This window comes from Anopheles coustani, chromosome X (assembly GCF_943734705.1).
Source record: "Anopheles coustani chromosome X, idAnoCousDA_361_x.2, whole genome shotgun sequence".
Classification (NCBI taxonomy): domain Eukaryota; kingdom Metazoa; phylum Arthropoda; class Insecta; order Diptera; family Culicidae; genus Anopheles; species Anopheles coustani.
Window position 1 is genome coordinate 3,251,198 of NC_071290.1, and position 68,823 is coordinate 3,320,020.

The window sequence follows — 68,823 nt, forward strand, 5'->3', positions numbered from 1 at the left end:
AATGACACCCGGTCGGAATCGTCCCGTTTGCTTCGACTACAAGGCAAAGGTAAGAGCTTTCGCGAAAGCAGCCCCCGTGGCCAGAACGTAACACTCCAGCGTACACGAAAGACGCAATGACGAGGCGCACTTTACATCATCTATGTCCAGCGTGACGTTAAGCTACATGTATATCAATACCCTAGCAACTACTGAAACACATTTACAAGAGTTAGCCCGTCGTGCGAAGCACGGAAAACCTGTGCTTGGTAGAACACTTTCACGGGAAGCAACCGAAATGAGCAGACTCCATCTTATATAATTAAACACACACACTCACACACATTTCGAGAGAAGTCCTGCTGGAATGCTCGTCATAGAGATTTTGACCACGTGTGCAGTTGCGGGTCTCCCCACCCCTTCTATTCACACCGACCCAGCTCTACCTTGGAGCCAGCTCGAGATAATCGATTTTCCCTGTTTCGAGATTCTCCATCGCAATCCGTACCCTGTTTTCCCTCGCCCCTTTTCCCAATGGGCCTTTTCATTTCCCCAAACAAAGCTTTTCACGCGGCACTCGATGCTCGAAACATATCGATTGCGTACGATGTTCGCAACAAGTTGGTCTCGGTTAGTTGCCAACTGTCGCCTGGACTAGAACTTTCTCTTCTGGTGCGGGCCTCGACATGGGCTTTGTAGTAAATTTGTTTATGGTACGCATATGATAGGGAAGTGGCTTCCCCTCCCCGTTGCTGACGGATAGAATTTTATGACCTTGGCAAGGAACGCCCAGCCCCACCAGAGGTATGGCCATCTTGTTCTGGTGCGCAGCAGCGCTGGTCACCGTACACAACTACGGATCTGCTGGAGTAGCTGGAGAACGTTCTGGCTGGCCTGCTGGAATGGTTGTGGAAGGAGAATGAGTGATGGTTGACGAGCTCACGTGAGGGATATAACTTGGCAGGATAGATAGCTGAGGCAGTTGAAACATAAAGCTCCTGGTGGGACAAAGAAGGAAGCCAGAAGTTACGTACTGCTAGTTTTCATGCTCAGGAGTTAGCGTCAAATAAGTTGCCCAGTGGTTCGCGTTATGCAAGACGAAGGTGGAGTTGTTCAGAATTGTGTCATATTGCTCAAGAATAGTGATTCCCACGACAGGTGCATCTTATTTCACACGCTTTTCCAACCCCTTAGTATATAGACCAGTGTAGTGTTCCTGAGTTCATTCCGGAGTTTCCTAATTGTCTAGAGGGGGGGTTCCTCTTGTATATCCACTTGGCAGAGGCTCGGTTCATCTCGCGACGGGCTAGATGGTTAGGGTGTACGTCGACGTCCGCGTTCAGCAAGCAGTAGTGACCTTGGCCCAGCCAGTTGAGTGTAAGTAGCGCGCAAACATGGCCGAACAGCAGCAGCGGGACTCGCTGTGTCCGCGTCTGATCGACTACCTGGCGATCGTCGGAGCCCGCACCACACACATGTCCCGCTCGGGGACGGGAAGCGCGGGCGGGGCGGCCGTAGTTGGTGGCAGCTCCGGTAACCAGTCGTCCGTACAGGTGGGTCGTCGCGCCGCACGTCGTCGAACCGGGGGCTTTGGGACACAATGATGGGTGTGCTTTCCCTTTCCAGCTGCCGGAACTGCTGCGCCGCTATCCACCGATGGACCACGACGACTTCCCGTTGCCGCTCGACATGGTGTACTTCTGCCAGCCGGAGGGATGCGTCAGCGTTGGGTCGCGGCGTACCGGCGCCGCCATCCGCGACACCACCTCGTTCGTGTTCACGCTCACCGACAAGGACTCGGGTAAGACGCGGTACGGTATCTGCGTCAACTTTTACCGCCCGATCGAGAAGTCGCAGGGACCGAGGGGCGGTGCCGGCGCCGGTGGGGGCCGCGGGCTGGCCGGAGCGGGAAGCGGAGGCGGTAAGCAGCAGGCCAACTCGTCACTGCGGCGCGAGTCGTGGCGCAAGAGCATGGAGAAGAGCTCGGACTCGGCGTTCTCGAGCGACTACCGGAGCAGCAACATCGCGCCGAGCGACTCCTCCGACCGGGACTGTCCGAGCCGGCGCGACTCCGATCCGCCGAACCACCAGCACCAGCCGTCGCTGCTGGGCGTGGGCGGGCCGTCGGCGGCCGACTCGGAGTCGGGCGGCAGCCACTCGCCGTCACCCCGCGCCTCCCGCAAGCGCTCGAAGGTGCGCAACCACTCGCTGACCTCGCTCTGCATCCTGTCGCACCATCCGTTCCTGTCGATCTTCCGCGAGTGCCTGTTTATCCTGAAGCGGCTCATCGATGCCTGCAACGACTCGTGCAGCCCGAAGCGCACCGGCTCGGGGACGGGGATGGGGGCGGCGGCGGCGACCACCGCTGCCCGCCAGGCGGTGCGGGACAGCGTGTGGAACGTGCTGACCAACCAGGCGTCCGAGGCGACGAGCGCCGTCGTGCTGCACGACGTGCAGGAGATCGAGACCTGGATCTTGCGGCTGTTGTCCGCGCCGGTGCCGGTGCCCGGGTCGACGCGCGTCGAGGTGGACGTGCTGTCCGGGGCACTCTACCAGCCGCTCGTCTTCGCGCTGCCCGACCACACGCGCTTCACGCTGGTCGACTTCCCGCTGCACCTGCCGCTCGAGCTGCTCGGCGTGGAGACGTGCCTGAAGGTGCTGACGCTCATCCTGCTCGAGCACAAGCTCATCATACAGTCGCGCGACTACAACGCGCTCTCGATGTCGGTGATGGCGTTCGTGCACCTGATCTATCCGCTCGAGTACATGTTCCCCGTCATACCGCTGCTGCCGACCTGCATGGGCAGCGCCGAGCAGCTGCTGCTCGCACCGACGCCTTACATCATCGGGCTTCCCGCGACCTTCCTGATGTACAAGAAAAACTTCCGGTAAGTCCCAGCGGTGGTGTCTGTGTACCAGACCCGGCTCTAACTTGCGCTTCCTCCTCCCGCCAGGTTGCCGGATGACATTTGGCTGGTGGATCTCGACTCGAACAAGCTAACGCCGGCGTCCGGCGACATGGAACCGGTACCGATGCTGCCCGAACCGGAGGGCGGTATCCTCAAGAATCACCTCAAACAGGTAACGCATCCATATCGCGCACATTCCCTTCCATTTGTACAACTAGTTGAGACTTGATGTCTGTATGGATACAAACACTATCCACTGTTGGTAAAGATCGGGCGTATTTGGTAACAAATACGTTGTTGCTTCAGATGTTGAGGACTTGTTCATTGTTGAAGCTTCCGTTCCATGTGTGCTATGTTACAGTATCTAGCAAACGCACCATGAGAGTTCCTTATTGACGAAGTACACTACAACTCAGACCTACGGAGTTGTCGGGAAGGGGTGCCAAATTCCATCACATGCAGATTGGGATCCATTCTGGCTTGTAGAAGTTCCTTTCCTGAGCCGCTCTTCCGTCCGTGACGTCTATTACCCAAAGTTTCAAAACTCAAACTGAAACTCCAGAAAGTTACTAACTAGCGTCGTAGTGTTGAAGTGCAGAATAACTACTATCGTCCAAAGAATCAAAAGTTTTCAAACAATACATTAACGTTCAAACGTCAAACGACTAGGAATCTTTTCCCCAAACAAGCTGATGTCCTGACGCTCGGAGGGACTATTTGCTTCCACGTTGTTGCGTCATGCTGTATTCTCGAAGCAGTTCATCGCCCCCCCAGAATGGTGTTATTCAGGAACGAATGTCAATGACAGGGTTGGAATTCGGTGTGGGTTGGCATTGTTTTTTTTTTTTGTGGTAGATTAAATATCATCGTCCAATTAACACCTCTCCGTCTTGGGGACGTAATTATGTCTGCTAATGTTTGTTATCATAACCCATGACTGTTTGTTTCTCGCTTTTGCTCGCAGGCGCTGAGCTCGATGACGTCGGGAACGCTGTCGTCGTCGTCGGCGGCCATATCCACGCCATCCGTACCGAAGGCGGGCAATGGTAGAGAGAGCTTTGCTGCCAACACGGCCAACGCCACCACGGGCCTGGCGCTGCAGGCTCCAGCGCCGTCGGGCGCCGGATCGAATCACCACCATTCCGCACCCGGAGCGCCCGGAGCGGGATCGTCGCAGCAGCTGAGTCCGGTGGGTGGAGCACCACCGGCGCCGTCGGCCAGCCCGAACCCGCTGATCTTCGGCGCCGACGTGGACTCGGTGGACGTGGCGACGCGGGTCGCCATGGTGCGCTTCTTCAACTCGCAGAACACGCTCGCCAACTTCACCGAGCACACGCGCATCCTGCGCCTCTACCCGCGCCCCGTCGTCGCCTTTCAGATCAACAGCTTCCTGCGGTCGCGGCCCCGCACCTCCGCCTTCCTCAACCGGTTCGCGCGCACGCAGGCCGTCGAGTGGCTGGCCGAGTGGTCGCTCACGCCCTCGAACGTGGCGTTCCTGCGCGTGCAGACGGGCGTCCTCGACCCGGCGCAGGTCGGCGACAAGCCGAAGTGGTACTCGCACACGCTCAACCCGATCCGGTTCCCGGTGTGGGACGACGGCAGCTCGCTGAACGTGGCGCTGAAGCGGATGCTGCGCCTCGAGAGCCAGCCGACGGACGAGAGCGGCTCGGACTCGGAGGGCGCCGACAGCACCAGCTCCAGCTACTCGTCGCTCAGCGACTTCGTGTCGGAGATCGTGTCGTCGGACCTGTCGCCCAGCCTGCACGAGGTGTACGCCAACCAGCACCACCACCAGCACCATCACCACGTCGCACCGAAGAACCTGTCCTCCAACCTGGACCCGCGGCTAGTCTACCGGCCGCCCAGCTCGTTGCGCTTCCCGGAGGGCATGCGACCGCCGAACGCGAAGGAGCTGGTCGACACGGACGCCCACGACTCCGGCGGTTCCACCTCGTCGAGCCAATCGGATCTCAGCTCGCCCAGCTTCAACCGCGACTCGGAGTTCGAGTTCAACCCGAAGACGCGCAACGAGGTGCACCTGGTGGTGAAGCCGGAGCGCGAGCACGGCAGCTTCGAGAACGAGTCCGACTCCAACTCCACCACCACGCCCAAGACGATCGTGTCGAAGGACAGCGGCGGGTCGCTCGAGGCAGCGACCAAGCCGGGCCGGGTGGCCGGCAAGCTGAGCAAGATCCCGCCACCGATCTCGCCCAACTACGGGCGCCAGCAGAGCGGAGCGAACCTGCTCGCACGCACCTCCAGCTCCGGCTCGACTGGCTCCGGCAGCCATCCGCCATCGCTCGGCTCGGCCGGTTCGCAGCGCCAGAGCTCGCAGGGCTCGCTGTTCGAGGTGCTGACGACGCAGGCAAAGGAACTGGTAAGGGAAACGACTCGCCAGAGCAGCCAGGACGGGCTGCTGGCGCAGATGGACAAGGTAAGCACGCACCGCTCGCGGCCACTTTCCGCCATTCCTCCTCCCACTCCCGTCGTGTGTCCGTGTGTTTGTTTACACTTCTCTTCCAGGATATGATTTACCCTTGACCTTCTCTCTACCATCAGCTCTCTAACTCTAACGACATGTTTTTTTCCACCTTCTTTCACCCTCTTTCTGTTGCACGCTCCTCGCCTTCCCCCCTCGTCCCCGTTGTCTGTTTACTTCAACACCAACCAAACACAATACTATCCCCAACATCCGTTTGTGGAATGTTCAGTTGAAAGTGCAGGCCAAGGAGATAGAAGAAGATCTCAAGATTCTAGCTCCCCTCGAGCAGGTGTGTTTCGTTCACGTTCGGTTTTGTTATACTTTCTTAGCATGGGTTTTTTTTTGTTACGCTTGCTTTGGTACCGGGTTTCGTTTTCGTTTCTCGCGCACTAATCTTGCCTACTTCGGTGCACTAATCTTGCCTACTGTCTCTAATCCATTGCGTGCGTGTGTGTGTTTGTGGGTTGCGCGGTGCTTTGCTCTTCTACCTTTGCACTCTGCAGCTGACCCTTCAGGCGAAGAAGGCGGCCGAGGAGGCGTCCAAGCAGGCACTGGAGGCGTCCAAGCAGGCGGCAGGTGTCAGCAAGAATACCATCGAGGACCTGACGTATGTCGGCAAGTCCACCATCGGCGATCTGACCAAGTCGGCCAAGGAGGTCGCGGCCAAGAAGGGGCTGCTGCAGCAGGGTAGCGCAGGTGGTGGTGGTGGTGGTGGTGGGGGTGGGGGCGCTGGTGGTAGCCACCAGCAGTCGCTCAGCTCGCCGACGGCGAACACGGTCGCTACCACCAACCAGTCGCTGTTCTCGTCCATCACCAGCGACTTCAATGGGATCGCACAATCCACGTCGTCCATGTTCTCCGATTTATTCGGGAGCAAGCAGAAGACCCAGCAGCAGCAGCAGCATAATCACCATCCACACCATCAGCAGCAGCAGCAGCATCAGCAGCATCAGCAACATCACCAGCAGGCCCAGCAACAGGCCCATCAGCAGCAGGGTGGTATATTGCAGCAGCAGCAGCAGAAGATGAAGGAGAAGCTGTCGTTCGATCCGTTCCCGGGGCGGAAGGGTCTGGTCGAGCGCAATCCACTGATCAAACACTCGGGACCCAAGCAGACGAAGGAGGAGATGCAGCGGATACAGAACGCGGAGCGTTCGTCCAGCAACTCGGAGAACCAGGGCTTCCTGAAGGATCTCGTCAACCAGGTGCTAGCGGGCGAGGGCGTCGGCTGGCTCAAGCTGAATCGGCTGAAGAAGCTGATGGAGGACGAATCGTACCGCATGCTGGTGCTGGGCAAGCTGAACCGCACTCTAGAGCGCAAGATAGGCCCGGACGACCACATAGACGATGTGGTATGTACTAACGCAGGTCTGTCTGTCGCACCTGCAGACTCCTGAAATGGTTTTTTCCCTCCTCCCACAGTGCATATCGAAGGCGGTCTACAAGGGAACCCTCAAGTGTCTGATTGCCATCACCCACGGGCTGGAGCACACGGTCAGCAACTTCGGGCTGGGTGGAATGGCGTCCGTGTTCCAGATGATGGAGATCGCCCATACGCACTACTGGAGCAAGGAGCTAGTCGAGGGTGCCGGCTCCGATATGTCCGCCAGTCTCCTCTCGAGCCAGGTACAGTACCTACCAGCTGCTACGTCGACGTATTGATTGAGCCTTAACGTTCGCTTGTCCCCGCAGAGTGTCAGTCCGCTCGGGAGTCGGGAAAACCTTCGGTCGCCCCAGAGCCCCTCGGAGCTGTCGGAGTGGATGCTCGGAGGGTCGCGCAAGAGCTCGAGCGCTACCACCGACCACCTGTCGCGCCACCCGTCGGAGAACGAGCACGAGAACCAGACGACGTCGGAGATGTTCAAGGATATGCTGTCACTCAAGCGGAATGTGCTGTTCAACAAGCTGACATCGTTCGAGTCAGAGGTAGGTATCGAGCCAACAGGGGCTCGCCTGGTCCACTATCGCTGTCGAACTGCATCTAATTAGTTAGTGTGTTCTTTGCCTGTCCCCGGCTCTACCAGCCGGGTTTGTTCTGTTTTGTTTCTTCACTGAGAAGTGGGATGTCCTTGTTGTGGAACCCCGGGAGTAGGCCGGAACTAGAACCTAGCGAGTTGAACTCCCGGTGTATGTGTACTTGTTTCTGCTCTATCCCTTTGCGATGCCACCTTGCCGTGGGATGCGATCATTCTGTCAACAAGTCTCGGGCAATTATGGTACCCTGCGAAATCACACTGTCGCAACCTAACCTCACTCTTACGGTGGCAGAGCACCGCCATTCACCTCATTTCTATGTACCATAATACCCTAGAATTGCGTTTGTCTGTGTGTATGTGTGTGTATGCTTGTGTGAGTATGTGTGAAAGTGCGTGTTCGTGTTAGTTGGTTGAACTACTTCTTCGCTTCATGTTAAACTTAAACCTCCCTTCCCCGTATCACCAACTCCTGCGACGTCAAGTAGTACTACTCTGCAGATTCTGCTCTCAAATTGTTTCTATTACATATGTTTGTGTGTATACGCTTGAAATCTGTGTTTCCCATGCTTCTACACCACACAGGGTAGCATTGCGATGCAAGATTCATCTGGTACACTATCAGTCGCTAGTGACGTTTTGCCGCAACAGCAACCCTGTGACTTTTTGGCCGCCTCTATCTCGTGCCGCTCGACGGTGTCGGACACCGAGTACGAAAAGGTAAGTATCTCAACCCGCGCGACCGGTTGAGACATCCACATCCTCCTCACTTTCCTCACCGTTCACCCCACCCCCCGTTTCCGTTTCCGTACGTGTTTCGAAGTGGTGTGTCTTGTCGTCGGTTTTTGCATGTGTTACTCTCTCTCTCTCTCTCTATATCTCTCTAACATCGGGTTTTGATTTCCTGTTCCTCACTTCATATTCATACACACGTACTCAGCCGATCCGAATGGGACCGATGTATGTTTGAATCGCTGTACGCCTCTTTCCTCTTGCAGTTTCCTAAGAGTTCGACGCTGAAGGACGCGAAGAAAATGGCGGGCGGGATCTTTTCCGGCAAGTCGTCGCTGAGTGCCGGCTTCCGGTACACCGGTGGCAGCCTCATCCCGTCGTCCGGCTCGCCGTCGCCGGACGCACCGCGCGTGTACCTGTTCGAGGGGCTGCTCGGCAAGGAGCGGTCGGGCATCTGGGACCAGATGCAGTTCTGGGAGGATGCGTTCCTGGACGCGGTCAGCCAGGAGCGGGACATGATCGGCATGGATCAGGGTCCGGGCGAGATGATGGAGCGCTACAAGGCGCTGTCGGACTCGGAGCGCAAGCGGCTCGAGCACGACGAGGACCGGCTGCTGTCGACGATGCTCTACAACCTGACCGCCATCCTGGTGATGCTGAACGTGCACAAGCTGGAGATCAAGAAGAAGGTTCGCCGGCTGCTCGGCAAGAGCCACATCGGCTTCATCTACTCGCAGGAGGTGAACCTGCTGCTCGACCAGATCAACAATCTGGTAAGATGATCTTATATCCGCGTACGGTACCTCTGTTCCTAAATGCTTTGGACTAACCTAAAACTGTCGCGCTCTATTTCTGCAGCACGGTAACGACATCGATCTGAAGCCGCTCGGATCGCGGTTGCTGCATCGGCAGAGCTTCACGGTGCACCAGGGCGTGGATGCCAGCGGTTCGCTGCGCTTCATCGAGGTGCGGGACGACGGGCTGGTGCTGCGATCCGTCAACGGCAGCATCACCGAGCGCTGGTGGTTCGAGCGGCTCGTCAACATGACCTACTCACCCAAGACGAAGGTCCTCTGCCTCTGGCAGCGCAACGGTGGCCAGACGCAGCTGCACAAGTACTACACGCGCAAGGTAAGGGCGGCGAGACTGCCTGGGGGACTTCCGCGTTCTGCCATGACCAACGGCCACGGTTTGCTTTTGCGTTTGTTCTAGTGCAAGGAGCTGTACAACTGCATCAAGGAGTCGATGGAGCGGAGCGGTTGCGCCGGCCAGGCACCCGAGCTCGGCGGTGAGTTCCCGGTGCAGGACATGACCACCGGCGAGGGCGGCCTGCTGCAGGTGTGCCTCGAGGGTGTGGGCCTGTTGTTCGCCAACAGCAAGGTAAGCCCGGCGTGTTGCTCGCTCGCCTCCCCCCTTCCCCCCTCTCCTGTCATCTCGGTGTGTAACACATATATCCAGCGTATCTCTTGGTTAGCTTATCTACCTTTTCGTTTGACATCCATTCTGTGTCCCGTTCATGCGTCTCCAACTCAGTACTCTAACCACTAGCTGACCGACTGTTGCATCTCTACCGGTCGCACTCCGGGTTTCGGACCTCGCGTCTCGTTCTTCGTATCGTTTCTTACACGGATGTTCATAGTTTGAAGAGAAAAGAAAAATACCATTAGTGTACCATACCAATTCAATTCACCTGAAGCGACTCTGCACTCTAGCAGACCGAACCTCGTAGCCAAACTCCGTAGTAGTAGACCGAGGTTCGCTGCGACTAACTGGGCTGTTTTGTATCGGCTGGAGAATCGGTCTTCAACCCTATCCCAAACTACTGCTCCGGTCCATCGTTCCGTACATCCTTAGAGACTGTGTGAAGACCACAACCGGACTCTTGCCAAACTTTAGGACGAAGCAACTCTATCACAATTCATTCACATTCTTCCAAAACAAACCTGTTCCACGCAGTTTAAATTGGAACTGTTCGGTGGGCGACTCAAAAGTGTCCGTTCGCCGCCCTGTTTTGCGTTCCATGTTTTCCTCGCACACTACTCTTGTTGTGCTGTTTTTCCGACAGTTTGTTCCGGTGTTGGATTTTCATCTCACGAGGCCAACTGCTTGTAGCTGGCAGAAAGCACCACGTTTACTTCTTACGTTTTCGTTTACTTTTCACCTTGGTTTTGTATACTTTCATTTCTATTGTTTATGTTTAGACCAAGGACCCTCTCTCTCCCCTCACACTGTTTCTTTCTCTATCTTTCTCTCTCTCTGTTCGTCTGTCAACCTCTCGTTATTGTTGACAGTGGCTGGAAAGTGGGCAGTGATCAATAGGTCAGTAGGAAGAGAGTTAGAATAATGACCGACTTGTTGACTTGTTTACTTCGATAGTTTCCCTCTTTGTAGCAATCAGAAGGACTCTTTGCGTGACTATAAATTATTCGATTTAACGTCTTATTTTGCTTTAACAGACTTACTTTAGTATTTTTTCGTTATTTTGGTTTCTATTCGGTTTCTTCTTTTCAATTACTTTAAGGTACTCGGTTAACGCATGCCTTACTATGGTGTCTTATTATCTTTCACCTGAACAAAGTAGCGCAGCTGTGCGGGCATCTCGAAATCCTTCGGTAGTGGTTCAAGCCGAAACTATCGTTTATGCCAAGCCAGTTTATGTGCCATCCCCATTTCCCTTCAGCGTAGACGGATATTTACGTGAAGTATCGAGCATAGATCCGTTCAACTGTCAAGCTAATGATGCTGTATGACGAGAGGCGATAGCCAACACCGTGTGGCTTGTTCGTTTTACCGGTTTATCTCGAACGGCAACAAGCATCAAACCCAGTGCCGCCATAACGGCGGTGGCTAATGTATTCGTTCGTTTTCCATTTCCTTCCCTAGGACGTTTTAGATTTTCGATATGTTTTCCTTTTGGTTTTTGTTTTGCTCATTTATGTGCCTTCTTTTTCATTGGGTTTGCGTTCGTATATTTCTTCCCTCGTTTTTCTTTTTTATCTCTCTCTCTCTCTCTCTTTCCGTCTTTTTCTCTTTCTATCTCTTTCTCTCGCGCTCTTCGCATTGAGGGAAAATTGGTTTCGTTGTTTTCTATGAATTTGCAGTTATTTCTAAAAATACACATCTTTTCCAACGACTTGTTTTTCTGCTCACTCCTAGACATTGCCAAATCTTGTAGAAGCGATGGATGAATATATACATAGCTCTGAGTGTAATCTTTCCCAAGAACACTGCCTAGTCTAGCCAGTCTTTACCTTCCATGTTTACCTACTTGTGCATAGTAACTTTCCTTTTCCCTTTTTTTCTATACCAAACAGATCTGAGTAACAGGCAAGAGGAAGAAGAAAAACGAACTAGCAAAACAAAAGAGAAACAAACAAACAAAAGAAAAATCATGACGAAATTACAAATCGAAAGGCTTTTGAGATGGTCCTTGGGTGTGCGGGTAGTTTACGGTTTGAGTTTGAAAACGGCTTAGCTTTAGTTTGGGTGTTTTTTCCGTTTTCCATTTCCGTTTTTTGCTTGTTTCTTTCTCCCAGTTTCCGATTCGTTCGATGGTTTCGCTCTTCCGTTTGCTCTTCGGTTGTTTACATCTGTTTTCCTTCCGCCTACCCTTAACCTCCCCCCCCCACCAGCATCTTCGGTTGGCGACCATTTTATAAATTTTAAATTTTCCCCTAGCCAGTGCAGCCAGTGGTTGCTTGGTATGACAACGAGCAACCAATCGCTAGGAAAAGTATAGAGCATCACGTGCAGAAGCCCCGTTTCGTTTTTGTTTTTGTGCCAGGAGTAAATTTTTCGGAACCCGAAAAACGATTTAAAAAAAAACAAACCCCCTTAAAACCGTCCGTTCGGTAGTTCAGTTTTCCCGTATGCTTTCACGTCTCATCACATATGATTGTCCATATTTCGAAACCAGAGAAAATTTTACAAACAAAGCTCACTAATCATAATTTTCTTTCCTTTCTCTTTATTCCTCCTTTTTATCTGTCGAATCATCTGTTCTAATTTTGAATGACGAACAAAACAAAAAAAAAATAATAATAATAACAACTATCGATATTGAACCGATCGTCGTAAATTAATCAATCGTAAAAACAAACCCATTCGAACATAAAACACGTTGAAAACAAAAAAATCTGGATCATTTAACATTTACAATACTCATTTGCGGAAAGGACTTTGAGGTACAGTTACTTTTCTACTTTTTCTATTATGTATTAAAAACCGAGACATTTGTTACATCCAACTTGTCCACACTATTCACCCACAATGTACACGAAAGAAGATGTTTGAAGCAAAACAAACCAAAATAATACTAGAAACCAACCTAACCCCGAAAGTAGCCGTAAAAAAAACCGACATCCAACAGTAGTAGCCCATTTTCTGATTGTTGCTATATCTCTCTGTATATGTACGAAGTATCTTTTGCTTCCATTCACCCGATCAGTTGCTATTGTTCCGTTTCCATTCCCTCGGCCCCCGCCCGCTTCCCCGTCCATCCATCTCCGCTGCCCAATCCTTAATCACAAGCGCGGATCCACACTACACACACACGCACACACGCTCACCCTCATGATCGTTTGAGTGTTTTTCCGGGTTTTCCGTGGGTTCCCTACTTCCTACCGGATGTACTTTGTACTTCGTACCTCCTTTCGCTACACACTTCCCAGCTCCTCCTATGCGTGTGTGTGTGTGTGTGTGTGTGTGAGTGTGCGTGTGCTTGTATTCATCTGTTCGGTGCCGGGTGTATGGCGAAAGAACCGAATTTCCCCCTTGCCCCTCCCCGCTCCACTTAGCAGTAGAAACCCGCTGGAATAGCCAGTTAGGGGAAAGTAGGGCAATGTGAACCTGTGGGAGGATTTTGCAGAATCAACCACGACAGCTTGCCTTTTGCTCGTCGCTTGACGCGCTAGTTCCAAGTGCTGAGAGGTCAAAAAGGATTGATAAAACCATCTGTTTGGCAGCTTTGTTCTTGTTCCTCGCTAGCCGTCAGAGCCGTCGTATTGGAAGAGCTGCACAATCGGTCGGTAAACCAAGCGACAACGGAATGTCAGTTCTGTCCTTGCTTTTGTTAGCCTGTTTTAAATGAGATGAAAACGTGGAATTCTGTAAGCACGAAACCGATGCTGGTTTTCGTGCAATCTCTCCTTTATCCCCATGCAATGTGACAGATAAGCGTGCAACTGTAATTTTAAGATACGATAGAGTTATCAATTGAAGGGAGGCTTATTGTGCATTTCGCACGTACACAAGTTTAGTTTCAACAAACATCAATTTGTTACGAAACAAAGATTGTCGAAACAAAACAAAGCGTCTGTCAAAAGCTGCCCGGCGTCGGGGACCAGTTTAGACTCTACAGTTTTCACTTCTTATGTTCTTGTTTTGTTTTACTAAAGGTGTCACAATATCCAACCGTGAAAGGGGCGGGGTATTGTTCTTGAGCGGGTAACACAAAATGGTTTTTTCCATTCGCTTTGAGAGGGTACATATTGCCCCACCTTCTCCTACATGCTTCCACATGCTTCCACGGTCCTGCAAAGGCGTCACACTAACCACCACCACCACCACCATCACCAAGTGTGCCTTAGTTTTAGCATTTTCCTTCCCGATACCACCACCACCGCCCCTCCCCCTACACCCAACCTTAGATCATCCTCCAACGCGTTGTTGACGTTGAGCCACGTGATTTGATGCTGTATTCGTTTAGAAAGTAATATGCTATATTGGAAAAAAAAGACACACCTATGTTTTTCGTATCATATTTGAAGTAACATTGTATCGGGCTAGTGTTTATTGTTTCGAATCTTGTTTACTTCCCCATTTCCTTACTACACTTCTAGTGTTGCGTACAGTCGAGCTTCTATTAGCCTTTTTAGCCTAGTTATAAACCGGTCAACATGTTAGAGCTTTTCTTTTTTTCCCAAATTTTTATGTTCCCAACCTTAGGCCTTTTCGTTTACCGCATGCGTTCACCATTTTCGATTTTTTTTTCACTTCACCAGCGTCTTTGCAAACTAGGACTATTTTGGGTTTTGTTTTTGGTTTCGTTACCTCCCACCCTCCCCTACGCTTTTGTTTTTGTTTTCTACTTAGAAAACTCCACCTGTTGTAAATGGTTCAGTGATAATCACCCTTCGCTGCCACGGATGCCATTAGAAAGCCTGAATACTGTTTTATCCTTTTTGTAGCGTCATCATTTAAGTTTTCACTAATCTCTATCCTACGTAAAGTATGATTAGCCACAGTAAATACCTCCTTTTCAGTTGGTACCGACACGCGACGAACGAAAACCAAAACAATGAAGCTAGTAATTCATGCCCTCCAAAGCAGTACATTTTGTATTCTTTAGTTTGTCGTCGATTTTTATTGATCTTCCTTAAAAGAGAATGTGTTTCCGTTCCGTTTCCGTTCTCTCGCCTCTCTCTCTCTCTCTCACTCTCTATCTCTCTCTCTCTCACACACACTCTTGCTCCCGGTCGAGTAAATCGAAATGTCAATTAGTGCTTTACTGTGTTCTATTGTTTCCTTTTCGTTTCGTTTCGGTTTTAAACTTTTCCTTTAATGTATTACGAGAAGTCCTACCGTTACGGAGACCATCTCACAAGTTTATTTGTTTGTATGATACTCTTTTCGGAATGTTTTGAGCTTAAAAACTAAACGGACATATCATTTTCGTCACACAATTTTATCGATCGCTTGTGTTCAACTGAAAATGTTTTTTTTTAACTTTTTTTAATGGCCTTTTTATATACAACAGCACACAAGATACATTCATTCATACATACATACACACTAATATATAAAATCGTGATCGGCACGACTGTTACATGTAGTTGAAATCAAACAAAACAACAAACAAAAAGTTAATACCATATTACTAAGATACCAAAATTGGAAATTGCTGTTCTTATTTCTTTCACTCCCTTTCCCCTCCACAGACTCGTTTGGTTTTCTTCCCCTGAACAGTTTTCCCACCCTACAACCCCTTCCTTCCATGTGTAGGAAGCTTTCTTCTTTTAGTACTTGGTTCTGGGTTTTCCCCATATAGTTTTGTCATGTTTTCCTTCCTTCCTGTTTTACACCCACCTCACACAACACCTCCCCTCACTCTCCCTGTTCTTTTCCTCCCCGTTCCAAGTGTTTTGCGTTTTGGTTTTCGATTTACCATCCGTTCGGTTTTTTTGTTTTCTTCCATTTGCGTTCGTTTAGTGTCCGTGTTCGTCGTGACTAGTTTGCTTTTACCAATTAGACATAGCATTTAATAATAATCAAAAAAACAAAGCTACTGGTAACTAAGTTTTTGGTTTTTAGTAGTAGTGTTTGCTTATTTTTAGAGTAAAACGAAAAAAAAACCAGAAAAAAGCTCCCGCCGCTCGTCCGCCATTTTGTCCGTAGAACCCCGAGGCACCCGGGCGGAGTGGTTTGCGATGTAGGCGAGAAGGGAGTGTGTGGGAATAGCGTGGGTGACGGGAGGGAGGGCGGGGTGGGGGGTGGAGGGAGAGAGGCGGAAGGGTTTGGAGGGGCGTGGAATCCGAGCGCCCCCCTGTCCAGCAAAAAAGGGGTAAACAAGCAAGCAGTGGGCGGAAATAAAAAAAAACATGGCGACGAGTATGAGCAGCTGAAGTGGGCGAAGTATGGAGAGGAGAAATGCTTGCACCGAGTGTCCAGCCAATGCTTGCTTGTCTGCCCCATTTTCCCGCCCAGTTGACAAGGAGTAACAGTACTTAATCCAAAACCCCAAAACACGAACTGTCAGTTTTTGTGTGTATGTTTTCCGTAGCGCTTTTAGAGACGCACACCGCGTCACACACGAGAGATTTAGTGCAGCCTCCAAGCCACACACACACACACACACAACACACACATGCATACATACACACAAGCACACACACACCCAAACACAAAAGCATTCACGAACTCGCAGCAGAAGCCGAAGGGTTGGTAGTGCAACGTGGGTCTAATATAGCCTTTTCGTTCTTCTTGTTCCGGTGACCGCTTTTCCGGCTCGACGAAAATCCGTCCTTTCCCTGCAGTTCTTCATCCGGTTGAATCACATCCGGAAGTGCTTCACGCAGAAGGGTGGCGTTTTCATCCTGGAGGAGTACAGTAAGTAATCAAGCTGCGTATGAATCGGCTCCTCAGGAGCCTAACTCTCTCTCTCGCTCATCGATTTGTTTGTTTGTGTTTTCCTTTTCGCCCATAGATCCTAAAACGAGGCTCATCATTCAACGAAAGTATAAATCGGCAATGGTAAGGGCATAGGGTTAGGTCATATATTGGGAACAGCTGCACTGGGGAGGGTTTATCCATCACATTTGAGAACCTTCAGAACTGTCAGCACCCTATCATGATAACCTTTGGCCTAAGATAGATAGAACCGCAAGAAGGGTGGCCATCTTCGGGTTTTCCCTCGTTTAGCTCCAGTACGAGCTTATTCACCGTTTGCTCAACTCTTTGGGTTGCGCTTCAACACCATTGGCGCACGGTAGGCTCTGAATTGACTTATACAAGCTTCAGAGTCTCGAGCTTAACGCTGGTTACGCACTCGTAAGCCAGCTGTAAAGTCAATAAAGAGATGGAACGTGATTTGTTTGGAACTCTGCCATCTTTTCGAAGGCTGTACGATCTATTAGAGAATACTATTTGACTAGTCAGAGTGTCATACTAAGAAACAAACGTAGAATAGGTACCGGTTTAACTCCTAGCGTCCTACCGGATGATGACTAAGAACTTTATTTTATTTATTGAGGTATGACGGACGTTGCCGTATTGTATGACTAAGAACTTCATACGGCAATAATATATCTTACAACTTCACCTATCCACACAATTACTATCAGCCGAACGAGTTCCGTAGGTAGACGATCCCTTACGCCAAATAAAAATATGACTATCTGTCGTTTCGACTTGGACAGGTGTCAGAAGGCGGGCACAATTCGCTACCCAATAGTTTTCCTTGTGTTTAAGTCCGGTTCAGATGGCTTTAAATGAGTCGTCTTGACGCTGGTTTTGCTTCACCTGTAGCCCAAACTCGACAAGAAAGAGTTAAGGATAAGTTGTCAGAATCAAACCTGAGTGGAAAGCTCGGAAAGTGTTATGACCATGAATTACCAAAAAGCGAAGGCGTGCTGTCGCGTATTAGAATCGCTAGGTTCCAGCAGGTCAACACCCATCGTCAGTCCTATTCTGGGTCGAATCCCAAACAATAAACCCAGATTGGGCCCAATAGACGTTGGGTATAACTCAATGACTCAAGGCTGGAGAACGGAGGTTTACCTCCGAAGAAAGAAAGCTAGCCGGTGCTTGGTGTAGCCGCGGTGCATACTGGATAGAAGAGTGATGGGTGTTTGCGTAAGCACCGCATGCAGTAATGTTCATGTTGATTTAGCTTAACGACCGCCGTGCAAATACGCCACGCAATAGGTCACAGGCTACTACTCAGCCCCGCACAGTCGATGCGGGTGCGGTCAAACCAGTACTTGCAGTGTCTCGACTGCACTCGACACCGTTTCCGTTCCGTTCCTCTCGCCCCGATAAAATGGCAGAGGATGAGGATCGGTCGTCGTTGTTGATGTTTTTTTTTTTGTTGTTGCTTCGTTCGGTTTTGCGGCATCGCGTTTAACCTATGGCCGGTTCGCCAATCCGGTTTCGGCGCTCAATTAGCTCGTAAAACAATAGGCCTTAATAGGGAAGGTGCCCGGTGGCGGCACCGCTGTTGCGACACGTCCAAACGCTGCTGATGGGGCTGATTGCGCTCGTAACGTGACATAAGGCGATGGTGATTTATTGCATTTCCGCAACCGCCCGCCGAAAGATAAACCTGTCTTCGGTCTCCGGGCTTCCTGCTTGCTAGGCTGTTGTATACATTTGTCTCTCTCCCTCCCGCCCCCACGTCTCTCCGGTGCGTCCGTTCCAGGCCGATCAGATCTGCTACGCCGTGCTGTGCGTGTTCTCGTACATTGCCGCCGGGCAGGAGCAGCAAACGAAGCACCAGCACCATCACCACCAGCATGCCGGAACCGGAAAAGGTGCTCAGCAACAGCAGCAGCAGCAGCAGCAGCAGCAACAACAACATCCGCCTCAGAAGGTTCAGCAGACGCATCTGCCGCAGCAGAGCTCACCCAAGCTGAAGACGGTCGTGGGGAAGCCGCTCAGTCCGAAGCAACCGACGCAGCCCAATCCGAATCAACAACAGCAACATCCAACACAACAACAACAACAACAGCAACAACAACAACAACAGCAACCACCACAACAGTCTCCTCAATTGCAACAACAATTAAACCGGAAGAACTCGAGCACATCTCAGCAACAAACAACCGCTTCCTCCACCCCCTCCACCACCGATCCGGCCTCGGGCAAGGGGAAGGCGCCACCGACGATCCCGGCCCGGCCGCGTACCGCCGCCCCGCCCGCCCCCGGCAGCAGTCCGCCGGCGAGCAAGGCGCCGGTTCTGGCAGCCAGCGGCCGCGGACCCCCGCCGGCCATCCCGCCCCGCTCCAGCCTCTCGCAGCGCGCCGACTCGGTCAGCGTGCCGCCCGCCAACCAACAGCCCCTGCTGCGCCAGTACTCCGCCATCGAGCCGTCAACCCGCAACCCGCAGCCACCCACCAAGCCGTTCCCCTTCCGCTCGCTCCAATCGAAGCAGTCGACCGACGGGGCGGACCACAAATAGATACCAGCTTCCAGGATCCAGTAACACACACACACACTTACGTACATCGAAGGATGAAAGAATGAACCGAACGCAAGCGGATTATAGTGCGCTTCTCCGTCTTCAACTCCTCGAAGGTTGCGAACCTCTGACTTTTCTGTTTTTGGATTTCCATAGAGTCGAAACTTCAGTAACTCGTGTACTTTGATTTTTGCTAAGTAAAACAAACGATATTGGTGGGGAGCGAACTAATCTCGCGAGGGAAAACAATGTTGGGTGGACACTTTTGGATAAATTAATACAGTGTGCCCGAACAGATAAATAGATCTCGTCGGGTGCATTTCTTCTCTTCTTTTTAAGTCTCACATGAAGCTTTGGCCCTTTTGTTCCGCTTCCTGACAGTGTTGGAACACCGAAGCATATTTCTTTATTTCTAATGCTTTCTGGAAGTCAATTGTTCGTTCAAGAATTATTCAAATACGGTGGTTTTATAAATTTGCAATCCATAAGCAAAGTGTATCGCTTAGTTTGCAACTTGGAACATGAAGCACAGGGGATGCTGTCTCACTGTATGGTGTAAGCCAATACTTATAGCATTATCTGTAAACTCCCTCATATTTTGTCATGTAAACATTCTGTTTTTATGTTGGTTTTAAAATATTTTCCCGATTTGTTTGCTACTTCTACTGTTTGCCTGATGCGAGGAACACAATGATTTGACAATCAATCAGTTGCTAAATGGATTCACTTGCACCCCTTTTGGCCAGTCTTCTTTACGCCCCAAAGACACTTACTTTCCAACCCCAACAACATTCAAGTGATCTGTAAATTAATCGTACTTCAAACACTTCGGTGAAGGACGAACTGTTCGAAAAACAACCAAATGTATCTTAACTGTTACGGCGAAGTAGATAAAAGGTTTGAAGTAGGACTTCGTTGCATTTAAGTAGGAAAATAGGTAAACACAATTGATTGCTTTGATACTGGTGTCGAAATAACAACATCAAATAATCATTACGATAGAAAAAAAAAGTACAATTGATAGCAGCTCCAAATGAATAAAATAATCGACAAGAAGCTCCTCTGTTGACACCGACATTAAAGCTATGGGTAGATAATACAAAAAAAGGACCAAGAGACAGTCATCTTGTTTGGATTGGATTATTTCTACCAAACTAATAGTGAGATTCTGCTCGTTTGCTCTCTTCAAAATCAAATGTGTTTTTCTCTTAGCATCTTCGGTTTGTTTGTTTTGTTAGTTTTTCGAATTCTATTTGATTTCTTTTTTGCAAACACTTTGTTTAGCATCCGGTTAGCGAACTTAATTAGCGGGAGACGAATCAGACATATTATAATGTTGCATTTAGCGTACAAGCAAACAGTCCGAATGTGTGAAGCGAAAGCAAGCATAGAATTGATTGCAAAGCACCAGACTTTGCTTTAGGGGCCGTCGGGAAGCTTGTCTTTGCGCAACACGAACGGTGAGGAGGCGCACTATGATCCGTGTAAAACAATCCGATAAGAAAACAAATGGTGATCGCGATAGCAGGAGAATTTTTTATTTAACTTTCCGTGACATAATGTCGTTGTTGTTGTCGCCGTCGGACACCTTTCCCCCGCGCCAGGTTTGCCAGGTTTTCTTACTTTTCCCCTTCCCCAGAAAAGAACCTGACCAGACCTCCTCGTTTCGGTGTGTAATTATGTGTACATTTACTATTAGTACGTTGGTTGATGTTTAGCGAAGCTGCTAGGTGCGCGCACAGCTTATAATTTCCCCATTTCTTCTTCTTTTAGTTTCGTTGGCCCGTTTTGGATGGCTTTAGGCTTAGTAGACGGATTCGCTGTATAGAGTTTAAAGTTACGGTTTAGCGCAAACAAAAAAAAAAACAAAAAAACACCCAACAGTATGGGCAAATCCGGTGAAAACGAAACGGAAAAATCGAACAAAAATGGTGGACGCGTTCATTGTAAATAGAAGCCTGCTGGTTCCTCTCTTTCTCTCCTTCTCTTTCACCCTCCCTCCCTCAAACGCTTGACATCCTGTTTTTGTTTAGTTGCACCGCAAAGAAGCATATTCCGATTCCTTCCAGGAGAAAGTAAGCAAGCAAGAAAGCCCCCCCAAAATTCTTCTCTATCATAAATCCTTTATCACCCCTCCCTCCAACCAGCCACCGCCATCTCGCAACACACTTAGCCGAGTAGAAGAAGAACACAAGAGCAATATAATACCTTTGTTGAGCTAGCGTCGAAGTCGCGCGGAGTGACGTTCCAAATAATAAAGTCTTCAAACAAACAAACAAACAAAAAAAAAAAACAAAAAACGCATGCTAACCACGTACGTCGTGCTGCAAAGTGTACCGTTTTTTTTTTTCCTCTTCTCTTCTTGGTTTTCCTTTTCCCTGTTTTCGTAGAATGTTTGGGGGTTGGTTTTTCCCGTGGGATTTATTTTTAAATAAACGACCATTTTCGTGGAGCGTGGCCGACGATTTTCACGACGATTTTCATGAAGGAGTTCCGCCCACGGGAGGGGAAAGGGAGAGAGCAGTAGCGGGTGGCGCGAGGTAATTGATTGATTGTAAATTTATTGCAAACCCGGGCCAAAAAACCGGCGCTGCGAGTGCGCCTTGTGAACTGATGTAATATCGTTCGCGCCGGGCGTCGATTATTACCCAACGGTTTATGGCCGCACACACACACACACACACATTGGCATTTTACTTTCGTTTCGGCCTGCAGTGACCGACATTTCCACCGACCACCCTTTGCCATCGAGAACGCAGATCTTCTGCCGGGATCTGCGGTTTTCGGGGCGAATTAAGCTTAAAGCAGCGCATTGAAGTCTTTCCTTTGCGGGCAAGCGACGAACCCTCCCGCCGGGCAAATCGAAATCGTATGCGTTTGGAAGCAACGAAAGGGGGAAGGGACAGGGATGAGCAAGCGAAGCAAGCGAACCTAACCTAACCGAAACGTACTAGTTTATGGATCGCCAAGTTCCGTTTTCACGGCCAGTCTACGATTGCCACGCCGCGGTTAAGCACACCAACGCACACACACACACACCTAGTGAGATTCCTGCGCTGGTGGAATACGTGCCTGGTGTCGTCAAGTGTATCCGATAGCCGTGTTTGTCATGCCACACCATAAACCAATGTGGCAAAAGTTCGAAAAATAAAATTAAAAAATAACTTCAACCCGAAAGAAACCGATCCGCGGGGGTGGAGTGGGAAGGGCGGGGGGGGGGGGGGGGGGGTTCGTATCACAGTAGCCAATCATCACTAACCGCCTTTGGGGGGAGGGGGTGGGAGATACCCAGAGCAACTGACGACATTCCCGGATGGATGGAAGAACGCATCCGCGGTTTCGATGTAAGGATTGACTGTTTTCTTTTTTGTTTTCTACTCCTTCGTTCGTCGGATTTGCAAACGGATCCGTTGCGCTGCGAAACGTCACTCTATCAATCCCTTTTTATTTTATTTTTCACAAGCAACAAGGGTTTATTTTCTCTGCACAGGTTTTATTTTCAAAATATTATTTTAGTTGTATCTCCAATAGCTTTTTCCTGCTTTTCCCGTTAAGTTTTCTTTTGTTACTGATTCTACAAACATGTTTCTCCTTCTGTTGGTCGAAATGACTAGATTTTGGAGCCATGCATGCATATTTGTTCCCTTCTTAAAGCCAGAACGGTCGTAGTTTTGTCTTCCACGAATTTGATGTAAATTAAATATTGATTTGTTCGGTTAGATTAAGTGCGGAGAACTAAATAACCAATTATAAGTGCAAAAGTAACTACCGATTTTATGTATTCTCTCAGTGGTATACATACTTTGATCAAAGTTATGACAGATGTCCTTTGATATTACTAAACCATTGTTAGCTTTCACCTAAATCCTTGACAGAATATGTTTTTATCAATCTTCTTTTCATCTTGTATTTCCGTTTGACTTAATTTACGGGTCAACAGTAAAAGTCTGCATTGTTACCCTTTTTTAAATTGTGTAATAATATTAACTTTAAAATATGTAACGAAGTTATGGACAGTAACGGAAAGACGTGTAGAATTTATTTCTATTGAATGACATGGATACTATATACTAAAAAACATATATAAAAAGGATTGCAAGCTGTTTAAAAACATAAGTCCAATATTGGCCATAGATATAGAAACATTTAGAGCAATGGAAATGTGTGGAGGGCCTCAATTATCTAACTCGCACAGAGAGAAAGAGGCAAAACACGCTTTTATCGGAGGATTTTTGTTTTTTGTACGTTTCCCCGCAGATGTCGGGATGTTTGAGTTACCTAGATTAAAAAGCCGTGGAAAATGTCAGCGGAATGATGCAATGCGCTTGAAGTGGATGTAATCGGTTTTGATCGTCTTGGCACACACATCATTTGCCGACTGCTTGTCTTGAGGGTTGAACTTCACGCCTTCACGTCCATCTTGAGATTTATTTTATTTGTGCATCCGTTTCGTCGCTGTACAAGCCGCGCGTTAGCGGTGTTGGCGCCTTAGAGCAAGTTCCTAGCTCACGTAAGGCAGTGTCAGTTCGCTACTGGAGCGTACCGATTGCATAGCGGAAGTTAACGTATTTTTAGAATTAATTGAAGGGTTTCGCGGTTCATCACCAAATATGAAGACCAACTCGCTTTGCATGTAATCGCACTGCGTAGTTGCGGCATTCCGGTTCAATCCAGCCGATAGAACAAAGGCTAGGAGACACCCATTGCGCTTCCCACGCTAAGTCATCTTCTAACGAAAAACTGCAAAAATTAATTTTATTCTCCATGGACGATAATATTTTTCTCCAGAGATCTGTTTTATAAATCTACCGGAAATTTTGAATTATTCTTAACAACTTCGCGCCAAAAGCATCCTGTGCTGTCTTTGAACGCATCAGTTTGTATTTTGGTGATTTCACAAGGAATAACATCGTTGATCCCTGCGGTATTTGAAATTTTCTTCTAAGATTCGCTTTGATTTAAAAAGGAGACAATTCCGTTAAATTTTAAATTGGAACTTTGAAATTGAAACAAAAATAACTACGTCTATTTGCTTAGAACTTAGAGACGGTTGCGTTGTGCGGCCATCGGAGTTGCTCCCAGACTCCACGTTGATACAAAAAGACCTCCCCTCCTCCCTCCTCCCCCACCGTCACCCGGAAGCTGTCCCATGGCTTTAGAATGTCCGGAACGGATGAGTTTTGGGGCGAGAAATGAAATGTTCAAATGTTTGCCAACAACTAGTACCCTGCAAAATGTGTTTATGTGTGTACATTGTGTCTTGGTGTACCGAGTGCCCCCCCTCTGTACCTTCCCCCTGCAAACCAGCAATATCCGACGTTCTTCGGTGGTCGCGGTTTCCTTGATAAACCTCCCTCCTTCCCCCTCTTCAACTGTCTTGCGGTTCTGATGGGGTATTTTAATAACTTTTTAAAAACACACACCTGCCGTCCCCCCTCCCCACCATCAAGCTGAAGGTAGTATCTAAGGCCCAAGTAATGAACGGGTCCGTTGGTGGTGGACAGTGAGCCCCAGATGAACCTTGGCCGAGGTTGGTGGAGGATTTGCGGAGGAGGAGCTGATGGTGGGAGGGGTAGGGATAGGTGGATCATGCAGTTCAGGTGCGCAAAAAAAAAAAAAAAACAGCAAAAGCGAAACAAACTAAAAGCACAGCAGCTCGCGTCGCCGCGGGGGGGGGGGGGGGGGTGAGTGAGGGTGGTATGGTATGTGTATGTGGGAGAGAGAGAGGAAAAGCGAGCAGGCGGGCGGCGGGTACGTATGTAGTCACATGGCGCACGGGCGCGAAGCGTCAGTCGCAAGCTAACCTTCACGACGCAACGTACTGCAAAACCGGCGCGTCGCTCGCGTCTCCGTGTGTGCGTTTTCCCGCGGATTTTTCGTTCGGTGTGCGGATTCGGGAATTTTACGGGGGGTGCGGGAAGGTGTGTGATGAGTGTGTGAGACGGCGGGGTGCGAATTGATCCAGCGGTGAATTGGGATAATTGAGAACCTTTGTTTTGTGCTTGTTGCGTTACGAAGGGAAGCGGGGAAGATGTCGCTACCGGCGGCATTCGTCGTCGTCGTCGCCCTGGGGATGGCGGTGGTAGTGAGGAGTGGCGGAGTGGCCACCGTTAGCCGCGTCCCGACACTGGCCGCCGTGCTGGACTCGATCTATCCGACCGTGGCCGACGCTGGCGGTTGCGCTCCGCTCCACTCGCTGCGGAGGGCGGGTGGCGAGGGGCTGGCACCGAGGCAGGGGAAGGGTGCGGACATCGGGGAGCGATCGTGGACGGGCCTGCTGGCCAACGGCAGTGCCCTACCGGTGGCGAACCTCACCGACATCGGAGCCTATCTACTCGAGCTGGCGGACGAGGGGCGCTCCGGAGCGTTCGCGACGCCTGAGGAGGACGGCACCCTGCTGGACGCGGCCGAAGCAGGTGAGATCCGCGACCAAACCCCTACGCCATCCATCCATCAGCTTCACCTCGATCAATCGTCTTCATCCGAGAAAGAAAAACCCGCAACCGAACCGAAAGAAACTCGCATTCCGAGTGCATGCAGCTCCCGCTCCGACGAGTCCGGATCGTTACAATACTCCAGAACGAGTGTACATTGGCTCCTGCACCGACCACAGATGGTATTATTCATCCTACCTAGTGTCGACGAGCGATCAGAGCACAAAAGTGCCAGAGATCGGATCAAAATAGCTCTTTTTCCCGAGAACTGGAACCGGGCAGGAACTGAGTGCGAACTGAACTCACTGTTTGGCCATTTAGAACTCTTTTGCTTGTGAACTTTCAACCGCTTTTCGAGCACGGTGTTTGTTGTGCAAAAGTGTGCCCGGAGCGCCGGAGTGAGTTAGAGCGGTGAGTCATACGTCTTCCCGCGACTCCCCTGAAAGCGGTGCACTTTCAGTCGCCATGCGTTTGTGGAGCTCTTTGCGAAATGGGAAACAAACCCCGTTGGGGGGGAGGGGAAAAGAAAACACACACACACTCGAAATGTCAACAACAATGTACCGAAGGGCGGCGAGTAAATCCTTGTCCTAAGGAAAGCCACCCGAACCGTGACCGTATATGCAAAACGGAGATAGAGAGACTTAGTCGAAGTCAAAGCTTGCAACATTTGCTTTCTCCTTTTACGGTACCACACAAGCGGGGGAGAGGGTGAGGGGTAGTAGAGTAGTGGTGCACTTCTTAAGGTAAGCGAAAAACCGTGCTCCATCCACTGTTATTATGATACTTGGCGACCTGAACCTCAGGAAGCGGACGTGTCTTTGCCGATGCGACCCAACAGCTTTTGTTTGAAGTGAAAGAAAAACAAGGAGAGGGAAATGTGTGTGTGTGTGTGTGTGTGTGTGTGTGTGTGTGTGTGGAACGTGATATCAACCCTGCCGAGGCACCCTTTTTGGTGGCAGGTCTCACCCCACGACACTATTTGTTGCCGTTGGTCAGCGTTTCGTACCTCGGTTTGAAACGGTTGCAGTTGCAGGGTCCAGGGTTATGCAGCACCAACCACATTGTTACGCTGCTGAATGCCCTTCTGATTGCTCCTTCTGAGCCCCGGCCGGCCCCCAAGGTGGACTATTCTGATTCTGAACAGCCTCCGTTAGACGAAGAAGCTATTCGAAACGCGCTTCCGACACGTAACTACTCAACAGGGATCAACAAAGAACTTCTCCACCTGATGCTCCAATTCATTAACTGATACTCATGAACCTCGAGCGTCAGGTCCGAGATTCGATTAGCATCAAGCGCAACATTCCAAAGATACCTGTTGGTAGTACCAGTGTTAAGTGAACCTTGTGTGTCTACTCCAGTTCGTTGGACTACGTTCTGGTTCCAGCTTTGACCTGCTATTACAATACTTTCCATACAATACGCTACAGGAGTCGATCGTCGTTTGACAGATGTTTTCTCCGATGAGCGGAATTCGTTTATTAACGAAACTATTCCAAAATGGAAGAATGTCTATGGTGTCGACACCTGGTTAATTGGTTCTTTTCGAAATGTGTTTCCTACTTTAGACACTGACGTTCCATGATTTGTTTACAGTCTCTAATATTCGTGAATTAATCCTTACAAAACATACAACTATCTAAAAACTCCCACAAAATGATTATTAACAAATCGATTTATATCCGCAAGTCGTTGAAGCGTTAAGCAGTGCTTCTAGCTTTAGGTGTGGTGCCTTTCATGACAGGTTTTGGAAGCAATGTTTCTTGTTTTGCGATCGAAAAGAGCCTTTTCTGTTTTTTGTTTATATCTAAAGCTATTACTATGTATTTTTCTCCAACAATCTTCCCCCGGAGGTACTTGTCTACCGTATTCGACGTACGGTGTGCTGTTAAAGTAGGTCAACCGTATTTGTGGGAGCGCTTAGGTACCTTAAACCTAGCTTTTTTGTGCTGGTTTTACCTTGGAATGGTTAACTTACATGACTTTTGGGGTCTTTTATGTTTCACTCCAGATGTTTTAAGAACTTAACCCTGATTGGGGACTTCATTGGCAGGGTTTCATATAGGCTACAAGTTTGCAGAACCTGTACAGGTTTATCGTACGCCCAACGCCCGGCGTGCTATCGAGTACTTAGTCGAGGAACTGTTCTGCAGCTCCAGCCAGCATAGACTCGGCGGATTCTCCCCATCTCGGCTTCATGGCCGAGCATGGCCTTAGCCGTACCGAAGGTGGCCCGGCGAGCTTACAGACTTCCCACGCGATGTGTGAGGCGGCCTTCTGGCGGCGCAAAGATGTAGTTAACATACCGAGCATTTCAAGTGCACGCCGGCTAAAAGATCAAGTACGCGCACTAAATTTCCCGCAGCACCCTCTCTCTCTCTCTCTGTATTAGCGAAAGGCCGTGACACTCTAACGCGCGTACCTCGTGTGTGTGTGTATGTGCACTAGCTGCTTGAACTAAAAGCGGGGCAAATCTAACGCGATAAAGCAGCGGTATAGAGGCAAAAAAAAAAAAACAAAATGCAGCTACAACAACCGACCCCACCGGCTCATGGCTGCAATCACCGTTTCATGCGATCTTCGGTGAAGGCAAGTGATCTCACGTATGGATCTGTTGCCGTTGGTTTTTTGCCGCTACACAACGGCTTCACCAGCAGCTTGCGGTGATCATAAGGTGGATAAAAAAAAGCGACCGATCCTCGTCCGGACACGCTATTCTAGGTGGAACACAATAATTGGAATAGGCGAACCAAAAAACAACAGGCAACTCTTTAGTAACCTGCGGTTCTACCCTTAACCTAACCTAGGCGTTGCTTCAAGACCAATAAAACTAAGAGAAAGGCCTACAAGGATAATGGCAGGATCAAAATGGTGCCCCAAAATCGGGCCACCCCGAAGGACTCTGGGAGTTGAGGTTAGGGTTCGCGTTGGCCGAAAGCAAAAAGGTGTCACCTTAGTGCCTGTCGCGAAATAGTAGTGTGCACTGCACGTGCACGTGCCGCAACGCACTGCCGGGGCTTATGTAAGCGATGGGTTTTTTTTATGTAACCTGCCAGTGTGCCTACCTTTTTTTTCTTTCCCCCCATTTTCACCCCCTCTTCAATCACAGGGTTGGAGAGTGTTGTAAAACCAGAAAGAGCGATAAAAAGCGAGAGGGGGGGGGGGGGGACGTGGAGTGGACATTCTGATTATCGGCGATAGCGCGCGATCGAGGACAATAAAGATATTAAAATTCCGTCCACGTGTTCGTTACGGTTTTCCAGTCCGCCATCGGCATCGGCGTTGCGACGATCGGATTTATATATATATATCCAGTGGGGTTGTCACTGTGGATGCCCAAATATTGACGTACTAGTCACACACACACACACACACACACACACATACTCCGAATTATCTTTGTCAATCATCTTGCATTGGCACACTTGGATTGCGCCATCTTGTTATTGGTTCTGCATGGGGAAAATGGCCGCCATAATGGCGCAAAACCCGGGAGTTTGCAGTACTAAACTGTGACATTGTTTAGCCCGGGTGAATGCCTTTGTGCTTCATAGAACGATCATCCGGTTGTCCGCTTTAGAACCCTGCCCGCCTGCGTACCTCGGAGTACTGCTGTCTCAGCCAGTGTTCCAGGGTGCAAAGTCCAGTAGCAGGTGCTTCCAGGCTGACCAAGGACACCGGCGGCCTAGCAGCTACAGTCGGTAGCTATGTGGCGATTCGGGACAAAACCCCGACCGCAATTGATAGGCCGGACACGACTGCGCTACGTGCGCTGGCAGGCAGGTCTGCGCCAAAAAGTGACGTGTGACGCGAATGGCGTTTGGAGCGGTGCGCATCGCTCCAGCGCAGCAGAATGTAAACGCGAGCGGACCGCTAATTACCTGGACTTTGTCGCCTGTGTGCCGATCGGGTTTTTGGGGATGGTTAATGTCTCAGAACATGCTGCATCGAGTGCTGATAGCGTTAGACGATAATCCCATCTGAACGCTTGTCTTCGTCCTCGACAGGTTACATAAAGTCCCTCAACAGCAAAGTGTTCAGCATCAACGTACCCTTCGACCCGGCGTACAGCAAGCGCGTGTCGGCGCAATGCAGACTGCAGTCGGCGCAGTTCTTCCGCGCGTATGCAGCCTCCAGCCTGTGGGCGCTTCGAAGTAAGTAGCTGCGTACTCCTGAGTACCCCTTTCACTGAGCGCTGCTCCATGCATCCTTCCAGTGCACGATGCCAGTGCCAAGGTGGGTCAGGGCATCCTGAACGGTAACATCAACCAGTACGGTGACTACGACCAGTGCCTCAACATCCAGCAGACGCTACCGGGCGCGGATGGGGGGACGCTCCAGGGGCGCTACTGCATGGCGGAGGTGCAGCCGACGATCAAACCGAACACGCAGGTGCTGAAGCACATCTTCGATCTCGTCCAGGCCCACGGCATGCTCAAGAGTAACCTCAACGACGTAAGTACTCTCAAGTATCTCGACGCAAGCGAATGACCCGACTCCGGTTATATCCCCGCAGCCTGGCCACCGGGTGCCCCGCTTTTCCACCGTACACTGGGCCCTGTGCGTCCCGGCCGGGTGCACCGCCGAAGACGTCCAGCAGTCGCTGAGCGAGTTCCTGCAGCACTACATCACCGACACCGGCATCCAGACGGAGGTGAAGGTCCATCCGGCCCTCTGCCAGACGAAGCACGCCATCTGGCGGGAGTACTTCACCGACCGGACCTGGCTCGTCTGGTACGGGTTCGCGCTGTACGCGGCCCTCGTGCTCGCCTCCACCCTGTACGATCTCAAATCGCACGACAAAGGTAAGGACCCCGCGCCCCCCGCGCCGCATGTCAGGAACCCGACCCGAGCTCACAATCCAGCTCTCTTCCCTGCAGTGGAATGGTTCACGGTGTTTTCGCTGATCAAAAACACCCGATCGATACTGAGCTTCAGGGAGGAGCGAAACGACATCGCGTGCGTGCACGGGATCCGCTTCCTCAATGCGCTTCTGCTGCTGATTGCGCACAAGTCCATGGCGCTCTTCTTCAATCCCTACGTCAACCGGACGGAAATGAGTGAGGTAAGTACTCCTCGGTGTGTCTGTGTGTACCGTGGAGTAACTAATGTGACGGTGGGGATTACACTACTCCGCAGATACTCGGCCAACCATGGACGGTGATTGGACGGGCGGCGGCCATCTTTACCGATCCGTTCATCATGTTCAGCGGCTTCCTCACCACGTTCTCGTTCGTCGAGCGGCTGGCGAAGGGGCAGCGGGTCCGGCTACACCAGGAGTACGTCGGCCGGCTGCTGCGCATCGTGCCACCGCTCGGGGCGCTCATCCTCTTCTGCACGTTCGTGCTACCGTTCCTCGGCAGCGGCCCGCTCTGGAACCTGGTGGTGACGAACCACGGCGACATCTGCAAGCGCTACTGGTGGCGCAACATGCTGTTCATCCACAACTACTTCGGCTTCAAGAACATGTGCCTGACGCACACGCACCACGTCGGCATCGACACGGAGCTGTTCTGCGTGGCGCCGCTCTTCATCTACCTGGTGTGGCGATGGCCCCGGCGCGGCCTACTAGCGCTACTGGCGCTCGCCGCCATCACCACCGTGCAGCGGTTCTACGTCACGTACAACCTGCGCCTGGCGAACTACGTCTACTTCGGCACGTCGTAGGTGTTCCCCTTGCCCCGAACGAACCCCCCCCCCCCCCCCACCCGGACATTGACATTTGACCATCTGTCTTCCCGTTCTTCCGTTCGCAGCGTGAAGCAACTGTTCGAGACGGCCGACTTCATGTACACCCTGCCCTACTACCGCGTCACGGTGTACATCATGGGCGTCATACTGGGGTACGCCTGCTCCCAGTACAAAACAATGAAGCTGACCGAGGTTAGTACACCCTTACCGTCACTCCCCAAAGCGAAGGTACCATACGCAATACCCACGTTTGACTCTTACATATCTTACATATCTCTACTTAGCCTTAACGCATAAGCCGGGGATTTGGATCCTTGAGTATTGGCTTTCGTTTTGAATAGCAACATGTTTTTCGTGAACGTTTTATTATGCTCTTACTGTTATTCGCCTCGAGGGCTTTATAAAGTCTAAACTTAAAATTAATTACAAAAAATTGGCAAAGGGTAGAGGACGCAGGGTCACCGAACGGAAGGACTAAGCAGGAGAGGAGAGGAGACGAGAACGGAATTGGGGAATAGAGAGGTTGAAGTCAAATTTTGCAAGAGAACTGAACGAACGTCAATTTAAACAATTTCTATAAGAAATCGTTACCCCCTTGATTTCGCCATTATAAATTTCGTTTGCATTGAGGCGATGTTAGCGATTGTAATTTACACCAGATTTAGCTGATGCAAGTTTCAACTAATTTTGCCATTTCCATTGCGACATTTTCATACTTCTTTTCGTTGAATTTTAATGTTTCCACATATGCAGTTTTGGTTTGTTTTACTGTTCATTATTGTTTTCAATTGTACTTGAAATTAATCTTCTACGCAGGGTTTGGTGGCAGTAACTAAAATAACTCCTTTTCGAGAAGTTTCCAATATTTCGAGCTTTATTTTAGTGCGTAATAGGTATGGAAACCTATTAACGAGCTATTGCCGCTGCCGATTTTGGGTGAGAGTCACGGGATTAGGAAATTGGAGAACGATCAATAATGGCGATAGATAGCTTAAGTCGAACAAAAAGTCTACAACGAAGTCACCTGATATTGAACATTTTTAACCTTCATTTTTTGGGGTGAACACAACCCTGACATCGGGAACAAATCCGATAAAAATTGAGATGGGTTTTTTTGTACGAAGTAACATTAGTTGGCGGGCCGAGCTTTGCCGACCCCTGGTCGAGGGGATCAAATCAGATGGTACACAAAGCGTCCCGACTATGGTGATTTTTTTTAAATTTGTTCTCGGTTGATTAGTTTTAAATTGACATTTTATGGCTATGGTGCGAATATATGATGGATATGCAAGATATCTGAAGTTGAACGTGGGTCACCGAACTTCGGTGCGTAACTGTACGTCTAACGAAGTCTCACTGTCCCCCCCCTCGCCGGTCCCCCTTTCAGAAACAAATGAAAATCGGCTGGTACGTGAGTACGCTCTCCATCGCGGTTGCCTTCTTCGGGCCGGCCCCGATGGGCTCGATCCACTACGTCTACGATCCGCTGCACGCGGCCAGCTACGCCGCGTTCTCCCCGATCGCCTGGTGCCTGTTCTTCGCCTGGACCGTCTTCACCGCCCACCTGGGCTACAGAAGTATTTGTCAGCGAGTCCGCGCCATCGCGGCCATTGGCGAATTTTTGTTTTTCTACATTACATCTCGCTCCGTTCTCTCCGTTTGCGACACAGATAAGCTGATCGATTTCTTCTCGTGGCGAGGCTTCCGCATCACCACCCGCATCTCGTACGCCGTCTACCTGACGCAGTTTCCCATCTTCTTCTACAACGTCGGCCGGACGCGGGCCCCGCAGTACTTCGAGTTCTGGCCAGCCGTGATCGTAAGTTCTCCTGTGTCACGCGCACACACACCCAAACAGTCAACAAACTAACAAACCCTTGCCACAGTTCAACACGAACGAGTACGCGGTGGTGTTTCTGGCGTCGTTTCTGCTGACGGTGCTGTTCGAGACGCCCTTCATCAACATCAAGAAAATGCTGTTCCGCAAGGGCAAGAGCCAACAACCGGTGGCCGTGGCGACCGGTGAGGACGGCGCCCGCGACGACACGGGGAAGGTGCTGAAGGTGGCGACGAGCGTGGACGAGAACGAAAACAGCAGGCCAACTAGTGGCGTCCACTAGCCGGAAGCCACACCGGGGGAGCGACGCAGAGAGCGGAGGGAGAAACGCAGCGAGAAACAGCGAGAGGGAGAGAAGAGACAGGGAGTGAAAAATGTACAATATTGATATAAGTAAAATGGATTTTTATTATAAATAATATATATATATACAAAATCGATTTCATCAACCGGGATCATCACAAGCATGTTTTCCGCGCTCGCATTTCGCGCTGGAATCGTGGCTTTGTACACCTCCGGAATCCGAGAGTTTTGGGGACAAGGCCTACTTGGGCCTCCCGATGCGTAAACCTAGGCGATTGTTGATGTTCCGTTCCAGTGTTGTTCCGGGTCAGTGGAAAGGGGGGCGGAGGCTGTTTTCCAAACAAACCTCCGGAAGGGCGCGTGTAAACACGCTTACAAAACGATGGCTTCGGTGCTGAGGTTTAGTAAATGCGGTCGGCGGTGCTGGTCCGGATCATGGTTGGTGCTGGTCGCGATGTGGTCACCCATCGCCTCCTTCCACGCGTGCACGTGCGGATACTGGCCCCGATCGATCTCGATGCCGCCCAGCGCCGTCCACACATCGAAGTCCTGCTTGGTCGGGGCAGCCGTGCCGGAGATGAACGTATGCGTCGTGGTATCGCCACCGCCGTCGCCGTCGTCGTCGTCGTCGACGAGTGTGGGAGCCAGAGCCGGCGCCATGGGTTGGGCGGCAGCGGTGTTGTTATTCGTGTCCCAGGTGGAGGCTTTCGATCGGCGTGTCGGGCTCGACGGGGGCGTAAAGAACACGTCCTCGTCGTCGTTGCTGTGGACCGTTCCGTTCTGCAGTCCCACATTCTCCTCCCGCTCATCCTCCTCCTCCTCCTCCTCCTCCGTGTCGCTGCAGCTCAAATAGATATCGTCGTCCTCGCTCGAATCGCCCCGATTTATTGCAGCGAGCGCCGGTGGCGTGCTGGTCGGGGACGGTATGGCTTGGATGGAGCGATAGGTGCTAAAGTCGACGACCAGGTTGCTCCCGGGGGCGGCGGACGCGTTCGACGCCGGCCCGATGTCCATCATCAAGCGCTTCACCCGTTCCTCGCGGCGCTTCAGTCGGTCCTTCGTGCGCCTGCTGCTCCCGTTCAATGGTGGCACGTAGTTGCAGTCGCACGGCGTGATGAGACTCTCCTCCAGCCAGAGCCGCCGGCAGTCGGCCTCCGAGTCGACGGCCAGCTTCGTCGGCACGCGCCCGCGGTCGCGCAGCGTCGAGAGGAGCAGCGTCCGGATGCACTCGAAGCTGCTGTTGTTGTTGTTGGCCTGCGCTTGGCTGACGTGCGGCGAGCTGAGCAGCCCCAGCCAGGGCACATCCCGCGTGCTGCTGTGATCCGCCGCGAGGCTCAGCACGAGGCACACGAACAGCGTGTGCGCCTTGTGAAAGTCGATATCACGAAACACGCTGTCGCTGCGAAAGTTGTCCACCATCGCGTCCAGCTTCTGCACGATGTGCAGCAGGGAGGAGACGCCGGTGTTAGCGTCATTCGTTGCTCCCTTCGGTTGCGGCGCCTTGTTTTCCATGTTCATCACGAAGCGCGTGGCGAACACTTTCAGCGACGAGGTGACACACAGATAGGGGTTGGAGACTTGCTGCTGCTGCGGGATCACCTCAAGCGGCTGGCAGTCACCGATCAACTGCGAAGAGGCCTCCCGGATGGTGAACTTTTGCATGCCATCGCACAGCACGCTGATGCTGGTGTTGGCGTTGACCGGACCGCCGACTTCCGGTAGCTGCTGCTGCTGCTGCTGCAATGCCGAACCGGCTGGACTGCCGGGTTTCTCCTCCTTGTCGGGTGTGATCTGGGGTTCGCTGGCATTGGCCAGGTACTCCTCGAACAGCTGCAAGCCCTCCGCGCTGGTCAGATCGCAAAACTTGCCGAGAAAGTTCCAGTACTCCTTCCAGCCGACGCTCTCGTTGCTCGCCAGCGTGCGGCCCAACGTTTCCAGGCCCTTGTCGATATTGGATAGCCGCAGCGACCGTTCCCGGTGCGTGGGCGTCTCGCACAGCCGCGACCGGTCGTAGAGGGTGCGCGTTTTGTCGCACAGGTAGCTAAAGCTGGCCTCGCCGATCGAGCCCGCGTCCGAGTCGAGGCTGCTGTCCATGTCGTCCCTCGCCAGGTTGCGATACTGGTGGAACAGACGGAACGGTGTGCTCGCCACCGCCGGCGCCGTTACACGCACATGGTTTCCATTGGTGTCCTCTTCCACTGGCGCCTCCTCCTCTGGGATGCCGCTCGACAACAGCGAGCTGTTCGAAAGGGAACCCTCGAGCAGCGAGTCATCGTCGGCGTTGTTGTTTTCCTGGTGTGCACCGCCGAGCAGCGCGTTGTCGAGCGAGCGATTGGCAAACAGCTGGCGGGGTTGTGTGCGCAGTTTGATCGGCGTGGAGCACGAACGAAGGCCCAGCTGCTCGCTGTGCACCCCATCCATCCGTTCCGCGCCGAGCACGACCAACCGGGGTGGTGTTTTCCAGCGCCGGTAGAACGAGTCCGCCTTGCTGCGATCCATCGGTCCGGCGTACGCCTTCACCTCGCCCTTCGGGCTGATCGTGGGCGAGCGCGAATCCTCCACGATCGGCACGGTGGCGGTGCGCGTCGGCGTGAACGGCTTGCCGACGACCGGCGGTATCAGATTGTCCTCGTAGCGCACCAGCGGCACGAAGAACCGCTCCTCCAGCAGGCTGCGAATCGCTTCGCGCACCTCCGGCGTGGCGCAGTGCGGCTTCGCCCGGCTGCAGATGATCTCCCGCGGGTACAGCCCGTCCGAGTTGGGCGTCACGTGGCACTGTGGGTACGCGATCAGCTCCCGCACCACGTCGACCGAACCATGCTTGGCGGCGAAGTGCAGCGGCGTCTCGCTGCGGCACTTGTCCGGCGTGTTGAGGTACAGATCCAGCAGGATGGTGCTCACTTCGTCGGTCGAATTCGTCCGCTGGCCGTGCAGCTTCTCGATGTAGGAACTGTTCTCGATCGTTTGCAGTATCAGCCGGCAGATTTCGCCGCGCCCCTCGATGGCCGTGATGTGCAGCGCGTTGTAGCGCGGACCCTCCTTGAGGATCGTCGGCGTATCGCCCGAGCTGACCAGGAAGCGCGGGTTCCGAATCGTCGCCGTCACCTCGGCAATGTTGTTCGCCTCGATCATCTTGCGGAAGGCCACCAACTTCTGGCTGGTCGGCGCTACAAACAGCGACTTGATCGGTTTGCTCATCGGCGAAGGAGTCGTCACAGTAACAGCTGCAATGGTATCAGGAAAGAAAGCACTTAGATTAGGACACCCACATTCCAAACGGACGCGTACTTTTGTTGAACGTCTCCGACGGTCCATTGAGGTAAAAATATACCGCCTCCTCGGACGACGGGAACGCTTTCATGCGAGCCTCCTTGTGTTGCTTCAGCACGGACAGCGCCTCTGCCTTATCGACGTAAAAGCCCTTGATGGCTGAAATGGAATAAAAACCGAACCGCATATTAGTCAATCGCCACTACTGTGGTCCGCTCAACAACAAACAACGCATTTAAAGGGCATTTAAACATACAGAAGTCGGGCTTTTTGTCCGGGATAAAAATGGCGTAGTACTCCATTGTTTCCGAGTGAGTTGGTAGGAGCAACGCGTCGTTTCAGGAGTTCGGATACCCTTTCGCTCTGGCTGCTGGTCAACTACGTTGCACGAGCCCGGAAAGACAGAAATATGTTGTTAAAAATTTAAATTATAATTTAAAAAACAAATTTAAAATACTGGTTGCTACAGCTTCACAGCTCTGGGAGACGGTATCACACTCAAACGCTGACCTAGCCGACTGCGATGCTTCGCCACTGACCGTTCCAATTGACAGCTGCGAAGCAACCGAACGCCCGTTTGACGTTGCTCCCGCATTCCCCTTTCGTAGCAAAATGTGTTTTTGTTTACCTGCATGGCGTACGGTGCGGGGTTGATTCTACCCTTTTTCTCCGCGCAAACTGGCGCAATTGTTATGCATTTTGTAGCAATTTCGTTAGCCACTTAACAAAATTAATCTAAGACGATGAGAAGTCAACGAATTGTGCCACCATTTGCCCATTGTTGCGGGCTGATACAATGTATTTATTGCATCGTTTCCAAACAACATTGCAGCCTGCACATGACAGCTCCTGGTTGTACCTTTTGTCCACATTCCGAAGGTTTAGTAAAAAGAAACCCCAATTTAATGATCGTAAATGGCTCCCCTTTACAAGCATGAAAAAGGTATGTGTTTAATTATTACACTGAAGAAAACTTACTGGCCCCTTTTTTTCCAATCACCCGTAGATTTCGATGCAGACACACCCAGTGAGAACATAGGGAATTTATACCAGTAGGGTAAACGGGTTTTCAATCGGGGTCAATGTCAATTGGACAAACCGTTCAAATATGCTGGCTGCCCTCGAGCAAATCGACTGTTACCTATGCTACGAGCTGAAACATATTTAATGCTAACGGGCTAGCGTTCAAATTGGAACGTAAAATCTACCCCGGTCATTTGTTTTGTGCCATTGAATAGCAAATTCTTTTATTTTAATTAAATTCGAGCTTAAAAATTGTCATCAAAAATAGAACGTTCCTTCAGTGCAAGTTCCAAATGAAGAGTTTGGGCATGCAGCAGTACCTGGTCGATTATAATCGGGGACATATTTTTACTATGTTTGAGATCGAGGAATAATCAAACAGGTATGTCTCGTGTGTTTGTAATATGTTTTTATATTTTTATATAAATCTGTGATGTGTAATCGAAATGAACGTTTATTCTCTCACGAATATGTTTACAACGTGTGTGGGTGTTTTGTCTTCTTGTAATAATCATCGCCGGATGTCGGTTGCTCCTTTTTTAAATCCATTGGATGTTTGATCATCTTCCATTATATAATCTCACCGAAAGGGAGAAAGAGTGTTTGGTTGACTGCAACGGACATTTTGAAAACTCTTACTATCTCCTTAGCTAGTTAAGTGGTTCTCTCTCCCCCTTTACTTTCCTGGCGGATGATCACCCACGATTGTAATCGTGCGATTGTTGGACATGTTTCTAATGGTTCACGTTCAACCTGTTCCGGTTGCCGGTATCTTCCGGTATGCTTTATTTGAACCAAGCTACTTCCACCGTTTATTGTTCGCTAGTTTCGGGTCCTTCTCGCAATAGAAACAAAAACGAATATACTAAAATAAAACCACAACCCTTGCCGGCACCACGTGCCTTGCACGTGCGAGGTTGGAAAACCTAGCAAAGTTTTTCACGCACACCACTCCCGGGCGGGCCATCGTCTAGTAAAATAAAAATGCCATGAGTCAAACGGAGTCGTTCCTGTTAAATAATTGAGAACGGACGAGAGATGAGCCAAAAACTGTCTGGATGATGTACGTCTGAGGGGAACCCTGAGTGGATGGAAAAGCAAGAGCAAGTGCTTTACCGGCTCGCCTCAGCCTACGACACTTTCTAAGAAAACTCTCCTACTCTCCTGTCGGTCAGCTATAGGAACGACCGAATAGAATTCCATATTTTGCTTGGTGTATTTTGGTTTAGTTTTTGTAATCTCTCTTTCCGATAGCGCACTACCGTTTGTCTTGTCTTCCAACTGTTCTGTTTCACCGGGTACGACTTCCGGTCGTACCCACAACATACCGAGGCGTTCCGAGAGAAACCTCCCGCCATACTAGATTGATCGATAGAACGCCTACCGATAGTAGCCTCGCAACTCCAGTATGCGCCCTCCCACGGCCGGTTTCTGGGTGAAGCCTACAATGCTCTGTGTGTGTGCTTCGACGATTATGCTTAACAATTTTACTGCTACTTTGCTCATCTACTAATAATCAGGCGCAATCAGCTCTGGGTCTCGGTGGCTACACCCCTGCCCTGCCTCTATATAAGGTTCTCTGCTGTCGAAGGTTCGGTTCTGCCTTGCTCCAACATATTCTATCTTTCACACCTTGACTGTGTCTATCGTTCACGCTATCGGTTCTGTTTACTTCCGTTAGCTTCGTATTAGAACCGGTATGCTAAGCTTCTAGTATCATCTGTTTAATCCTTTTTATCTTCGTCCTTTTAGCGGGTTTGATTTGCCGCTTTGATCCATCCCCTCAATCTCATACGCATAACGTATCGTTTTTCCTATTTTGTATCGTGTGTTTTGCTATTTTAATCTCAAGCGAAACAGTGCTGCAAGTGTGTCTTGTTTCGTTTCGTTACTTTGAAGCCGTCCGTCACGTGTTACGGCAGCGTAGAAGGAACTGAAGGGTACTGCGCTCTCGGTACAAAGGTCAAGACTGCGGCTCGTTCGAGGAAAACCGGGTGGATGGGTTGGTGTTGACCACGACCATCTCCGACTCACGACACATCATCATCAAACGCCGAAGTACAGTTCATTGCCTGCCCGCAAGTTTCCAACGAATCTGAAGTCCAGTTGTCCGCTTCCCAGTTTTATACATTATGACGGATTCATTGACGGCGAGAATGCCACACATCGGTTCGGGTCAGTTTTCCGTGGTTGATACTATCCGAGTACCGAAACTGAACCGAGGGTTTTGATCGAATTTCGTTTCTAATGAGCTTAAAAAGGAAGGTAAGAATAGTTAAATAATACGTGGGTATCGTGCATTGAGGGTTTTAACGCAAGGGCGCATGCGCATCACGTTGCGCACTAGTTGTTTCGTTTTGTCCTAGTAGCAGGAGTTTAGCAAACATTGTCGGTGACCGCGACAACGGAAAATTGTTATACATTTTGTAACGCACCGCAATCGCACCGACGCGAATGTCCTTCCGTGAATCGTTTGAACCAGAATATAGTGAAATAAAGCCGTTTTGCATGTAATATATACACAGAAGGTTGCGTTCGCTGCTTGGGTACGGGTTTTTCGGCTCAACGCGCATCGGAGGCAGTCGTAGCAATTATTTGCTAGCAAAGGATCCATGAATTCCAACCGACGCTTATTCCCGTTCCCGTGGAGGAATCATGGATATCATGTTAAAGATTTTTCGGGTTAAAATAAATATCGAGGAAGAGGAAGTTGGCTTTTGTTTTTAAAATGAGAATATCTGTAACGTAATCTCAAGACGGCGCTCTCAAAAGACTAAGCAACGACAACCCAATAAACGGAGCTGGCCATATGCACACAGTTCTAACATACTGCCTGATTGCTGGAATAGTTCGTCGAGCTGTTTTTAAACTCTAAATAAACTTCAGGAAAATCACAATGTATGCAATTCAGTACAGGACAGGACGACCTTTTGAAATAATTGACGTACCTATGTAAAACAATGAATAAACAACAATGCCCTCCGTTTTCCAAATACCAACCAATTGTCAAAAACAAGTTCAACTCACGTGTAGCTTGTGCTGGGTTTTGTGTTGCGTGATTTAATTTAATCCTTGTTCGTTTTATTATTTATAGAAGAAACTGATTCCAGACAGTAACATAAACGCATAATAGGGAGGATGAATTTAGTTGAGTTCTGTTGCGTTATGTTCTGTTTTTTCTAATCTCTCACTCCCGTGTTGCATAGTACAACGCCTGCCAACCCATCTACCTGTCTTGTAATAATATAGGAAAAAAAATAACTCCGAAAGAGAAGGAGCCCGGACATTGCCAACCGACCTTCTTCTCCTTCTTCTTGGCGTAACGACCACTTGATCATGCCTGCCCGTTAAGGGCTTACGAGACTTGTTTCCCTGTTGTACGTGGATAGTCAGTCCTCTCGTACAGGGGAGGGTCCGGTCTCGGTTGGGATTCGAACCCACGCCGTCGAGGTGGTGAGAACCCGGCGCTCATGGGCCGATTTTCTAACCGGCGCTACCGCTCGGATGTCGCGGACCCTCAACCGACCTATACCCAGTCGAAAAAAAAAAAAGTAAGGGTGGAAATCTACATCTTTCGCCACATGACTCGCCTTGGACTAGCCAGACCAATTCAGAGGGCAAGATTTAAGTAAAACCACATTTTCCAAGTAATTGGGTAATGGTGCCGAACAGAATAAAAAATAAAACAAATACAAAAGTTCCTTCCTGATCAAAAACGGATGAATAAAGAACGTATCTGGATGTACAAATAAAGGTTATAAGAAAATGAAAGATACAATAGAAAATCCCTAAACAGTTACGCCACGGAACAAAACTGACCGTAAGATTGCGGACAATGTGACAAAACCGGACTTGTTTTTCCTAATATTATGTTTGTTTCCGCACTTCTCCTCTCCTGTCTGTCTGCTGTCTGACTGCTTTGTTCTCCTTTCGCACACTCGGTTTGCGCACTCTCCCTTCCTATCTGTAGTCGTACGTGTAGTCAGTACAATTTGTGTATCACCCCTAATTTGTTTAACGGATGTTTAGTAGCTTAGGGTAGGTGTTTTAACTTCTACTTACATCTCTAGAGCATGCGGTATCTTACCTTAACTGTGTATCTTTTTTTTTTTTAATCTTCGTATAGCCTAATCCGCGCACCTACCCCTTCCCTTCCTATATCTTCTCTCTTTTCTTCTTCCTCGGCGGCCATCCGTCTGGTTAGCGCGCGCGTCGTACATACCCCGCTCAGCAATTCGATAAACGATCTTGATCATCCTCCTCCTCCTCATCCATCTCATCCTCTTCCACATCGATTCTACTCGTCCGTGTCACTCGACAGCTTGTCTTTGTCGCGCCGTTCCTCGCGTTTGTTTTCGCCGGAGGTAACCGCCGGCGGGTTACTGCTGCCCTGCTGCATCGCTCGCTGCTTCATCAAGGTCCAGTCGAAGGTGTAGTCGTACTGATGATTCAGCGTGCGGAACAGAATCCTGGAAGGAGAGACAATAATGAGCGATGAAGGAATGCTGTTGGCAGGAAATGGCACGAGCTTGTTGTGGCTTACCGGAACAGCTGTCGCAGATACATGTAGTCGGGCCCTTCCTCGAAGCGCAAACTGCGGCAGTAGTTGAGGTACATGGCGAACTCGGCCGGGAAGCCTTTGCAGAGCACCTCGATCGGGGTGGACATCTTCTTCTCGGAGATCTTCTCGTACTTCTGCTTCTTGTTGGTCGCCTTCAGGCCCTGCCATGGCAGCGAGCCGCGGTTGAAGTACATCATCACGTAGCCGAGCGACTCCATATCGTCACGGCGGCTCTGCTCGATGCCGAGATGGGCGTTGATCGATGCGTACCGAGCCGTGCCGGTCAGGTTCTTGTCCTCCCGGTAGCTGATGTGGACGCGCGAGCGGAAGTCGCGGTACTTCTTCGCAAGCCCGAAGTCGATCAGGAACAGCTTGTTGCAGTGGCGGCCGATGCCCATCAGGAAGTTGTCCGGCTTGATGTCACGGTGGATGAAGTTCTTCATATGCAGATATTCGAGTCGGCCGATCATTTGGTCCACGAGCATGAGTACGGTCTTGATCGTAAAGTGACGGCTACAGAAATTAAACAGATCCTCGAGCGACGGGCCGAGCAGATCCATTACCAACACATGGTAACTGCGCTCCTGGCCGAAGTAGCGGATGTGCGGGATGCCGATGCCACCGGTCAGCACCTTGTACAGCTTGTACTCGTACGTGAGCTGCGGGTGGCGCGCGAGAATGCTCTCCACTTTCAGCGCCACCTCTTCCCCATTTGTGATGTTAATGCCCAGATAGATGTCACCGAACGAGCCCGATCCGATCTTCCGGATTATGCGGTACTTCCCGGCTACGATGAAGTCGTTCATTTTGATCTCGTAACCTGCTTCTTGCTAAGGCTAAGGCGCCGGCGGAACAATTGTGGAGGAGTTGGCGGCGGCTACACGTGCTTCTTCCAAAGGACTTTTGTTGCTGTTTTTCGCTTAACTATCAGTACAGTACTTAACAAAAAGGTTGACACTTTTTCACGTGCTTTTTTTGATGGCGCGCAAGTGGCTTTGCTTGCTTGCTTGCGGTTTGATTGATGGAACACACAGTTTTGCTCTTGAATGATGTCACGCCGTTGGCAAAGCGCCGCAATCGACTCGTCGTTCGCTTAGTTGCGGTTAAATGAACGCCCGGCTTTATTACCGATGTCGATAGAAATACCTGTAACGATATTTCATTCAAGAGCAAGCACTACATGTGTAAAGGTAGTAAAGTAGGTCCTAAAAATAGACAAATACAAGAAATAGAAAGAGGATAGAATTTATTAGTCGTTGCAAGCATGATGCAAAACACACGGAGCTACATCCGAACGCTAATACGATTGCCCCGATTGTTTGTTTTGTTCCTTTTGAAGCATCTTCTATTGGACATTGCGGTACTAGAACTCCCCCCTTTTCGCGTAGGGCGCATTTGCATCGAATGACTAACGTGTTTGGCATTCTTTAGCTGCAAGAGTTATGATTTAGCTTTATGACTTTATTATTATTTATGACTATGATCACTGTCTACTCCAAGAACGTACAGACTAGCATTGAGCAGAAAATAAGTACACAACCTAGTAGAACACAAGGGCTAAAATCAAGCTCGGTTTGGTAGGTACTCCGGTGCAGACCAATCACGCAGCACTTCCAAAACGTCAACTGCACGTAGATCTAGACCTCAAACAAGGATAGGTAAAGCACAATGGGGTTTTTTTTAGAATTCGGTAGAGTTGGTCTGCACATCCGAATCTCGTCTTCTGTTTCGACCTATTGTTTCCATTTTCCAACGCCATTTTACAATTGTTACGTTTGTCACACGCATACCGAGACCGAGATGCTACCTCACGGACCGTTTTGCCCGATGCGGAGCCCCGATGTGTGTGTCGCTGGCCTCGCACCATATTCTTGCTCGGATGCACCCAATTGAGAGTTCGTCAACATGGAACCAACCCGTTGTCCGCTGACCACAGGGCACGGGTAAACCTACCGTTCTCCAGCTGTTTTCGTCGTAGTTTTTTACTCGGGAGCCAGCTCGGGAAAACTAAAAGAAAAACACACGCAGTTCGGGACGGAAATGAACCTAAAACATCGTCCACCAATTGGACTGACTCTGAGTGTCTCCAAATCCAGCTTTTAGGTCTCTAATGTGCGGAACATATTCACTAACACATAGGCACGCGACGTTTGCTTTGATTTCCCCTTCTACTAGCCCATCTGACGTCCATTGCTTTTTTTTTCTTTTTTTACCTGCCAAAGGGAAAAAGGCCACGGTCGGAGCGGAATCAATTTTTCGCGATTGATTTTTCCAAGCCCTAATCGGGGTCCCGAATGCGGCTGCACACACATCAATTTGAGGGCAACAAAATGCTGGGCCGAACCACACAATGAATACGACGAATATGACTTACCTTCCGCGGGCCGCAGCTTTCCATGCGATCTGGTTTTTGTTTCACACTTTTCTCCTCACCACAAATGCTGCGCTAACACTCGGTGGTGCGTGCGAACACGACGTTTCGTTGAAAACTGAAGAACTGTACAAATTTCCGCTTCCTTTCGCTTGACCTGCTGGCGGGCGAGTTTACATCTAAATACGCTGAAACGAGTCGATGAGAAGATACTTGAGTCAGCGATCGCGCAAATATCCCCCGAAAAAACGGAAGACTAACCACACAGAAACTCAAACGATATCTAAATCAACCAAACGTCAATATGGCGGATCATCGGCAAAGCATAAAGCTAAAGCCGTCCGTCCACTGGTGGAGTTTCGAATCGAGGGCTATTGTGAATTCGAAACAGTTTGACGTTTGAGAACCGAAATTTAATCTAACCGTTGCCAACTCCTTGCAAATTGTTGGATTTTTATCGTATGCAACAATATTAATATCGTTTGATGGATTTTGTATTTGTTGGGAGCTGAATTTCAATAGCAATCTCACCATTTCGAAAATTATATGCAGTTAAAATTCGTTTTGCTCAATTCCCCCGCAGAATTTTACTGCCAACTGCGTTTGACAGATACATTCCTTCCTTAAAATCTGAACCGAGCACGACCGGTTCTGATTTGCTTTTGACTGGAATTTTGATGTCAAAGTTCAAGTTGCTGCATACAACTAGACAGATATTTTACTTTAGCTGCCATTCTTTTTAATTTACGATTATAAAAACAGTTTTAGCGAGAAAATAAATGAAAGTAAGAATTTATTGCGCTGGTACTACCTCACATTCGACAGAAGAAGCTTCAAATGTCAAACTTACATTCGTAGATAAGTTTCGAACTGGTCCTTCCATTCGTGAACATTTTTTCGATCTTGAGTCATCCGAATCACACTACACGTCGGATTCGGATGTGGAACTGGGGCTTAAGGTGCCTTTCCAAGCGAATGTGAATCATATGTGCGGATGTAGGAATGCAGCGAGTGAATGTTTGTAGCTTTGTCACACCCTCGTGCAATGTTGACAGCTCCCCTATAAACGTGAGTTGCTATAATGGCGAGTGCGATTCTTCAAAATTGACACATCTTTCGTTCCACGCGTTCGTTACGCTGCACTGTTGGGAATATATTTTCTAACTTTGTAAAGACACGGAAACGTTTAAAAAATGTTCCGTGCTTTCATCTATTTCATTTGCCTGTAATGTTTTCTTCAAAAACTTGTTCCATAAAAACCTGACTCATGAAGGAACCTTGTGTTTTCGAAAGATGACAGATGGAAAGGTGACATAGAAGGAGTGTTTTTTTCTTCGATCCTTCCTTTCGTTTCTTTGTGCAGTTGTAGTTTTACGAATGGTTCATGTTTGCGCACCAGAGTAGTGCTGTTATGCCTTTTTTCCTTTCGCATAAAGGCTTTTTTCGGCTGATATAGTGCTAACAGGTACGGTTTGCTCAAATGCATTAACACCTGCGCGAGCAAGAAACGGGGATTATTTGGTACATCGCGGAATAGTAAGATATACCCAGTGAAGTCCAGAGTTTACTGTGTCTATAGCAGACGTGCCCATTTGTACTGCATTCTGCTACGCAGATTCAGAATCATCGTCGTTGTGTGTTTACGGATTAATGCTCTTATCGTCCGGTTGTCGAATCTTGCGTGTTTCTAACGCACGGTGTGTGTAATGCAGCAAAGAAAATCAAAATCAACAACAACCAACCATCATTCAACCAATCGCATTGCCATAGCGATAGATTCAGCGTAATAGGTTTGTTTCAGTAATGCAGATTTTTTCCTTCGCTCCTTTCGACCGTAGGATGTCGTTCGTATTTCCATGCGTTGGTGACAGAAAATGACATTCCTCTGAAGGTAAACACATCACGTCCATGCTGTGCAATCTCTCGTTCCACCGTTTGGCGCACTCTGTTGACCTACGAACTGGTGCTGACTGTGAAGCCGAGTTCACCAGAGAGATGGTTCAATCGCTAAAGATTTTATTTGTTTGGTATGTTTGTGCGCAGCATCTGGCTACCGGATGGTATTTCTTTACGCTCCATTTCGTTCCCCTTTTCGACAGATCGAACAAAACGGAAGCATCGCAGCGAAAGCAACTCCCACCAAAGTAGAATATGGCGAAAGAGTATGACTATCTGCTCAAGGTTCTCCTCGTTGGCGACAGCGACGTTGGGAAGCAGGAAATTTTATCCGGGCTGGACGATGGCTCGACGGAAAGTCCGTTTTGCAGTGGCAGTGGAAGTGAGTACCTCGTTGTTTGATACTTTCGAACGTACGAATTGTGAAATTGTATACCTTCCTCCCCTCCTAGCGGCACATAAAACAACCACAATTCTGCTGGATGGCAAGCGAGTGAAGCTGCAAATCTGGGATACTTCCGGGCAGGGGCGGTTCTGCACGATCATCCGCTCATACTCCCGCGGGGCCCAGGGCATCATTCTCGTCTACGACATCACGAACAAGTGGAGCTTCGACGGTCTGAACCGGTGGCTCAAGGAGGTAGAGGAGCACGCGCCGGGCGTGCCGAAGGTGCTGGTCGGCAATCGGCTCCATCTGGCGTTCAAGCGGCAGGTGGCGGCCAAGCAGGCGGAACTGTACGCGTCCCGCAACAAGATGGCCTGCTTCGAGATTTCCCCGCTGTGCGACTTCAACATCCGCGAGTCGTTCTGTGAGCTCGCCCGGATGGCGCTGCACCGGAACGGCATGGAGCGTATCTGGCGCTCGAACAAGGTGCTGTCGCTGCAGGAGCTGTGCTGCCGGAGTATCTGCCGGCGAACGAATGTATATACGATAGATAGCCTTCCGCTGCCACCGTCGGTCAAGTCCTACCTACGATCGTACGCGCTCACCTCGTCCCAGTGCTTAAACACCGTGCTGAACAATTCCGCCTCGACGGCGAAGAATCTCAAATGCAAAACCAATTCCGCGCACCACCTGAAACACAACGTTCGGAATGGATGTGTCATTTCCTGATTGTTGTCATGGCAGCAAGGTTAGCTTTTTTTTTGTTAGTTGACGCTCTGCGTTAGCCCCATGTGTACAGGCCATTGCGGAAGAAGTTCTTTCTGTTTCTTATTATTTTTTTTAACACCGTTACAATTGTCGCATTCTGCAGATTTTCCTGCAAACGAACTAAGTGTGTATATACCTTCTCCCCCTTTGCCCCTAACTTTTAATCAATTTTCGTTTTACCATGGCAAACCCATCCATGCTACATCGTCCGTGTTTCTTCGGCATTTGTTTCGGTTTCTGGCAACACCATGCAACAAAGCGCTGGCGCGGGTGATGTCGGTACGGCAAGTGTTTTGGCTGGCAGCCTCTTTACACGCTGCACCATTTTCGCATCGTATTAATCCCCAACCACCTAACCGGAAGGTCAGTTTCCTTGCGTGGAAGCGCAAGGAAACATGAGTTGCTCAACGAGTGCGGGCCGCTTTGCTGGCCGAAAGCTGGGCAGAGGAAATTTGATACTGAACGAACCAAATACTAATTTTATTAACTTACGAACGTAGATAAGCATCATTAACGATTACACTGTAAGCAAAAAATGTGGTATATGTAGTTTACGAGAAAGAGAGAGTTAGAGATGGGGAGAAAGAAAGCGTAGTCATCGCTGCGGGCATCTAGGAGGAAGAAACGAAGAAGGACAGAGGAGAGTATTGCGTTTGGAATGACATATATATATATTTTGTAAGCCCTTTAAAATAGCGAGCATTCGGAGGTTCGACTTTAAAAGTATTTCTAACCTCAGCACACACACACACACACACACATACATTCACAAACACACATACACACAGCATACATACACTTTTCTACTGTGACAGGCTTTGCATTACTCATTTACTCCCAACGATATGTCGTGTGATTAGAATTTTTCTTTTTTGTGGCGTAGGTCCCAGTCTCACAGTCATTTGTAAGCATAGCGTACAACTAAACACTAACGGAAGTTGCGTCCGGAGGGTCCGCAAAAGGTGGTTAAATTGTCCGCCCGACCGTTACGTATGTGCCGACGATTGAACTACCTTCGTCCAGCTTGGAGCACACTAAAATCACTAGGGTTTTTGCTCCCTTTTGAACAAAACTGCGGCGCCATATTGGCCCCATTCCGGGTGAAAGCTGCGCGAGTTGTTAAAGTCCCTCAGGTCAGCACCGACGACAAATTTCGATGATGAATTGTAACGCTGTCGGATTCGAAATTCGAGCGGTTGGACGGAGCACAGCGTTATGATCCACATTGATACAATAGAAAGCGATATCTTAAAGCCAATCAGTACAATCAGCAACATTTTCTTGACGTTGTGAAGAGTGAGATAAACTGAAACGCACAAAACCCAGAACCCCCAACTGGCTGCAACGTGCACGTGTAATGTGTAGGAGTCAGGTCCCAAGAACTTTGGCCCCCCAGTAAGTCGATTTGTTTGCCCCTCCCCCCTCCTCCATTAGACTCAACAGGTCTTAGCGAGGAGTAGTTGACGGAAATAAAACGAAAGCAAACGCAAACACTTTTTAAGGCTATGCTTTGATTTCAATATACATATATAAATATATATTTATGATGTGGTTTTTTTATTTGTTTAGGTAACATATGTATGATGTTTAAGAAAATAAAGATTATTTGAAGGAATCGCCTCTAGGTTGCGATGCGATGTGAAGTTTTGCGGATATATCAATGCAAAGCCGATGTATGTTTGAGAGTTAGAGAAACGAGACCGCTAGCAGCACCTCTGAGGGCATTTCACGGTAAGTAGCCATCGTAGATGTAGCCCCCCTCGCTTTGGGTGGGTTTCTTCAGCATGTACTTACTGTTGCTATCGTTGTTCCCGTGGCCCAGCTGAAAGAGGTTCCTTTTCGTGGGATTCTGAGCGCGCAGCTGGTTCAAGCGATTGCGGTTCAGCCCCGGGTATGCTGGGTCCACGTTCAGGTAGTTGCCCGCCTTGTAGTCGTTCGTGATGAGCTTGACGAACACCTCCTGCTTGTCGGTTGACGCCGGTTCGTTGCTGCTATACTGCACCTGCTGCTGCTGCTGTTGCTGGGTGCTGGGGGTTCCGAGCGGCTTCAGGCCAAGCTCGTGGCGGCTCATCGACTTGATCTGCTGCTCCTTCTCGGCCGCTTCCAGCTCGTCGCGGTTTTTGTACAGCATGCAGAAGGCGCGCATGGTGAAGAAGTACACCAGCTCGACGCCCGACAGCAGGCTGAAGCCGAGGAACAGGCCGGCGATGCCACCGAACGACACCAGCAGGTCGACCCAGCCGAACAGCACCTCGCGCTTGTAGCGGATGATGGGCCAGGTCAGATACTCTATCGTCACCTGCGCGTCCTGCTGATCCTCTTCGGTTTTCATGCTGGAAGAGAAACACTCAGGTCAGACGCAGGTTAGTATGTGACCACTGGCTCGCGTGTGCTGTGCATACACCTACATTTTCGAGTACTTCTCTATGTCGTACACCGTGTTGAGGCAGCCGAGCTCGCAGCCCTGGCAGCTGTAGATGCTGGTGATGTTGTCCGCGTACTCGCTGAGGCACTGAAAGTTGTCGGACGTGCAGGCCGGCTGGGGGCGCACCGGGGCGTAGAACGGCGGGATGCAGCTGCAGAACTTCAGGCTCTTCGAGATGCGGCACTCCTTCATGCAGCCGGAGAAGGTGTACGCGTCCTGGTAGTACTGCAGCTTCTCCTCCTCCGGGAAGATGCACTTCCGCTGCCCGATCGACAGCTGCTGGGCGTCCTCGGTCGTGTAGGTCTGCTTCATCGAGATCAGGAACTCCACCTTCGAGTCGAGGTCCCACATCACCTGCGGCTGGAAGTCCCAGCCGGAGATTTCGTTGTACGAGTGTATGAAGATGTTGCTCTCGCGCAGCGGCTCGAATGTCAGCGCCCACTTCTTGTCCGTCTCGAACAGCACGAAAAACTCCGTGTTGAACAGTCTGTAAGAGAAGAGATGAAAGGGTACAAGTGTCCAGCGTGAGTTAGAACGGAATGGGATTAGCGAAAATGATTTGAATTTTCTCGGCTACGATTCCAAAACCTGTCTATCGTTTGTGGGGTGGAATGTGTAAATTAACGTTACGCCATTACTTTCGGGAACAACTGTTCGCTGGGAGGACTTACTCGACCTGCTTGTTGTTGGTGTAGCGCGCGTTGAAGGCAAAGCAGAAACCGTGCTCGGTGTACATCGGTTTGAACATCTCGCAGCAGTCGATGTCCTCGTCCTTGTAGCGGCACATGGCGAACGTGTCGTTGCAGCGGACCGCCACCCGGAACACCAGGTCCCGCAGGTTGAACGTCCGCAGCGTCTTCCGGGCGGGCAAATCGCTCAGCATGGCGGCCACCTCGCGCAGGTTGGCGTACGACAGCTGCGTCAGCAGCTTCAGGAACGGCTCGTACACCTCGCTGCCGGGCTCGTACCCGCCCAGGGTCTCGTACGCCACCCGCCGGACCGCCTCCTCGTCGTACGGTGCGGTCGGGCAGACGAGCACGGTCGGGAAGATCACCTGCTGGTTGTGGAAGTCCGTGTCCAGCCCGGTGATGGTCGGGTTGGTCTGGAACTTCTCCCACAGGCTGAAGATGATCACCACCGCCGCGATGAAGCCGAACGCGACGAAGCAGAACCACATGAAGCGCTCGAAGAACGGCCGGCCCTCCTCGGCGATGTAGCGCACGCCGTGCAGCGTTGAGTTGTCGAAAAACTCCTTCGTCTGCACGATGAAGCTGCGCCGGAACAGGCGCAGCGTGTTGAACGTTGGCCGCGCTTTCGCCGCCTTCGAGCGGCCCTTCTTCCGCTGGCCCGGCCCGTTCGGGCCCTTGGCTCGCACGCGTCTCGCGCCGGGCTGCTTCGCTGGAGGATCCATCGGCGGCACCCGGACACAAACTAACCGTCGCGCTCGTGCGCTGGCAGGATTCTCGTTCGCTTCTCCTCCGGCTCGCGTGACTGCGCCTAATTAGTGTGCCCGAGGGTAATGAACGCTATCAGTCGCTTATCGCACCACCAACATCACCGAGCAGGTGTAAAACTATTGTCACAAAATCGAGCCCGAGCACGGACTAAGTCGACGCTTGCCGACGAGTCGAACTAACCCTAATGTCTACGACCAAAACAACGCTGCTTCCATCTACGAGTAATATATCGTTCACTTTGCATCGAAATCGATCGAGTTTGTATATTTGACACATTCATTAACATCTATATTAATCCCTTTTTATTCGATTTAAATAGATCGTGAGTGTTAGAGGTAGAAAAACATACAAGTTTAGAAGTCTCAATTATTTTAACCTAGTCAACATTTTGGATGTAAAAGATGGTTGTATTCAGACGGAAATTCGGTGTGTTTGGTGGTGTTTTCAACGAATTTGAACATTCTTAAACACCTAGAGCAGATGTTAGAGGAATATAACGTTTCACACTAAAAGTTGTAATAGTATCAAGAGTAAACTGAATGAGATAAATCCCGGGTAGGCTGGACGTAGAGGTGAGTGGTAGTGGGATGTGTTTTGCTCACGTGCAATAGTCAAAGTTATGTTTTCCAATATCTTATTATCATGTAGAACATCCAACGAACGCGAGGGTTAACGGTTGGGCTGTAATTGATTTGTTTTTCAAATTTGTGTGCGTTTCGGTTTGCCTACCGTAAGGCGCGGAAGACTGGCGTTTCGTGTCCGACACCGAATTGCCTACATTTGGGCGGGTTTATCGAACGGTTGGTGCATCCTGCGACGCTGCCGGGGGTCAGCAAGGACTGGCGGGGTCCATAATGGTTTTAACGCACGGTATCCACGCTAACGATCGATGTTTCGGCAAACGCTCCAAGGCCCTAATGGACGTCCATTAGCAACGTGTTGCTACGCGTTCGGTTGGGTCGAGGTGGAAAGGGATGGGATGGTGGCAGACCAGAGGGTGCAACGGCTTCCGAAGCCGGAAGCCAAGGTCCAACGGGCGGTTTGTTTGGTTTAAAAAAAAAGCTTCCATGCTCTCCACGCTTCCGAGGGCGACACGATTTCTGCTGAGTAAGTGTTTGGATTTCCCGTTTGTTGCCGCTTTGCCGCTGCACGTTTTCCCGTGCGGGTGAGTCATCGTCCCTGCCGTCCGTCGCAAACGCCCTCCTTTGGAAGGGAATGCATTTATGAATGAATAAAATCACCCAATTAAAGACCGGAACGGATGCAAATGGCGGGCGCAGCATTCCCGGGAGTGGAGACCAGGAATGCAGCCGATCGCGCACACAGTTTCCTCTCGGGCAATATCTCGGGCACGTTATCTGTGTGTGTGTGTGTGTGTGTCGTTCGGATAAATTTGGACCGCCCAACAACGGGAGTCCCTGCGAGTCGGCAGGGCTAATTGAGGCCGAACGGTGGAATCTCGGGTTTTGGCAGGGTCCACCGAGAGGATCCAATTTACGGAGGATGAAAATAAAAAACCCCAAAACAGGGAATGCAATGCCTGAAGTCCAACCAAAAGCTGACCGAAGGGAAGCCAGGGGGACCGCAAAACCAAAGGTCCTCGCAGTTATATGCATCGATTCTTGTCGAGGAGTCGCCGCCAACCAAGGGAAAAGGAGCACAAAACTAAACGCTCCCGATAATCATCAGTACCGAAAGGGGGGAAGGGAGGACGGAGTGAAGTGAGAACTCATGCAAATGTAGCCTCACGGTAGGAGATTAAAAAAAGGACTCCCAACTTCCCAGCCCAAGCGGATGATGGGGGGGGGGGGGAACCTTGGAAGAATGAAACCATTCATTAGAAAATCCCGAAAGTCATCCCTCCGCGTTCGCGGGTGCGGGCGGGAACGGGGAAGGAACGGGACGCTCCGGGAACGGGGGTTGGGTTTTGGGTGATTTTCCTTCGGTTTGGGGGCTTTCGTGTTCGCTGCTTTACGTCCCGATTCCGCATGATTCATCGCATTAAAGGGCCAGTTGGCGCTAGTGGTAGTGGAGGCGGGGAAGGGCGGAAGTGGCGAACGGAATGGAATCGTGACGAAAATAGTCCCTAACTAGCCGCGCCGCGCCAATGTCAGAGCAGCAGCAGAAAATGAGCAGCAAAAAAGCGTAAGTTTCGTTCGGGGTTTCGATTTCGCACCGACTTGGAAACACTAGAAGAGGATAAGAAAGGGTTGGGGATAGGGGAGGGGGAAGGGGGGAAGGTCTGTGTTGGCGAAAAAAACACTGAATGCGAACATTTATGCTTTGACAGCACGAAACCGGATGACGACCTTGACCGGAACTGTTTGCATCTATCGGTATGGATTTTTCAATTGCCACACACACTCACACACACTCACACAAACTCACACACATACAGGCGCACAACATAAAAAAAAACAATAACCAGCCAGGCGATGCACAAAAGCTGTTTTTCATTAGTTTTATCGCACTGACTTATCATAAGCTTCCATTTCCGTACACTGAATAGGCGAGTGTGGGGCTAAACAGAGAAACTACAGAATCGGGTAAAATGTATCCAGATGATTTAACAACCTTCACCTGTTCAACCGAAGTGTTTAACCTACGATAAAGTTACCTACATTTTGTATGGCAGATTCCGTGATGAAATCGGGTTAATCAATTAGTAGAATAAATAAACGCTTTAAATAACTATAACCCCTTTGTTGATTTATTATTAACCATAATCCGACAATATATGGGAAGTAGGTAAGTAAAACGACTTTAAATTATCCAAAAATATATTTTTTTAAATGATATTTTAGAATTTTTTTATACAAAAATATCACCATCGTTTTCAGGTGTTTTTTGCGGAAAAATCCTGAAAAAATTAGATTTTTCGGGCGGAAATTGAATTTTTCAGCTCGAAAACTTAGCATGCAAGTTTTTAAAAAATTGGAAAAAACGCGAGCAACTAGCATAAAATTTTATCGAAAAAACCGAAAATTTTTATTCGTGTTTTTCAACGTGTAAATTTCGCGAAAATTGCATGCAACTTGCATGCAAGTTTTGCCCACTTTCTTAAGACTTGCATGCAAGTTTTCCCGGAAGTGTCCCAGAGAAAACATCCGGAAAAACTTGCATGCAAGTTGAACACATCCGGAAAAACTTGCATGCAACTTGCATGCAAGTTTTCCCGGAAGTGCTCCAGAGAAACGTGATTTGACAGCTGTCAAAATTGACATTTGACAGCTGTCAAAATTGACATTTGACAGCTGTCAAAAATGACATTTGACATTTGACACCTGTCAAATTTGACAGCTGTCAAAATTGACATTTGACAGCTGTCAAAATTGACATTTGACAGCTGTCAAAATTGACATTTGACAGCTGTCAAAATTGACATTTGACAGCTGTCAAAATTGACATTTGACACCTGTCAAATTTGACAGCTGTCAAAAATGACATTTGACACCTGTCAAATTTGACAGCTGTCAAAATTGACATTTGACAGGTGTCAAATTTGACAGGTGTCAAATGTCAAATGTCATTTTTGACAGCTGTCAAATTTGACAGCTGTCAAATGTCAATTTTGACAGCTGTCAAATGTCAATTTTGACAGCTGTCAAATGTCAATTTTGACAGCTGTCAAATTTGACAGGTGTCAAATGTCAAATGTCATTTTTGACAGCTGTCAAATGTCATTTTTGACAGCTGTCAAATGTCATTTTTGACAGCTGTCATTTTTTACAGCTGTCAAATTTGACAGGTGTCAAATGTCAAATGTCATTTTTGACAGCTGTCAAATTTGACAGGTGTCAAATGTCAATTTTGACAGCTGTCAAATGTCAATTTTGACAGCTGTCAAATCACGTTTCTCTGGAGCACTTCCGGGAAAACTTGCATGCAAGTTGCATGCAAGTTTTTCCGGATGTGTTCAACTTGCATGCAAGTTTTTCCGGATGTTTTCTCTGGGGCACTTCCGGGAAAACTTGCATGCAAGTCTTAAGAAAGTGGGCAAAACTTGCATGCAAGTTGCATGCAATTTTCGCGAAATTTACACGTTGAAAAACACGAACAAAAATTTTCGGTTTTTTCGATAAAATTTTATGCTAGTTGCTCGCGTTTTTTCTGATTTTTTAAAATATTGCATGCTAGGTTTTTCTAAAATTTTAAACAAAAATCTGCGGTTTTCTATACAAACTTGCATGGAAAGGACACGCAATTTTTCCGATTTTAAAAAAAACTTCCATGCACGATTAATACAAGTACTTGCATGGAAGACTTGTGTTTGAAACTTTCCATACAAGTTTCCAAGAGTTGTGTCCGAGACTTTTCATACAAGTGTCCAAGACTAGTTCCATACAAGTGTCCTTCGACCTGAAATGTCAACTTTGGGCGAATTTTTTCAAATATTTTTTGCTGTTTTACTAACCAAAAAAAATCTTTTCGAATAATGCAATAAGAAGTCGACAAAAGAATTCATTTATTATTCTTTAAAGGGCTTTTATTTATTCTTGAACTAGCAAAAGTGCCCGATTTCGTCCGGGAAGACAACATTTCCAGTAAGAAGAACATTTTTTTATTATTATAAAACTTATATCGTCTTTTATATTGTTATTAAAGTTAATAAACTAGGTTCAAAGAAAAACTTAATAATAAGCTTATATTTATACGAGCGCCTTTTTCGTTCAAAAGTGATAAGCTTTTAAAAACCATGCTTTAATTATTTTGCGTTTTGTAACTATTTGTTCAGCTATCGACTTGAAAATTATACAACAAATAGTTCCTAAACTGTACTATACGGCAAAAATAATAACTCAGGTCATCTATTTGTATTGTTTATTTGTAAAATGATTATTTAAATCGTCAACTTGTTCTGCACCATTTTCGGAGGGATGCTTCTACCATGGAATCATTTTCGGATCGTTCGTTGATTTCGTTAATTTTTCCAATTAGTAACTAATACAATTATTTAAATTCCTTTGCAAAATGTCTTTGTTTTGACAAAACGATAATATACTAATATACAAACGACATACTTCATACAGCATGTTTTAAAGGCGTGAGTATTAACGATAAACAAATTGTTTGATCTTAACGCCGTAAGTAACGTAACCTGCTTGGATGTTTGATATTGAATGGCTGCGACATATTCAATGTCTAAATGAGATATTTTCCGGAGCTGCTTCGGAGTGATGGTTGAAAGTTCGCTTTCTATAAATTTGTTTAAGGTAAGAACAGCCATGCCCTTCGCCTAGATTGACGTTTTCTGTAGCCTTTTGTTGGCGTAGCCTACTGTCAGCTTCCAGCCGGCGGAAGGCCCGTCGCGCTGCGAATCGTGCAGGTTTGCCGAGTGACGCCGACGCCCGCTTCTAAGCTGGTGGTCGTCGCCCCATGCGTCTGTTTGCGGACGAGCCCCGGAGACCTCCGACCGTCGCCCGCCACCGTGCAGTGTTTGTTGCTTCCTGTCCAGTGATCATTTGCGCAAATTGCACATCGCAGCCTGACGCAATTGCCAGCAAACAGCGTGAATCGGCTCCGTTACTCATGCGAGCTCATGCGGCCGAAATGGGGCCGAGCGGACTGGAGCGGTCGCGCCTCTGCGTTTCCGGGCGCTGGGGCCCGAACCCGTCACGGACGCCAGGTGACGGATATTTTGACGGATATTGACCGACACGCTGGTGTCACTCGGGGCCCGATACCAGCACCCGGCGAGGGTGCGTTCAGGTTTGCGTCGACGTCCGTGTGTCTTCTCTCATCTCTTGCTCGCGTTCGGCATTCCATAAAAGCGGAATGTCACCCCCAATCCCCCAATCGGAACGTTATTAATATTCATAGACAGCCAGATACCTGGCGGGCATAGGTATCCCACGACAGTCGGGGACCTGGGGACCTGGGAACTGCACCTGAACTCTTGTGGTTACTGTATCATATCGTTGCCGATCCGGGTGGCCCCTCTGCTGGCTGCTCGTCATCGGCTTGGAGGTACCCTTGCACCTACCTGTCGTACCTGTTTCGCTGGGAAGACTTCATCAGGTAATTCGCGAGATTTACCAGGGCACCGCTCCACGCCCATTTTGGCGATCCAGGAGTCACACTTATCGCCAGAAAGGTAATAAACAGACAGACAAACAAATTGAAATAGATTGCCGGTTGATAGGCGGGAGGAAAGGGAGCTGGCGTACCAAACATTGATGCTTACAGCCCCCCAACCCCCGTGTACGAGTTTCGATCTCATTCCCCCCTAGCTCCTCCCCTTCCCCTGTGTTTTGTTTTCTTCTTCAAATTTCAACGACAGTAATGAGGTGTCTGGTTTGTGGTAGGTAACACGATAATCTACTCCCATCTCATTTTTCCAACCCAACGACCCAAAACAAAAAAACAAAAAAAACCAAACCAAACCGCCGCGGTCCCGCGAGTTCAGCAGAGGCTCGACATGACGCACGCAGACGCCGGACACCCGAAAGCGCCGAAAGGGAAAACGAGACGCGGCGAGAAGAGAACTGAAATCCAACAATTCCAAGGGACATTTCTAGAGATCGCCCGAGTACGTGAGGGTATGATACCCGTCTGGGAATGATGGGATCACTGCTTGGGAGTGACGCAGAAGACTCCCGAGGTTCCCAGCTCCAAGGGGTGGCACGATCAGGCGTGCCAAAACGTTCTAAACATCAACAAAACAGACATGTTGCACTCGAGGTAAAATGAAAATGTTTCGAACAATAACACTGCGCTCTAAAGTTTATAAAAGCGATTGGAGTAGTGGAAATGTGATAAGAACGCGTACCGGTTCATAGAAGTTGTGACTCACATAGTCTTACATTAGTCACAGATACCTCAATAATCCGCATTCGGTTTGTCCGGATAGTTTGTTCGGAAGTAATACCTTATCTAGTAAATATGATTTCGTACCCCATTCTCTCACCATAGAACGATCGACCGCGAATAATATGAAGGAGGATTATCCGACCGCGAATAACCGAGAGTCTGACGTAGCTTTATACCCGCGCCAAATAACTCGGCAGCTCATCCAGTAGGTTTGAGGATCCAGTCTCAGACTTTCAGTTTCTGGATCTCCATTAGTTCTTGGTTTATCCTTCACTTGGTATCTCGCTAATTTACCTATAATTTACATTCTGAAGACTCACTGAGGACTGGTTACAAGTGTGTTCGCAAGAGACAAGATATACACAGAGTCGCTATGTGGGTGTCGCTCTAGGTTCTAGGTCTCCAAGAATGGAAGTCTCTCGATCCAATGCAACTTACAGATTGCGAAGCGGAAAAGGAACTACCATCGCCGGCATTCCCGCCAGCAGTTCTGAAGCGTTCTTGGGGCTACAGCGTTCAGGTTTCTAAATCTTCCGCCGGATAGTTGGAGGGAGCCCACGGCTTGAACCGTCCATAAATCAGGCCTGCTGAAAGTGGCTACGACCCGGTAGCTTTCCCCGTATCCCCCCCTCGAGCACCGAAGGGACTCACTGTAGACATCCAGTATCCTGAGTCCCCCCCGCTTATATGCCTTTGCCTTGCCTTTCTGCATCGTCGTGGCCGGGCTTTGTTCTAGCGCCGGACCAGGGACCCTCGAGTACCAAATCCTCCAAACTCCTCCAAACCCCCCCCTTCCCCGCTGCTCCTTGGCTAAAAAAAGGGTTAAACGGCGCGACACTTTTGGAGAGACCTCAGGGGCCTTAGGGGTCAGGTAGAGAGGCCAGGCCTGGGCCAAACTAGTTTCCATCGGCCATGGGACCCCGTCGAGCGGCGAGCGGGCCGCATCCTAATCTTTGATCTGGAAGCATAACGTTAAAGTCCCATGACGATGCCGATGACGGCGAAGATGACGACGACGACGACGACGACTATGAGGTAAACAATTCGGCACCCCCGAAAAAAAAAAAACAAAAACAGAGCCCTGGAGCAGGGCGAGTGCCGAACCCATTCAAGAATGCTTTTGTTTCCGGTCCGAGAGGTCCATGTCCCAGGGCATGCCATGTATCATACCGTACCGTACGACATGAGCGTGTTTGTGTGCGGGGTATGAGGCACGGAGCCTCGGATAGATGGATGGATGGATGCTGCAGGAGCGAGCGCCAGGCGACAGGTAATAAGAAGGATAAATAAAAAATAAATTAAATGAAAATCGTCTCCCGCGCTCGTTTGCCTCGCTTCTACCCTCGGTTGTTTGGTCTTCCCCCGTTCCCCTGGGCCACTCCACGCCTCTCTCAAAGCCAAGCCAAGTGGACAGTTTTACACGTTTTTATGTCAGTACAGCGTTTGTAGCCTTTTTGTTTCATCATTATTCAATTTCTCGTCTCGGGTCTCGCCCCTCCACGGTGGTTCGGTATGAGAAATGAAGCGTATACGGATTTTTCGTAATGTTTTTCCTTTTTTTTTACCCTTTTCTTTTACCGCTGACATCATGAGCCCTGTTCGTTCTCATGTTCTGCTGTTGTTCTTCTCCTCCTCCTCCTCCAGCAAAACGTTCTATGTTTTCCGCTGGGAGGCCCCGAGCCCTGCGCAACTCCCGTGGGAGGGGGACGACTGAGCGAGGGGGGGGGAGGCAGAGGAACAAATTGGAGGACGAGACTGTAGCCCACCGGGACAGCGCACTGGAGAGTGGTGTGGCCCGGTTAACGTTTTCCGAATCGATCTAGGTGTCATTTGCGCAACGAGCGGATTCACACTGGGACTCAGGTGTGACCTTTTTTTTATTCGTTTCGTTTCTCTAATGTCTAATGAATTTTAATTAAGTCATAACATACGACAACCTTTGCCTGTTCATAAAATTGCATAAGACGACTCTTATCAATTTCATACTTTCCTTATATGCTCTTATCTTATTATTAATCGTTCTGAAATTATTAGGCGAGGTTTACATGCACCATAATTTCATCAATAAATGCTTAAACGCATCTCTTTTAAGTTTTGACAATTTACAGCAAGTCAACCAATTTGTAATTTCACACGCGCTGCTTGCTTTTACATTTTTGTGTTTGCAAACACAACTCATTAGGTTGACAGCTTGTTGGATCAATTCACGCTCGACCGCATAATTTATGCCAGGGGTTGGCACACGATTTCCAAAAAGGGTCAGAGCAACCGAAAGCGCGACCCGGATACCTTAAACGATTAATGCTTTACTAAATATAATACTAATCCTTTTGAATAGAGTATAACATATCTTAGTTTAACTGGCGTTTTACTCTATGAGTAACAAAACTAGATCCGCTTTGATAGGTTTTCAATATTGCGAGCCTTGTTTTAGTTCGCAATAGGTATGAATATTGCACTCCTTGAATGTAGCTATTTTGGATGCAAAGTAAAGCTACTGCTGTCGGATTTCTGACGAGACTCACGACGCTAGCAAATTTTATAACGATCAACAATACAAATACGATAGAAAAAGTCTAACAAAAAGTATAAGAGAATGCCACCTGCTGTTGAACAACTCTTAGAACAATTTTAATCTTCATTTTGGTTGAAAAAACAAACCTGACAAACAAAGGCCTTTTTAAATGGCAAAAGGCTTATTTTCGAAACCATACTTTGTGTGAAACCATCTTTGCGAACTTTCCAGGAGAATCCTTTTTCACGAATAGCATTAAAATTTAAAAACAAAAGGGGCAAAAAGGACGGGCTCTCAATAACTCGGAGCCCCAAGCAGCTGCTTAGTTGCCGACCACTGGTATATGCGATGAGATGGCAAATTGCTACCCGGAGAACACAGCTTTTCGGAAATGAAAAGTGAAACAGTAAGGTACCTATCACGCTAAGGTAGTATGTTTTCATCCCTGGCGGGGGATTTACTTCTTTTCGAAAAAACCTTGTTTTGGGTTTCTCTACGGCAATATCCCAATACACAAGCAACCTTGTTAAAATTGAGCCCAATCAGCGTGTGTTGGTGTGTACTAACCGTAGCCGATCGAAATTTTTCACACGTCAATTAAACGCTGTTCCAAATTGACCGCCCCGGCGTTCCCCTGCTAGCCCACTGTGCTGCGGCAATCGTTCTTTCTTCTTTCTAGCTCTGTCCCAAGCCTATCCCTTTTTTTTTTTTTGCTCGGGACGCAGGACAAGGTGTTAAAGCGGGGTTCGCAATGCCCGAAAGTGGAAAGACACAAAACAATCATAATGAAAATAAGCGCGCCCGAGGGGAAAAACTCCTGCGCTGGATGCTGACGCTCGGTTTCTCGGTTCGCTTCGGGGTTTTTGGGTTTTTGGTTTTCGTGCGCGTTACCTTCGCTGCACGTTTTTTAATGACACAACCGGCGGCGGGGGCGACCGTCGGCCGCGGGTGGCGGGCAAGGAGAACCCGAACGATGCTCTATGGACCCCTCCCTCGCGGCGGGAATGCCCCTTCGCTAAAGTCTGGTTCTGCCGATTCGTCTATTTTCTACTGCCGGAAAAGTCTCCCGCCGCATCCCTGGTTGCTTCTCTCTTTCGCTCACCCAGCGTTTCCATATGTTGTTCCTCCCTCCCTCTTCCTCTTCCTCTGCCTGTTTTTTTTCGCCCTTTTTTACGATGTCGTCGTTTTTGTTTCGCCCGGGTTACAGTTTATTTCACTTTTATGAGCCGAGTTATGCGCTCGGTGCGGTGGTTTACGAGCTTTCCGAGCACCGGGACCGAGCTTGGGCAACGTCGAGCCTCGCATCCCGAACGTCCCGCAGCCATCTTCCCCTCCCCCCGACAAAAGCGTCGGAGCACTTGAGCAACGCAAGGTGGCCTGGCCCTTACGGAAAAGTTAATTGTTGTCCCGCCATTGGCCATGAACAATGAATGAACGGCTCACACTCGCACTGAGGCACAAAACACTCATACCGAAAAAAACAAAAAGAATAAGAAGAAAAAAAACCGACACACCGCACCAGGATGAAATAGGATTTATGAATAAAAAATAATAAATACACGCCAGACAATAATGGCCAGCGCGTTGCTCATGGTGGGCATGTCCTGTTGTCGACTCTTCCAACATTTCTCCTCGCCGTGCTTTCCTTTGCCTGGCGTTCCCCCTGGACCCCCCCCCCCCCCTTTAGCGGACAGGACGTGAGGATCGAGGATCCTGGCAATCTCTCAATCAGCGATCCGGGCGGACACTTTTTTTTTGTGTCACTGTTGTGGGTTCACCTCACCGGACAAAATGACAATGACAAAAGAACCGGAATGCCATTCTGGCCAGCGGTGGACAGGGGAATGGAACATGCCGGCAGCAGCTGCCAGGAACGACGTCCAACGGCGTCGGCAGGTCGGCTGCTCCTAGGACTCGCCCTCCAAGGTGTGCGTGGGTGAATGAATGTGCAGCGCCGGAATGTGCCGTTGTTCAGAAATGCCGCGTTTTTCCGGGTACCGACTGACCGGGTGGGTATTTGCTCGCAGCGGGAGGCGGGCTGGACAAAAGCTGCGCGTCTCATGGGGATGGAAACCTCCTTGAAGGGGAAAAACGCTGGAACTCATCGGCGCGCCAGAAGTTCAGATTCACAAAAGGAAAACTACCTCCAAGCGGCGAAAGGAATGCCAACGTTCTGATGAGGCAGAAGACCCGGTACTTTGTTGAACCTTGTGTCCAAAGTGTTTGAAGAGGTGTCAATAGAAGACGATTGGTGAGATGCGGTGAACAAGTCAATTCTTAACTATTCAGAACGACGTATCCTGATCCTGATCACCGCGTTTGGTCTTCATCCAAACTCAGGACTTGGTATTCGCAAGCTGCCTCCGCAGTCTGACATCTTTTAGATCTCGCCAATCGAATGGATTCACTTTCATCAAACATTTTGGGGAACCTTCAACGTTTCTAATCCCAAGTCAATTAACTCAGAGCAAGGTATTCTGACCCTAGCAATGAACTCTCTCCTCTCCTTTCAACAGTCGCCGTCATCGCCACGTTTTGTCTTCATCCAGATTCAGGACTTGATATTCGCAAGCAGCCTCAGAAGTCTGGCATTTTACAAAGCTAGCCAGTCGAACGGATTCGCTGTCATCAAACATTTCGGGGAACGGTTCCTCTCTGTAACTAAACCGTGGCCTACTAAACTAAACGGAAACACGAAAAAACTACTTCCAAACAGCGAAAGGACTGCCAACGTTCTGGTGTGACGGATGTCCTAGAACTTGACGACATGCGGGAAACAAGTCAATTCTTTACTGTTGGTCTTCATCCCAACTCAGGACTTGGTATTAGTAGGCAGCCTCAGAAGTCTGGCGTATCTTAGAACTCGCCATTGGAACAGATTCGTTTTCATCAAACGTTCAGTGTGGTTAGGATCTAACGCCTCAAGTATTCGTGGGTAAATTCTGCGCAGTGTGTGGGTGCATTCGACAGATACTACTCTCCAACGGTGCTAAGGAACTCCGGGAAATGTAGCAGCGATTTGCGTCCCTCCAGACGTAGATTTTCCCTTTCGGAAGCGGAGTAAAATTTCCACCCTAGAAAATCAAAAGAACCGCCGACACCGAATAGTGCACACATGGCGACGAAGTGGTAGAGAAGTCGACGATAAACGAGCGTGTCAGCTGCATTACATCGCATCGCCATCCGATCGTGAGACGTCGACGGGATATAAAAGTCCTGGGACATTATTTAACGGCTGACCGAAAGAACTCCGCAAAGCAAGAGAGGCGGGAAGGCCACAAAAACACGATCATTCTCGCTCGTATGTTCCGGTGTGTTGTCCAACATCGCCCGCCCACCTCCAGCCCCTTCTTCCCCGCCCTCCTCGAAGCCGGGGCGGCCCCGCCAAATCGTGGCGTTAATTAGGGCTCGCAACAAGTCAATCCACCAGGCGCTCACCGAAGGAGCTCTCGCTCCGCGGTCCCTCCCTTGGCGCACTTGGTGTGTTTAAATGTTCGTTCTGTAATGTTATTGCCCCTCTTTCCTCCCCCCTACCCCAGCCCCCACGCCTTCTTTAGCACCGTTTCCACACTTTCGACTTACGCAACATATTCCCACGGCTCGGCCGCAACATAAGCGAGGTCCCTCCGGCCTGTCATCAGCATATTTAGTCAATATAAGTATTGTCTCTCTTTCTCTCTTTCTCTCTCTCTCTCTCTCTCTCTCTCTCTCTCTCTCTCTCTTTCATCATCTTTTCTCCAGGCTTTTGGCTGGTGAGGTTGTTTCGGGACTTTGCTCGTTCGGTCGATGTCTGTATTCTTGTGTTGTGTTGTTTTGTTTTTTGCTTTTGGTTATATTTGATTTAGTGTGCTTTTATTTGTTGTTGTTTTACTTGCCGTTTTTATTACTTTCTTTCTCCCTTGTCCCCGTTTCCCTCTCGTTGTTTCTCTTCTCGCTTCATCCGCATCACTTTTGTACCAATTTATCCCCACGGTTCCACATACCTGTTTATTAACCCAATTTCGGGCGTTTGGGGAAGGAAGAGCAGCGAAAGGCAGCAAATATAAATAAACAAAATGAAGCAAAGCTAAACCGGGGAGACCGAAGGAAACGCGAACCCAAAACCCAGGGGCGCAGGCAAAGGAAAATAAAACAAAACAAAAAGAAAAATATCACACCCAAGAAACAGGCAAACCCGCAATCGAGTAAATAATAAACCTTCGGTTCCGCGGTTTGTTCGCGCGTATTTCACACTTGCTGCCGATGCTGCAAATCGTTTTCTCGTTGCCTTATATTTTACAAAAAAAAAAAATAATAAATAAAATAACAACAACGACATTCATCTTTCGTTTTCCGCGTGTTCACATGTGATTTGTGTGTGTGTATGTTTTTTTTCCTCTTCAATTTGTTCCGTTTGAACCTGTTCTCCGGTTTGCTTTTTTTTCGGTTTTGCTTCTTCAACTTTACCCCCACCCTAACCGTGGTGTAATAAACAATTTAGCGAAGATGCAAATATTATGACACGACCGATAATTGCTAGATTGGTGGGTTTGGTTGCGGTGCGGCAGGGTCTTATCATTATCAGAACCGGAACACGCACAGTGCGGCTTGTGATTGGCATTGTTCCTCTTCCATCTCGGAGAGTTGCTAACGTGAGATAAATAAGAAACATTTCAGACTTGCGTTATATGTTCTGTATCTTACTTAGAATGATAAAATAAATTGAACTGGGAATATTGTGACTCTTGTTCGCATTTATGATTCAATGGAAATCGGGTATCTAATCGTATGCATGAGCAGAAGATGTGCCCTGTCGCAGATGATTCACGAGCCCGACGGTAGCTAGTTGCCGTTGCCCTGACTCAACGTCATTTCGCCATTCGACTCCGATGACGTTTTGTCATTCGTGCCGTCCTCCTTCCGGAAAGTTGGTGCGCCCCAAATTGCTCAATCAAAGCAACGATCCGCTCGGATGCGTTTTTCGCATCCCATTTCCCGCTCGCCCTCACCTCCCTGGTCTAGTTTCACTCCCCCAACTCCCTCCCACCCTCCTCCCCGGGTTCCGGGAACGAACGCGGTCCCTGCGCGGTTGACTCATTATTTCAATTAGTCGCAGATAATTTTCCATAAACACGACCGGGCCCTGTCCCGGGCGAGTGCGATAATTACTGTTTTGTGTTTGCGATTCCGCAGCCCTTGTCAGCTTGGGTCCGTTCGCTTCGCAGCCCTTTTCTTCTCTCGTTTGTATCTCGCTCTGTCTTTTTTTTTTCTTCTGTAGCCCTTTCGGTCCTACCATACTATTGTGATCTTTTCTCTGTTTTTTTATGTACCAGCACAGTGGGGCACCGAAACAGTTTTTAGTACTTTCAATGTTTAGCCAATGTATATTTAAAAGACTTAGAATAGAAAGCTTCGTTTCTTCTTTAGACTTTTAAGAAGCTTCCAAATTATTTTACTTTGATACACGGCTCTAAGCACAGCTTTACCTATACGGCTTATAGAAATACTGAAACCACAGTTTCATAACTCGTAACTGATAAAGAGTAAAGGGTAAATTGATTGCTCAAATAAAATTTCGCTCTGAATGCCCAAAGAGAATTCAAAACATTATCCCCAAACGAAGCCACTATAGAGATAGAAAAATGAGGCTAGGTTTAGATGGGCTTACAAAGTTATTGTAAACATATTCATTGCTTATTTGACCCCTTCACAGTCCTGCCAAGTTGCGAAAATGGCTCAACACTTTGTCACTCCGTTTTTTGTTTGCATTTTTGTATAGGTTTTGATCAAAAACTGAAGAACAAATTATATTTCCCAAAAAACTCAGCTAACTTTCAACTTTTCTAGAGTCATTTTATGAAGTTGTACGAAATGTGGTAGAAAATAAATAAAGAATATTTATTCATTGAAACGTCAAACCGAAGCGAAACGCCACCACTTGATCCCAGTGTGCAGCCGGGCGTGACGACAGGTATGTTAATCTTTTTCCTTCCCTCCCTGCACCCCCTCCCTACCCCCACTCCTCCACTCACCTTTGCTGCAGCGGGGGGCAACGTGTTAGACAGTAATTTCGATGTGATTATGTCGATCTTAATTACATTACACTTTTTTAAAGTTAAACTAACATTTCGCTGCACGCAAGCGGGGTTGGCGGGGGATCCTGGCAGGGCCCAGGACCTGAGCCCGGGCTACGACGGGTCCGTGGCTTGATTTGTTTATTTATTATATTTATGCTCGGCATCGCTCGCGTTTCGGACCGGGAGAGCGTGTGTAATTTGCCAGCATCTTCTTTTGATACCGTGCTTCGCATTCGCACCGGGTTTGCATTGCGTGCAATGTGTCATTTGCTTTTCGGGTGGCACACCATCGCCTCCCCCCCTCCCCCGGCCGCCACCATTCCCTCCCATGCGGGCATTTCTTAACCGTAGGCGCTCGAAACATGCTAATTTTGCAGTGTTTAGCCATTTTTCCGGCCCCCGAAGAAAGAAGCCCATCCCTGTTTTCTCTCTATTTTTCACTCGTTCGTTTTTGCTCTTTTTAATACACACACACACACTCCTTCTTTCAATCCTAAGTAGCCCATACGGTTGATTGAGTACTGTTTTTCCTCCTCGGTTGCCCTTTTTTCTTTTTAATGATAATTTTGTCATTGCAATTTGCGTTATCCTTCCGTCCGGAAGATTAGATTAGATTTAACAACGTTGACTCCCCCCCCCCCCCCCCTCCAGACCACCCCCGTCCTTGGCAACAACGGTGCAATTATCGCTAATTAGTTTAAACGCAGCCACCGCACTTCGGCACACCGGCGGAAAACCCCTTCCCATTTTCACGCCACGTCCGCGCGGGTCGTTGGAAAGCGATCCAACGCAACTTCGCCTTCGCCGTTCCCGCGTCGACTGGGGCCGCGTCAATTTGTGTTTCTAATTTGTTACCTTAAAAAAAGAACAAAACGTAACGAACATCACCGACTTTGGAGGGGGGGGACTTTTCCGTCCCCAAGCGCCGGAGTTTGATTTTCTGTTTGAAAAACATGCGGAACAGGAAAGGGACAACGGAGCGGGCGGCCACTGCACATCATCGATCATTCCGGTATCGATCCGACACACTGGTAGGACACACATTTATTAAATTGATTGATTCGGCTGCTGGCGCTGCTGGCGGTCAGGAAAAGAAAAAAGCACACACACACACAAGAAAGTGAGCAAGAAGACCACTAAACAACGCAGGAAAAGCGATAAACAAAAGAAAGAAGTACCCAAAAAAAAACATAACACAACACAACGAGCAAGATAAAAGGTAGACAATGACCACATTCCATCCCTAAAATCACACACCGGAGCGGTTTGAAGAATGGACATAACAAGACCAAAGAACCAAACAAAAAACAATAAAAAAAAACAAGAAGGAAAACACAGCAAAGCCAAGGCAGAAGGTTAAACGGCATGAAATAGGTTAACGAAGGCAACAACAGCAGAAAAACGCTTGAAAGATCTAACAATTAAACACGACCGAAAGGACACGACGGGTTCCGGGGCCAGGATGGGAGGTAGGAAAGCAGCACCAGCACAACCCTCGAGCGGGAAGCGGGATGATGAGGAATGAAGGGAAAAGGTATCGCAACTTGAAAAGCTAGGGGCAGCAAACAAATAACTACAAATCAATTACCGATGAAAATTCATTGATCGGAATCCGGCGAGAAGGAAACCCGACAAGAAAAAAACGCCGACATCCCGGTTCGGTTCGGGAGACGGTCACAGAGCAAGAAAAGCTAGAGAAAGGAAAAGGAAAAACCACCGGGCGCACCGAAACTCGGGCCGGCCTGTTTGTGGGTCACGCTCGTACCGCTTGTTGCACATCGAATTATGCGCCGGGTAAGCGATATAGATATTTGAACATGAATGGTATTTTCACACTTTCTTCATTCCCTTTTTTCCGGGTAACTTCCTGCGGCGAGAGACAATCTGCTCACCCGCTGCACTCTGTTTCACTCTCTTTTCCATAAAACGAGCCCTCTTTTTTAAGGTAAAACTAGATAAAACATACTAACATCCTAAGCAAATTGACTGTCAAGCGTTTTTAGAACATTTGTATTGTACAAATGTATTGATACATTTTGTTTATAAAACTTATTGAACAAAGCAAAGGCAAAGCTTCTCATTCTACAATATTTCTTCATCGTTTGATTATATTTGTTAGAAGGTCGACCTCAATAGTAAAAGTTTATTTTATCTATTTTCCTCACTTATCGTTCATTTGGATTGCATAAACTATCTTTAGTTTTTGATTTCTTGTTTTTGTTTTATTGTAAACTTTAGCGATCAAGAAGTTCATATGAGGTAGATTTG

General features: G+C 49.0%; 6 protein-coding genes across 8 annotated transcripts; 3 read left to right on the forward strand and 3 right to left on the reverse strand.

Annotated features, from left to right (window-relative positions):
* The first annotated feature begins 1,373 nt into the window (after positions 1–1,373).
* On the forward strand, positions 1,374–18,750 carry LOC131268854 (MAP kinase-activating death domain protein). The gene is made up of 15 exons (XM_058271138.1): positions 1,374–1,532; positions 1,606–2,867; positions 2,934–3,060; positions 3,853–5,322; positions 5,600–5,659; positions 5,874–6,722; positions 6,793–6,996; positions 7,063–7,296; positions 7,929–8,063; positions 8,342–8,848; positions 8,934–9,206; positions 9,288–9,455; positions 16,109–16,181; positions 16,279–16,325; positions 17,992–18,750. The coding sequence occupies exons 1-15, from the start codon at positions 1,374–1,376 to the stop codon at positions 18,748–18,750; spliced, it is 6,327 nt and encodes a 2,108-aa protein (XP_058127121.1).
* Positions 18,751–24,781: 6,031 nt separating this feature from the next.
* On the forward strand, positions 24,782–33,145 carry LOC131268856 (nose resistant to fluoxetine protein 6). The gene is made up of 10 exons (XM_058271140.1): positions 24,782–25,166; positions 29,195–29,341; positions 29,404–29,642; positions 29,704–29,992; positions 30,068–30,252; positions 30,327–30,850; positions 30,944–31,070; positions 32,266–32,455; positions 32,549–32,697; positions 32,765–33,145. The coding sequence occupies exons 1-10, from the start codon at positions 24,782–24,784 to the stop codon at positions 32,996–32,998; spliced, it is 2,469 nt and encodes an 822-aa protein (XP_058127123.1). The 3' UTR covers positions 32,999–33,145.
* On the reverse strand, positions 33,110–36,816 carry LOC131269453 (ankyrin repeat and LEM domain-containing protein 2 homolog). 2 transcript variants are annotated; one of them, XM_058271816.1, is made up of 4 exons: positions 36,746–36,816; positions 36,545–36,666; positions 36,307–36,447; positions 33,110–36,242 (listed from the first exon to the last, which is right to left on the reverse strand). In XM_058271816.1, the coding sequence occupies exons 2-4, from the start codon at positions 36,588–36,590 to the stop codon at positions 33,391–33,393; spliced, it is 3,039 nt and encodes a 1,012-aa protein (XP_058127799.1). In that variant the 5' UTR covers positions 36,591–36,666; positions 36,746–36,816; the 3' UTR covers positions 33,110–33,390. The 2 variants fall into 2 exon arrangements, with proteins under 2 accessions (XP_058127799.1, XP_058127800.1); XM_058271817.1 differs by having other exon boundaries at positions 36,301–36,447.
* Positions 36,817–41,335: 4,519 nt separating this feature from the next.
* Positions 41,336–44,561, reverse strand: LOC131269455 (casein kinase I-like). Of its 2 annotated transcripts, XM_058271818.1 has the most exons (4): positions 44,505–44,561; positions 44,247–44,431; positions 41,855–43,077; positions 41,336–41,780 (listed from the first exon to the last, which is right to left on the reverse strand). In XM_058271818.1, the coding sequence occupies exons 3-4, from the start codon at positions 42,676–42,678 to the stop codon at positions 41,609–41,611; spliced, it is 996 nt and encodes a 331-aa protein (XP_058127801.1). In that variant the 5' UTR covers positions 42,679–43,077; positions 44,247–44,431; positions 44,505–44,561; the 3' UTR covers positions 41,336–41,608. The 2 variants fall into 2 exon arrangements, with proteins under 2 accessions (XP_058127801.1, XP_058127802.1); XM_058271819.1 differs by lacking the exon at positions 44,505–44,561 and having other exon boundaries at positions 44,247–44,488.
* A 1,047-nt stretch (positions 44,562–45,608) lies between these two features.
* LOC131269788 (ras-related protein Rab-40B) lies at positions 45,609–48,051 on the forward strand. Its single transcript, XM_058272303.1, has 4 exons — positions 45,609–45,708; positions 46,082–46,270; positions 46,343–46,521; positions 46,592–48,051. Exons 3-4 carry the CDS (start codon positions 46,395–46,397, stop codon positions 47,251–47,253), a joined length of 789 nt encoding a protein of 262 aa, XP_058128286.1. The 5' UTR covers positions 45,609–45,708; positions 46,082–46,270; positions 46,343–46,394; the 3' UTR covers positions 47,254–48,051.
* Positions 48,052–49,018: 967 nt separating this feature from the next.
* On the reverse strand, positions 49,019–51,128 carry LOC131268859 (sodium channel protein Nach). The gene is made up of 3 exons (XM_058271144.1): positions 50,389–51,128; positions 49,701–50,204; positions 49,019–49,625 (listed from the first exon to the last, which is right to left on the reverse strand). Exons 1-3 carry the CDS (start codon positions 51,126–51,128, stop codon positions 49,019–49,021), a joined length of 1,851 nt encoding a protein of 616 aa, XP_058127127.1.
* Between the last annotated feature and the right edge of the window lie 17,695 nt (positions 51,129–68,823).

Excerpts from the sequence above, each read along its gene's own strand:
- LOC131268854 (XM_058271138.1), top strand. The coding sequence starts at position 1,374 with ATGGCCGAACAGCAGCAGCGGGACTCGCTGTGTCCGCGTCTGATCGAC. Across the intron at positions 1,533-1,605 it reads GTAACCAGTCGTCCGTACAG|CTGCCGGAACTGCTGCGCCG; the intron begins GTGGGTCGTCGC and ends TTCCCTTTCCAG. Across the intron at positions 16,182-16,278 it reads TTTCATCCTGGAGGAGTACA|ATCCTAAAACGAGGCTCATC; the intron begins GTAAGTAATCAA and ends TTTCGCCCATAG.
- LOC131268856 (XM_058271140.1), top strand. The coding sequence starts at position 24,782 with ATGTCGCTACCGGCGGCATTCGTCGTCGTCGTCGCCCTGGGGATGGCG. Across the intron at positions 25,167-29,194 it reads GCTGGACGCGGCCGAAGCAG|GTTACATAAAGTCCCTCAAC; the intron begins GTGAGATCCGCG and ends CGTCCTCGACAG. Across the intron at positions 31,071-32,265 it reads AAACAATGAAGCTGACCGAG|AAACAAATGAAAATCGGCTG; the intron begins GTTAGTACACCC and ends TCCCCCTTTCAG.
- LOC131269453 (XM_058271817.1), bottom strand. The coding sequence starts at position 36,590 with ATGGAGTACTACGCCATTTTTATCCCGGACAAAAAGCCCGACTTCT. Across the intron at positions 36,448-36,544 it reads GGACAAAAAGCCCGACTTCT|CCATCAAGGGCTTTTACGTC; the intron begins GTATGTTTAAAT and ends ATTCCATTTCAG. Across the intron at positions 36,243-36,300 it reads GACGTTCAACAAAAGTACGC|CTGTTACTGTGACGACTCCT; the intron begins GTCCGTTTGGAA and ends ATACCATTGCAG.
- LOC131269455 (XM_058271818.1), bottom strand. The coding sequence starts at position 42,678 with ATGAACGACTTCATCGTAGCCGGGAAGTACCGCATAATCCGGAAGATC. Across the intron at positions 41,781-41,854 it reads TATCTGCGACAGCTGTTCCG|GATTCTGTTCCGCACGCTGA; the intron begins GTAAGCCACAAC and ends CTCTCCTTCCAG.
- LOC131269788 (XM_058272303.1), top strand. The coding sequence starts at position 46,395 with ATGGCGAAAGAGTATGACTATCTGCTCAAGGTTCTCCTCGTTGGCGAC. Across the intron at positions 46,522-46,591 it reads GTTTTGCAGTGGCAGTGGAA|CGGCACATAAAACAACCACA; the intron begins GTGAGTACCTCG and ends CTCCCCTCCTAG.
- LOC131268859 (XM_058271144.1), bottom strand. The coding sequence starts at position 51,128 with ATGGATCCTCCAGCGAAGCAGCCCGGCGCGAGACGCGTGCGAGCCAAG. Across the intron at positions 50,205-50,388 it reads ACCAACAACAAGCAGGTCGA|ACTGTTCAACACGGAGTTTT; the intron begins GTAAGTCCTCCC and ends CTTCTCTTACAG. Across the intron at positions 49,626-49,700 it reads ATAGAGAAGTACTCGAAAAT|CATGAAAACCGAAGAGGATC; the intron begins GTAGGTGTATGC and ends TTTCTCTTCCAG.